The 72,089-nt window shown below is 40.3% G+C and overlaps 3 protein-coding genes across 4 annotated transcripts; 2 read left to right on the top strand and 1 right to left on the bottom strand.

Moving 5' to 3' along the window:
* The first annotated feature begins 22,348 nt into the window (after positions 1–22,348).
* On the top strand, positions 22,349–30,340 carry LOC149450093 (C-reactive protein-like). The gene is made up of 3 exons (XM_089692389.1): positions 22,349–22,434; positions 28,531–28,589; positions 29,659–30,340. Exons 2-3 carry the CDS (start codon positions 28,535–28,537, stop codon positions 30,294–30,296), a joined length of 693 nt encoding a protein of 230 aa, XP_089548515.1. The 5' UTR covers positions 22,349–22,434; positions 28,531–28,534; the 3' UTR covers positions 30,297–30,340.
* A 5,610-nt stretch (positions 30,341–35,950) lies between these two features.
* Positions 35,951–52,549, top strand: LOC149450092 (C-reactive protein-like). Of its 2 annotated transcripts, XM_089692388.1 has the most exons (4): positions 35,977–36,027; positions 40,739–40,828; positions 50,747–50,805; positions 51,858–52,549. In XM_089692388.1, the coding sequence occupies exons 3-4, from the start codon at positions 50,751–50,753 to the stop codon at positions 52,505–52,507; spliced, it is 705 nt and encodes a 234-aa protein (XP_089548514.1). In that variant the 5' UTR covers positions 35,977–36,027; positions 40,739–40,828; positions 50,747–50,750; the 3' UTR covers positions 52,508–52,549. The 2 variants fall into 2 exon arrangements, with proteins under 2 accessions (XP_089548513.1, XP_089548514.1); XM_089692387.1 differs by lacking the exon at positions 40,739–40,828 and having other exon boundaries at positions 35,951–36,027.
* A 16,430-nt stretch (positions 52,550–68,979) lies between these two features.
* On the bottom strand, positions 68,980–69,980 carry LOC149450091 (olfactory receptor 6N2-like). The gene has a single exon (XM_089692383.1). It carries the CDS (start codon positions 69,978–69,980, stop codon positions 69,033–69,035), a length of 948 nt encoding a protein of 315 aa, XP_089548509.1. The 3' UTR covers positions 68,980–69,032.
* Between the last annotated feature and the right edge of the window lie 2,109 nt (positions 69,981–72,089).

Below are 72,089 nucleotides of genomic sequence, written 5' to 3'. Positions count from 1 at the left end.
AAATGATAAACGCTGACATAAAGCTGCACCTGTTTATCTTCAGCCTTCTCTCCTACACAGCCTTCTAAAGAACACAGTTTAACTGGCATTTCTCAGGTGTAATCTGACACCTGAGTGGAGGGAACAGACACCCCCCCTCTACACAGTCCTATAGGAAAACATGCATGGCTGAGGCTGTCAATCATATGCCATGTGCAAGGAGGTGGTGGGTGGTTTGTCACTAAAGATTGCCTGGTGTCTGGAAAAAACTGTAAAAAATTACTCATGTAGATGGCAGAGGAAGGAGAGAGCACAGAGAAGCCACATTAGGTGCTATGAGCTAAAGATGGCCATAAATTAATCAAACTTTGGCTGGTTCAGCAGGGACCAGCCTAAATTCCATCAATCAACTCAACAGTCAAACCAGCCTGTTAGATTTTTTTTGCATACAGGTAATGGCTATAGCCGCTAGCAGTAATCATTGTTTTCAGGTGGCAGGGAACGCTCCAATACAATAGTACCACAGGAGGGATTCCCCATCAACAGATTTTCTTTCCTGCAACCCATGGAAAAAAAATTAATCATCTATGGCTTGCCTTATGCAAGCACACACTATTTGGGGAATGAACTAAGCTTCTTGCACGAATATAATGGCCTAGGAAGTTGTAAGAAGTGGCATGCACCACATTATCAGAGCAGATAGGCTCCTAAATCAATCAACCTCACTGTGTGACTACACGCCCATTATGGGTGTAGGAAAGCACTATGGTGCTTGCATGCATCAACGTGATGATGTCACCTTGCTAGTAGTAGATGTTAAAACAGCGTTATCATGTGTAGGTGTATGACTTTGTTTTGATAATTGGATCTTAAGGCAGGGAAAGTGAGCAGTACCTAATCTATAAACCGAGTTCTAGAGTGAGAACATTTTAATTTACTACTTTTTACAACAATCGCTATCATCATTACTGCACGTAATTCTACTGGCAAACCCTTAAAATTTTGTGACACATAGAGACAAAAGGTTTTTATTAGTTGTACATTTACAATTGAAAGTGTAACTAAGGCTACCGATTTAACATTTTCCCAAAACACTTACATTCATGCCACAGTTTTCTGTGGTTTCAACCGAACTGTGAAGCCATGAAGTGGCTGGTATCAAAGCTGATCACATGTTCAGCACCATGGTATCTGCAGATGAAATGAAGGCTAAGATAGCATCCTCCTTATTGGAAGTAGTGGTTAGAAAGGTTTAACTGCTTCCCGACCACCCTCTATCAGAACAACTGCTACAGGGCGGCAGGGCTGCGCAAAATTATGTATATATATATATATATATATATATATATGATTTTGTATTTTACGGGTAGGGGGAACACAAGTGCCCTACCATTGGTGGCTTCAACTGTCGGTCCCGGCCAGTGATTCCCTAGGTACATTGACCGGGGAGAGACCTGTATGTGAACAATACAGATTTCTCCCCTGTCAGCTCCAGCACACTGCTTTCTAAGGCTCTGCATAGCCGAGCTATACAAAGCAGTGTGCTTACAGTGTAAAGCATAGCACACAGTAAAATACACACATCGCACAATTAACCCTTTGATTGCCTTGGATGTTAACCCCTTCCTGCCCAATGTCATTAGTACAGTGTCAGTGCTTTTTATTAGCACTGATCACTGTATTAGTGTCACTGGGGATGTCAGTGGCAATTAGTCAGTTCCCAGTGTCAGAATGCCCGCAAACAGTCCCACGATGAGTTGCTGATCCCCGCCATTACTATCGTCAGTCTTTTTTTGTTTATATTGCAATAAAATAAAAATGCAGAGGCGATCAAATACCACCAAAAGAAAGCTCCATTTGTGGGAAAAAAAGAACATCAATTTCATTTGGATGCAGTGTTGCATGACTGTGCAATGGTTAGTTAAAGTATCGCAGTGCCATAATGCACAAAAAATGGCCTGGTCAGGAAGGGGGGTAAATCTCTGGAGGGTTAACCACAAGAGAGGACTATGTGTGTAGACTCTTTTCCTCCCTTTCTCCTGTCAACAGTGGAGGGGGGGGATTGGTAAAACAGAGAGAGGACTGGACAGGAGGATCATGGGACATGTAGTCCCCAGAGACAGGCTGCCCACTGGAAATAATTAAGGAAGAACTATAGCCCCCACCAAGCTTTGTAGCAGTAAGGAGGACAGAACCAGATTGTTCCGGAAAAAGTTTTCCCCTCAGTTCAGTGCTATCCAGGCAGAGTGTGTGAGGGGAATGTGTTGGAAGATGCTATCTGAGGGAAAGAGTGTCTGTGCCAGTGAAAGTCCACTGCTGTGTGTGGAACTACCAGAGAGTACAGAGCATCAACCGTGTGCGGAGGAACATAGCCGCTGCCAGGGTACAGACCTGCTGTGTTGCTTACCAGTATTGCCATGGGTAACCTGGAGTGAGCAGACTCCTGACTGGGGAGAGGAATCAATGCTGCTGTGTCACTGGGTCTGGTGAGAGGGCCTTGTGGCACCTATTTGTTACCACAGCTAGAGACTGAGCCATTAGGAGCTACCTACCAGCTACCTTGTAGCTCTAATACTGCCTGCAGGCCTTATTGACTGCCTTAAAGCGCACCAACGGTTACCAGGCCCTCAACGCTTAGCCGGCTGAAGAAAAGACTACCCCCTAACAATTACTGCCCTGAGGCCTTGTCCCTTTGCTTAGCGAAAGAGGTACCTCTTAAGAGATGCTGTACCACAGCCAATCCCCAAAAGATCCAGCATACATATAATTAATGTTTAATACATACAATTCATTTTAATAAGCCTGTGTGCATGAGGCCTAAGACTGCAGTGAGCTACAGAGTTACTATATAGTATATACTGTATATAAGCAAGTTTGCCTGATACAGAGACATGAGAATCAACCCTGAGTCAAGGGCTGCCAAGTCCCCTAATTGTGCCATAAAAAAATTGAGTTTCTGCTCTATTAATGTAATGGATTATTACAATATTATATACATGTTTGTTAGTATATTATATCTGCTCTTTTTATGTTAATGTAGCTGCCTCAATTGTCACACAGTGATGAAAATTGTACAGATCAACTGAAGCGTGTTGGTGATCTGTGGCTAAGATTTTGAGACCTTCATTGGTGTATGTTTTAGTACATGCCCAAAAGTCAGATCACAGCAGAATGAAAAAAAGGATTTTGGAGAAGGCTGAGAAGCTACTTTTTTGAGTTGAGAATACATATATTTTTTTAAACCAGAGTTTAGTGCCACTTTTACCCGTCTCCCACCCGCCATATAAGGAAATGATGGATGGGCGGTGGTTCTCTTATTCTGGGAGGATGTCCCACTCAAGCTGCCCATGTGCGCCCCCGCGGCGATCGGTGGTGCGTTGTGTTCCTGGGATACAGCAGATCGCTGATTGCAGTAAAGACTCCATCATGTGATCAGCTGTGTCCAATCACAGGTGATCACATGTAAACAGGAGATGCCGCTTACCAGTGCCAGTCACTGCCATCAATCGGTGCCGCCTAACAGTTCCAAGCAGTGCAGCCCATTAGTACCTATATAAAGAGAATGACAGGCGCATAATTCAGCAGTCCATGTATCTGTAAATAAATGTATAAGTTCCAATATGGGCAAAGGCAATCCAGTATGCACTAGGGCAGGCCGCGACGGAGTGAAGCAAACTCTGCAGTAGAAGAAACAAATGACACATTGGGATGCGCCGCATTTCTAGCATGAGCGGGACCAGTGTCGGGCCTGATGAAATAGCGCGCCGGGCGACACTGGTTCTGTGCATGCTCAGAAATGCATTGCATCCCGATGACGTCAGATGCCCAACATGACTAGCTCCGGACATATTGGATAACCATCCAGGCTTCACAATCCATGCCTTATTTGATGCAGTGCCGCCTGCTGACCAATCAGGGTTCACTCCTCTCTGGAACAGCCTTTTACATCTGGCGACAGACGTACTACACTACATCCCTATGAGCCTGTATTTACTGTTCAGATGTGAGTTGTAAAACTTACCTTCTTATTAAAATGTGTCACACTGTTTAAATTTAGAGGTGCTGTGTTCTTTGTTGTTTCCACCCATCAGTACCGCCTGCCAGTGCCATATATGAGTGCTACCTTTCAGTGTCCATCAGTGATGCCTGTCAATGCCCACCAGGGATGCCTTCAATGCAGCCTATCAGTGCCCATCACTGCAGCCTCATTAGCACACATCAGTGACGGAAAACGTTTACAAAATTGTATAACAGAAACTAAGAAAAAACTTTTTTTTTCCAAATTTTCAGATTTTTTAGTTTGTTTAGCAAAAAAAAAAAACCCAAGTGGTGATTAAATACCACCAAAAGAAAGCTCTGTTTTTTTAAAAATATAACAATTTTGTTTGGGTACAGTGTTGCATGACCGCGCAATTGCCATTCAAAGTGCAACAGCATAGAAAACTGAAAATTGGCTTAGACAGGTAGGGAGTAAAAGTGCCCGGTAGGCAAGTGATTAAGAGACCCTGTATATTTGATATGGTCAACTTATTACATGTATGCAAGCTCTAAAATATCACTCTCAGTAGCTTCATCTAGAGCATCGCTTTGTGCCGCCTAAGCAGATTTATCAGTGCTGCTCATCTCTCAGAAAATGAATACTTCCTATAGTATTGGAGCCTCTGACTTCTTGGGGTCCATAGAAGCTCCGCCCCTGGATCCTTCATTATCAATTACTTACTCCTGATGTAAAAAAAACATCAGAGGTGAAAGTCCTTGTGAGTGTACACTGACCTACCTAATTACATGTTTAATATATAGCGGCTTTTACATCTTGTTGCCAGCAGGAAACTTTGGAGAGCATGGAGAAAGGAGTGGTTGCAAAGAGGCTGCTGGAGATCAAAAGCACTGAGATGCAGCAAAAGATAAATAAATATTGAAAACAGTTATCTTATATCAATAATTTATGATGAACAGTTCTATGGCAAATCAAATGCCATTCATTCAGGTGTATGAATTTATGTTTGATGCCCCCAAAATGCTGAATTTTTTCTGCATTCTACTGTCCAGAATATCAATCTATTCTGGCCATTGGAATACATTTATGCTCACACGCAGACACATGCATAAATATTTGTAAGCTCTTCTCAAAATGTAGCTTTGATGTGTTTTTTTTTTTTATGCCTGTAAATACTGCGCTTGGCATGTAGATCTAAATGCCTGATGTGCATGGCAATATAAGCTGGCATAGTGCTGCATTTACAGCAACACTGAATGCCTGTAAGGCCTTTTTCACACTGGGCTTTTTGCCTTTCCCCCTAGCAGCAACATTTTCGCAGAAAAAAAAATATATACTTGACACTTGTAAACACGTCAAAAGCTCAGCGGTTAATTTAATTGGACAGAATAATAGTTTATTCTGGCCATTGAACTGAATTAACAAAGTACTAAACACGCCAAGCGACAAATTTAGGTGCGTCAAGAGGAAGGTCTGGAGCTGGAGGCAAAGCTTAAGTAAAAGACCGACATGACTAGGTTTGCAGTAGGATGTGTCAAGTGAAGGGCTAATATTACAATTTGTCTAAAGTTGCGGGAGCTTACCTGATTGGAGAGAGAAGTGGTGGGGGAGGGTGGACAGGCTTGGATCAAGCTGGAGTTGAAGGGGTGGTGACCTTTGCCTCATGGTCAGTTGGAGAGGCGACTGGACAGTGAGGAACAAGCTCTCCTGCCCCCCCTCCCTAAGTTTATGGGTAGGTTGGCCCATATCTTTGTTGGTTTCTTCTTTTGCCATTTTTCTCTTTGTTTTTTTTTCGGTATTGTGCTTGTTGTTATGTGTTGACCATGGTGCTCTTTGGAATTTGTTCTGAGTGCTTGTCATAGCAGCTGGCTGGGGTAGCAGGGTCTTCGAAGGAGGTAGAGGTTTGGTAAATTTGGAAAATAATTGGGTTGGGCCCATCACAGGTATGGATGTACCTTCCCTATTTAAGCTAAGACACTAAGGTACTATTGGTTGTGGGGCTGTATCGAGGATGGACAGTTAAATTGTCCTCGAACCCTTGCGGCTGTGGGCCTTTAGGTGGAATTGTAGCAGATACAGCAGGTTGGTAAAAGTAAAGGTGCCTTCCAAGACCCTAAACCTAAAAGAGGTCAGTTTTTGTTAGGATGGTTGTAATAATTTCTATAATGAAAAATGTTTGAAAAAAAGGTTGTATTTTGTAAGTTTGTATTTAATAAATGGCGGCTATGGCCTTTTCAACCCCAAAAACCAATGTTCTAGTGGTTTGTTTTAAGAAAAAGGGAATTTGGTTGGGTGAGGGAAGGGCTTAGAAAAGTCCACACAGCCGCAATACATAGCAAAACATTAGTCAATCATTTTTCTGCTGTAATGCCACTGCTTCTGTATGTACTAGCAGTGTGTGTCAGGATTGGACTTGCCAATGGTGGTGGGACTCACCTGCCTTGTGGGCTGCAGTACCAGGGCTGGCCAGCGGGTGCTCTCAGCAACCAGAAGCTGACTCCTGCAGTCAGCCATCACCTGAGGCTGATTGCAGGAAGTGTATTTAAGGAATGGCCAGACCTGCAGTCAGTGCCTTGGTGTAATGTCAGGGCTCCCGGTAAGACCAGAGATGCGTGAACTGACACAGGGAAACGCAGGCTCAAGTATGGTGTAACAATATAATTTATTAAGGGTTATACACAAATATAACGCACAATATAACAAAACCAAACCTCCAACTGATAACGGAATGTACACAGATAAGCAGTCAGGGCTGGCGAGGTGGAGTGGTCAGGTGGGCCGGGTCAGGAATCATCAGGCAGACAAGACACAAAGGAGTAGGCAGAGCGTAGTCAGACGGGCCGGGTCAGGAACAATCAGGCAGACAAGGTACCAAAGGAGCAGGCTGGAGAGTGGTCAGGAATAGCCGAGGTCAGGACAGGCTGAGTTTATTCAGGGTCAGGATCAAGCAGAATCAGGCAGGAAGCAGACAGGATGCAGGTACAGGGGCTCATGGGAAACATACACCAAGGCACTGACTGCAGGTCTGGCCATTCCTTAAATACACTTCCTGCAATCAGCCTCAGGTGATGGCTGACTGCAGGAGTAAGCTTCTGATTGCTGAGAGCACCCGCTGGCCAGCCCTGGTACTGCAGCCCACAAGGCAGATGAGTCCCACCACCATTGGCAAGTCCATTCCTGACTGTGTTTGTGTGGGGGGGGGGTCTGCCTCTAAACACCTCTAAAAACCTCTGTGTGCATGGACACATAGGCTAACATGCAGAGGCATTTAGAAAAAAAAAAAAGACACCCGTAACAGCCACATTAGAAATGTCCTGTTCCCTATCTAGCTATTAATGCCCATTATTATTTTGACTGCCTAAGACAGATCTAAACATTATTTCTCTATATTATTTTGCACAGGAGAAATTGTATCAATAATAATCAATAAATAAGGCAAGGTATAAAATACTAAGTAATCAGTAGCCCAAAGATCACCATTCCTCATGAACTGGAGCATTTGACAGGGAATATGACAAACTATAACCCAAGATGTAGAGCTTTCTTTTTATTTATGTAAAATAAACATAACGATTATAAGCCCCCAATGGCATCTATAGTTTGTTCTGACAGCTGTCACTATTACATGAAATCCTGATCTGTTTGTAAATGCAGAGAAAATATAATTACTGGCATTAAAAAAAAAAAAGGATTTTATATACCGATTCTAGAAAATCAAATATAAAAATATATTTTGTGCAATATTGGTCATTTCAAAAGTACATACTAAAAGTAACTTGGTCTGCTCCGGGCATGTTAATAAATAGACATAGGAGGTAGGCGCCAAAGCTGTAATTCTTGGATCACAATGCTCTGCAGAAACAGTATTGCAAAAAGCAAATATTACCTGTGACCAGGCTTTTTAGGTGTTGAGAAGTAAAAGCTAAAACTTCACACTTTATTGGGTTCATGGGTCCATAAATATTACATTAAAATGGTTTAGGTAATAGGAATAACAATGTCGTAAAAAAAAAAAAAAAAAAAAATATATATATATTTTAACATGTCGATTTCTGTGTATATGAGTAACCTACCTTTTGATCTCTGTTATGTGCTGCACTTAACATTTTAAGTCTAGCAGATGATGTAGGTGAAGCACAATTTATATCTTGTGAGTCCTTGCAAGATAAACACTTTTTCGCATAAACAAATATTATTCACTAGAGGGAATATATTTTTTTCTCCCTTGACAAATCTCCATTACTATGCATTAGAAAGCTCTATGTTAACGCCTTAATGAACCAATTCTTTATAATGTGTAGTATCTGTAAAGAAATAATTACAAGATATAAAAAAAGCCTGACAAAATTGTTTGCATTGCAGCACCCAGTGTTGTTCACATTTGAAGCATTTTTGTCACTTTGTGTTACGTAACAATAAAAAATGACCTGACGTGGTGTTTGCCCAGAATTAGTCCCCCACCACAAGTTGCCAAATCATTTCAATGGAAATGTGTAGGCAGTTGCCTACATATGGTGCTATTGTTAGTCAGGAACTCACATGCATGTGAGGTAATCACTGGTGACAGTGTGTAAAAAAAAAAAAAAATTTTTTTAATTTTTTCATTTTTCGAAAAATGACAAAAAAAATACAACTTCAAAAAACTTGCCATGCCTCTTATGAAGTACGTCAGACTGTCTACTCTGCAAAAAGGGGTCATTTGGGGGATATCTGTACTGTTCTGACATTCTTGGACCTCAAGAAATTAGATTGGCCGCCAGTACTTCAGGATTGATCAATATTCAGATCTATACCATAGTTTGTGAACTCTATAACTTTCCTACGAACTAAAAAATACATCCTAATTTGGGTTATTTTCACCAAAGACATGTAGCAGAATACATCTTGGCCTAAATTTATGAAGAACAATTATTTATTTGCAAACTTTTTTAACAGAAACAAAGAAAAGTGTTTTTTTTTTCAAAATTTTCGGGTTTTTTTGTTAATTTTGCAAAAAATAAAAACCCCAGCGGTGATTAAATACCACCAAAAGAAAGCTCTAGTTGTGTGAAGAAAATGATAAAATTTTAGTTTGGGTACAATGTTGTATGACCGCGCAATTGTCATTCAAAGTGTGAGAGCGCTGAAACCTGAAAAATGGCCTGGGCAGGAAGGGGGTAAAAGTGCCCGGTATTGAATTGGTTAAATCACGGCACACGCGGGTTGGTGGAGGCCTGTGAAAACCGAAGGAGCGCGAGTCACGTGCCACCCTGTAGCATTATTTCTGCTATACTCCGGCACGGAATCAGTCAAAAATTAGGGAACATTGGTTAAAAGGTGTTATGTTTAATATAGCCAGAATACATTTTGTTACATTGCCCCCCCCCAAACCCCCCCCCCCCCCCAAAAAAAAAAACCTAGGCTTATATGTTGTCACATATCTGCAGATTTGCTGCTATATCTCCTCTATTTCCAAAGATCAGCATGCATACTGGTACATGTAGTTCTGTAGGTTTAACTTGTAAGGTTCCAATGCTGCCTGTTATCTCACTTGTGCATGAGACTGGTTATCCACCTGTTGGTTGTTGATTTAATTAGCCACACTCTGGGCCAACTCCCCTTCTATTTAAGCTGGGTTTATTGCCTCAGTAACAGCTGGTGTTTTTACTGCTCAGTCATTTTGTGGTTTCAGGTAGAAGCCTAGTGCACCCAGTTGTCCCCTTCCAAGATCTGAAGTGATCTCTAGACTCCTAGTGTTCTATTTTCTGAGTAATAATGAGATTTCTAGTGATCCTGTTACTGGCCCAGCTTTGTTCCTAGTGATAGTTTGTACTCTTTAAGCAGACTCCTAGGGGTTTATTTACTAAACCTGGTTGACTCAGAATCTTGTCCACTTCTGCATAAAAACCAATCAGCTTCCAGGTTTTATTGCTGAAGCTTAATTGAACATGCTGAGTTTAGAAGCTGATTGGCTACCATGCACAGGTGCCCAAGATTCTGAGTCAACCAGGTTTAGTAAATAAACCCCCTATTGTCTCCAGTGATTGAGTGCAGTATCTCCCAGTATGTTCTCTGTGCTCCCAGTATCTGCCAGTCAGTTACCAGTGATTCCCAGTGGGAAGGGAGGGAGAAGGAGAGAAAAAAATATATATATATATATATAGAGAGAGAGAGAGAGAGATAGAGATATCGTTTTAGAGATATAGTTTTAGAGATAGAGATATATATATATATAGAGAGAGAGAGAGAGAGACTAAGCTGATCAGACAGAATCCCCAGTGCAGCTGGTACTTGTAGTCCCTCAGGCTGTATAGATCTGCTTATTATAACAGTATATAACAGAAGTGGATATAATGTGTGTAGTACAATTACAGATCTGTGACTCCATTGCCAGAGCAGACGTGATCCTGGGTACTTGTAGTCCTCCCTGACTGTGATCTCCCCAGACTTAATAGAGCAGCAGATCCCATCCTCCTCTCCCAATCTCTTCCTCTTTCTCCTTGCAGCGTTGTCTTCCTCTCTCTGCTCATACTCCTTCTATCCCCTCCATACACGCAACACTGCCACCCAGCAACTATGTCATGGCTGCAGCCAGCCGGCCCCTCTCTCTCTGCTGCTGCAGATCACTCATCTGTCACTCTGCTCAGCCCAGGACAGACCTTCTCTGACACCAAGTGCTGTGCTGACCCGGAGTGTACCAGCCAGTGAGTGAGCTCATGCAGTGCTGGCTGTCACCTGGTCCCCATCAGCAGTCACCTGCCAGCTGCCTTGAGTGTCTCTTCCTCCGGTGGGTGGCACCACCCCCCTCTGAAAAATGCCGCCCTAGGCAAACGCCTTGTTTGCCTCGGGGTGAATACGCCGATGCCTTCACCTTTTGTGTCCTCTGAACATTCAATTGTCCCTGAGTCCATGTTCCCCTTGTGTACCTCTACCAACTTTGAGCCTCTGTGCATTTTCTGAGATCCTCTGTGATTTTCAGCCTGGCTTTCATTGCAGTACTTAGTTTCTCGCAGTATATTCCAATTCTGTTTTTTACTAAGTGTCCCTGAGCACTTGCTTGCTCCTAATGATTCCTCTTTGTTTCTGTACTTATTGCTCACATCTATTAATTCTGTGTTTCATGAACACCTTCCAGCTTGGCCGTACTCCCTGCTGATGTTTGACCCCTGTGTCTCGGTGCTGTAAGGGACTTTTGCCCTTAGTTCTTGGTAGTTTCCTGCTTGGCTGAATCTAAGAACCACAACCTGGGAATTATCTGCCACTTTATCTATCTCTACTTTAAGGAGCCCCGGAGAAGGCCAGGTGATGATTGTAGGTCTCAGCCCTTGCAAGGAACCTCACTTTTGCAGTATGGTGTGGGCAGGCTGGATTCTGGCCTATCAGTACCAATAGGTATTCTCCCTGTTCTAGACTCATCATGTACCCCAACTGTATTGTGTGCATTCCCTGGAACCCCTTTGCCCCTCCGTGTTTCTCATGTCTATTGTTAGCCCTGTGTTCCTGTCAGTTCAGCATCCCACTATAAAACACTCCTGTCTCCTTGGGAGGCCTGCATGCCAGTGCTTCAGTGTCTCTTACTAGTATTCTGTGTCCTCCTTGCCTGTAAGACCAGCACTCCAATGCTTTACTATACCCCGCCATTCTTATAGGTCCTGTATTATGTGCTTTCTAAGATCTGCATCTCTATCGGTACAAGGTCAGCTGTAGTCTTCATGTGTGTGCTCCCTGAGCATGCTGCTAACCACCGTGCAGACTGCTCATGGGGTCCACAATCCCAGCTATATCCCATTTGTGACCTACAGTTGGTGTTTCATATAAAAATTATGTAAGTAGGCATATTAGCCATATACCGTATATACTCGAGTATAAGCCGAGTTTTTCAGCACATTTTGAAAAACGGCCCCCTCGGCTTATTCTCGAGTCAACGTCTGCAGGGGGCTGCTGTCTCTTACCTGGCTCCGGTCCCACGACGATCCGGTCCAGGAAGCGCGGCTGCTCCTTCATTCGGTTCGTTCACTGGATGTTCGCGCGGCTGCTCGGCTCCGCCTTCTCACCGGTGATTGGCTGCCAGAACTGTAGCTCAGGAAAGGCACACAGGCGGCCAATCACCGGTGAGGAGGCGGAGCTGAGTGGCCCCGCGAAAATCGAGTGAAGGAGATGCAGGTAAGTGTGCCCTGCTGCAACCACATATGCTCGCTGCAGCAGCACCATACTGGAACAGGGGTCAGCAAGTGTCAGTGGGAGGAATAGTGCCCATCATTGGTGTCACTGATACCAATGATGGGGCATTATTCCTCCCACTGACACCAACGATGGGGCACTTTTCCTCCCCCCCACTGACACCAACGATGGAGCACTTTTCCTCCCCCCCACTGACACCAACGATTGGGCACTATTCCTCCCCCCCCCCACTGACACCAATGATGGGGCACTATTCCACCCCCCACTGACACCAATGATGGGGCACTATTCCACCCCCCACTGACACCAATGATGGGGCACTATTCCACCCCCCACTGACACCAATCATGGGATACTATTCCTCCCCCCCACTGACACCAACGATGGGGCACTTTTCCTCCCCCCCACTGACACTAACGATGGGGCACTATTCCTCCACCCCCCCACTGACACCAATCATGGGATACTATTCCTCCCACTGACACCAATGTTGGGACACTATTCCTCCCACTGACACCAATGTTGGGACACTATTCCTCCCACTGACACCAAAGATGGGGCACTATTCCACTGACACCAATAATGGGGTGCTATTCCCCCCACTGATACCAATGATGGGGCACTATTCCTGCCACTGACACCAATGATGGGGCACTATTCCTGCCACTGATACCAATGATGGGGCACTATTCCTGCCACTGATACCAATGATGGGGCACTATTCCTCCCACTGACACCAATGATGGGGCGCTATTCCTCCCACTGACACCAATGATGGGGCGCTATTCCTCCCACTGACACCAATGATGGGGCGCTATTCCTCCCACTGATACCAATGATGGGGCGCTATTCCTCCCACTGATACCAATGATGGGGCGCTATTCCTCCCACTGATACCAATGATGGGGCACTATTCCTCCCACTGACACCAATGATGGGGCACTATTCCTCCCACTGACACCAATGATGGGGCACTATTCCTCCCACTGACACCAATGATGGGGCACTATTCCTCCCACTGATACCAATGATGGGGCACTATTCCTCCCACTGATACCAATGATGGGGCACTATTCCTCCCACTGACACCAATGATGGGGCACTATTCCTCCCACTGACACCAATGATGGGGCACTATTCCTCCCACTGACACCAATGATGAGGCACGATTCTTCCCACTGGTGTTCCCACCCTCGGCTTATACTCGAGTCAATAGTTTTTCCCAGTTTTTTGTGGTAAAATTAGGTACCTCGGCTTATACTCGAGTATATACGGTAGTTATTGCCAAGTTAACTAACATACTGTGTACTGATTTCTTTACATATGTCTGAGCATCCAGACTTCAAAACCACTGGTCACGAAGGATGGTTAAACTGGTTTTGCCTGTTGATACTGGACTTCTCTTTTTACTTTTGATGAGCAGAAAAACCCTCCTTATCGTCTATCTTTCATGACATTGCAGATAATTTTACAATTTTTAATTGAATGCATTGAAACAGTTAATAAAATATTGTTAGAAGCTTTCCTTAACCTAGTATCTAATATCTTCTTATTAACAGTACTAACATATGTATGAATGAGTTGGATCTTAATAGAATAATTGAGTTATTATATTTATATTTGTTCTAGATTGGGAAAAGTAAGTAATTCGACTTCATAGACTGAGAATATACATATGAACATATATCTTGGTTTTCTATACATTCAAGTAACGTGGTAGTAATTAGATTTTCCTTCCCCCATCTATGTAAGCTAAAGTTACATTCACACTCCAAGGGGAGGAGGGGAGAACTACAAGAGAAGATCAGCCTGCGAATTTGAAACAAAGGATTGTGGGAGGGCTTGGTTCTTTGGGCATTTTTAAGTACGTTAGCCCATTCATAGAAGGGCACTTGTGTTCAGAAGCCTAGAGGACATACACACACACAGCTTTACACCTCACACAATTACATATTATTATATACATATACTTTTTATCTTAAGAATTTAACTATATTTTTTGGACATACTGAACCATTCTGTATTCCAATATTTTATTTCTAATTTTATGCAACATCATTATTATTAAATCATCTTTTTGAGTTTATGCAAGAGTTGGAAGGACTTCTTATCTGAACATTTCTCATCAATACAAGTTAACAAAATATCGGGACAATATGATATTTTACAAATATATTCAGATGTCTTTTAACTGATTACACCACTATTTAAAGTGTAAAGGCTGGTACACAGGGGCTGAATATCAGCCAATTCAACAGAAACTGGTGGACATTCGGCCAGTGTGTACAGCAGCCAGTCCAAAAGTTTCGGTCTCACTTTGGCATGTCAGAAGACAATATCTCAGCAGGAAAGATTGCTGCTTTAACATCACTTAGCTAGTATGGAGACCTCTCATTTTTTCTTCGTTCAGCATGGATTAACCACTTGCTGACCATGCACTGTAGTTTTACCACTACAGTGAGGGCCAGCTACGCAGAATCACTTATATATGTGATTTTGCTCTTCTGGGTAGAGGGCACAAACTAGCCAACGACCAAGAGGTTCTGTCACTGGCTCCTTTACATGCTGATCAGCGGAGCAAGTGACTGGGGAGAGATCTTTGTATGTAAACACATATCTCACTCCTGATAGCTGGGATGTGCTGGTTTGTGTCTCCCTGCAAAACAGGGAATAAAAACCAGCACATCCTTTAGTAAAACTGTACACAAAAATAACACATTACGCACACAGTTAACACTTTGCTGCAGATGTTAACCTCTGCTTACTCATTGCCATTAGTACAGTGACAGTGCATTTTGTTAGCACTGATCACTGTATTAGTGTCACTGGTGATGTCAGTGTAAGATTGCCCGCCATACTATCACAGTCCCGCTATAAGCCGCGGATCACGTTTTACTACTAGTATAAAAAAAATTCTAGTATATATACCATCATTTGTAGATGCTATCATTTTCATGCAAATCAATTAATATACACTTATTGGAATTTTTTTTTTTTACCAAAGACTTGGCAGAATACTTTTTGGCCTAAATTTATGAAGACATTTTCTTTTTTTTTTTTTGGATATGTTTTTATAGTAAAAAGTAAATAAATATTTATTTTTCAAAATTTTCAGTTTTTTTGTTTATAGCACAAAAAAAAAAAAAAAACAGTGGAGATCAAACGCCACAAAAAAAACCTATGTTGTGAAATATGTGTAATGTGAAATAATATCAATTTTATTTGGGTACAAATAAGGGGGGTAAATCTTCTGGAGGGCAACTTCTCGTGTGTACCTAGCATAACTCCAGCCACAAGGTGTTTTTTTTTTTTTTAATTTTTTAAATGGTATTTATAGAAGGTTTGACAAGGCTGAGTTGATGGATATCTTTTCCAGTCTTTTTGATGAATGTCGGACAGAACAGGAGTGGTCCAGAGTTGGATTGCACTTAGACTATTCTCCCTGAGCCCGCTAATTTGGTCCCCCCTCAAACGTAAAAAGCCAAAATAATTTACAACAAAATTAAGTTTATAATGTAACAATTACAGCAAGATTACATTCATACTTACAGAATGTAGACTCAAAACCAATAATGTCTGCAGTAACACATTAGGCCTTATTCACACAGGTGTACATCTGTGTCAGGGCCCTGTCTGACGTGCAATGGATGCACACATGTACCGTGGATTTGCATGCAGTCAGTCCTATTCATGTCAATTGGGATACAGGGGCTATTTGACATGCTCGGGGGTGCATACATGTGTAAGATGGGAAACAGCTCTCACTGTTTGAATACTGTGTGAAGTAAATTAGAGAACGTCCTGACTGACGTTATGCAGTTTGGCCACAAAATGTCACTGTTTCTAACACAGTCTCAGACTGCATAGCTATTTCTATATTCAATAAGGGGTGGGGTTTTACACTTGGAGAGTGAACAGGAAGAGAAAATAGAAGCCATACTGGAGAGAGAGAGAGGAAGGCTGAGTGAAGAATCCGTTGCCATCCAGCTCTGAAGACTGCCCTCCGTAATCAGAAATCCCATTGTGTGAAGATGATGGTGTTCCAGACGCTAATCCTGTTCAAAGAGGGGAAGATTTGCTGCCAGGAAGCTGATGAGGACAGAGGAGCAAAGCAACATACATTGCTGACAATATTGCATGCTCAGTGGAGAGACATTGTTCTGTTCAGAGTCACCAGTGGATGAAAAGCAGACCTGGGTCGGTAAGATCGTGCATGCACCTCATTTCAGTGTTGGTGCCCATAGGACTGAGACAGGCCTATAGTTAGTTAGGGTCTCTGTTTGTGTCAGGCCACAAGTGCTGTTACTGATCATTGGAAGGACTCCACAACTTAAAGTGACATTTCACATTGGAGAGCTGATAAAATCCTACAAACTCAAGCCAGATTGGCGTTTTGCTCAGAAGGAATACTCAGGCACGTGCTACAGGAGCAGTTATGGGAGGGAGAATACTGTAGATTTGTGTAAGATTGTAAGCTGTTGTGCTGCACTGCAGGCTAGCCATACCATACACCCATACACCCATACACTGATTCCTGCGCTTTTAGGGTAATAACAGGTAAGGTGTGGCAGCTTAGTTGTGCCCACCAGTAGGTAAATTACTAAACGTTCTACCTTCATCCATAAGAAGGCGCCATGCTGTGCAGCACAAGGGTCTCAGCCTTTGGGCTGAGTGTTTGTAAATTTATTGTATATTCCAGCATTTGTGGTTTTGTTTATTTGCCACATCTAAGTAAAATTCTGTTGTGACAAAAGCTGGTGTTGGGGTTGCTTTCCTCGTTCGTGACTTCACTGTATCCTGGGGAGCCCACCCCGGTACACGGCTTACACATGTTCTAAAATTCACATGGTCTGCATTCCTGTACCCACATTAATGCAAATGTCAAATTGGGAGCAGCAGCTGTGTCCCAATTGCCAAGAATGAGACTGCTTGCACATGGATACATGGAACACTTTTGTATCCCCTGCAGGCAAAACACCCCCCACATTGGTGTACACTTAAGTATGCCCCTGTGAAAAAGGTCTTAAAAAAAGTGTCTTTTCAGACAAAGTGCACCTGTAATTTGCCCCTGACTTAACTGATCCTCTTCCACCCCCTCCAGAGATGCATACTTACTCAATATTCAATGCCCGTGCCCTCCATGAATTCTTTATATAGAGTGTCCTCTCTCTCTCCTAGCCACTTCTGCACAATACAGCCCTATAGGCTTCTATGGGGCTCATCTACCTTCCTTTTTCAGGAAACTGGTATCCTGTTATGTAAACAGTTGGCTTTAGGTGTAATCTGCTGGAGGCAATTTAATTCCATTTATGCCAACATTTTAAATAGAAAAAAATGTATATTTCATCATTCAAGATGACCCCCAATGTAAACCTCATACAACTTCAACAATAAAACCCATACTGTATATTGTGAAACTGTTTTGCTACATTTACTGGTGGTGCTGGATATGCTTTATCATTGAAAAAAAAAAAAAGCCTGGTTACAATATGCACAACATCTTGACATGCCTCACTTGCTTTCTTGTGGCATTGGCGCATTAAATGCCTCTTTCTGCCAACTTGACCATGCAGCTAATTTTTGTTCAAGTATAGTCATATTGTGCTCCTTAAAACAACCACACCGTCTTTTCCAGAGCAGCCTGTACTTCCCCTGAAGTTTCCTGTAAGGTTTTCGTTGTATCCTGAACAATTTTGGCAGTTGTGGGTACAATCTTTCTTGGTCTACCTAACCTTGGCTTGGTATCAAGAGATCCCCAAATTTTCCACTTCTTAATAGGTGATTGATGCTGACTGGCATATTCAAGGCTTTGGATATCCTTTTCCATCTTTATAAAGTTCCATTACCTTCTTTTTCGCTCCCCATGGCTCAGTATCTAGCCTGCTCAGTGAATCCACGTGAGAGCAAAAAAAAAACCAATTGACTATTTACACACAGACACTAATTGCAATTTAAAACACCATAGATGTGTGAAATTAATCTTAACTTGTGTATCTGTACCAAGACCAAACATTCCAAGGTATCTAAACCTTTGATCAGGGCTATTTTGGCTCCTTTGTAAAAATGATAACAGGAATCACCCAAACTACTATGTGATAATAAATGGCTTCATATGATCACAATCCTTTAAATAAAAAAAACATTTTTTTTGGCATGATCAGTCGTATTTTCAATATCAATACCAAAATATCACAATTTCTGCCAGGGTATGCAAACTCTTGAGCACAACTGTATATTCTAACTTACCATTTTCTTTTGCATCCTTTTAAAGCTGACTTCTACATACACAATGATGAAATAATGCAGCTCTGTAATCACTATTAAATGTATTTTTTTAATTACAGTGGGGCAAAAAAGTATTTAGTCAGCCACCAATTGTGCAAGTTCTCCCACTTAAAAAGATGAGAGAGGCCTGTAATTGGCATCATAGGTAGACCTCAACTATGAGAGACAAAATGAGAAAAAAAATCCAGACAATCACATTGGCTGATTTGGAAAGAATTTATTTGCAAATTATGGTGGAAAAGAAGTATTTGGTCAATATCAAAAGTTAATCTCAATACTTTGTTATATATCCTTTGCTGGCAATGACAGAGGTCAAGCGTTTCCTGTAAGTCTTCACAAAGTTGGCACACACTGTTGCTGGTATGTTGGCCCATTCCTCCATGCAGATCTCCTCTAGAGCAGTGATGTTTTGGGGCTGTCGCTGGGCAACACGGACTTTCAACTCCCTCCAAAGGTTTTCTATGGGGTTGAGATCTGGAGACTGGCTAGGCCACTCCAGGACCTTGAAATGCTTCTTATGAAGCCACTCCTTCGTTGCCCAGGCGGTATGTTTGGGATCATTGTCATGTTGGAAGACCCAGCCACGTTTCATCTTCAATGCCCTTGCTGATGGAAGGAGGTTTGCACTCAAAATCTCACGATACATGGCCCCATTCATTCTGTCCTGTACATGGATCAGTCGTCCTGGCCCCTTTGCAGAGAAACAGCCCCAAAGCATGATGTTGTCACCCCCATGCTTCACAGTAGGTATGGTGTTCTTTGGATGCAACTCAGCATTCTCTCTCCTCCAAACACAACGAGTTGTGTTTCTACCAAACAGTTCTATTTTGGTTTCATCTGACCATATGACATTCTCCCAATCCTCTTCTGGATCATCCAAATGCACTCTAGCAAACTTCTGACGGGCCCGGACTTGTACTGGCTTAAGCAGGGGGACATGTCTGGCACTGCAGGATCTGAGTGCCTGGCGGCGTAGTGTGTTACTGATGGTAGCCTTTGTTACGTTGGTCCCAGCTCTCTGCAGGTCATTCACTAGGTCCCCCCGTGTGGTCCTGGGATTTTTGCTCACCGTTCTTGTGATCATTTTGACCCCACGGGGTGAGATCTTGCGTGGAGCCCCAGATTGAGGGAGATTCAGAGGTTTTGTATGTCTTCCATTTTCTAATTATTGTTCCCACAGTTGATTTGTTCACACCAAGCTGCTTGCCTATTGCAGATTCAGTCTTCCCAGCCTGGTGCAGGTCTACAATTTTGTTTCTGGTGTCCTTCGATAGCTCTTTGGTCTTCACCATAGTGGAGTTTGGAGTGTGACTGTTTGAGGTTGTGGGCAGGTGTCTTTTATACTGATAACAAGTTCAAACAGGTGCCATTGATACAGGTAATGAGTGCAGGACAGAGGAGCCTCTTAAAGAAGACAGGTACAGGTCTGTGAGAGCCAGAAATCTTGCTTGTTTGTAGGTGACCAAATACTTATTTTCCACCATAATTTGCAAATTCTTTCCAAATCAGCCAATGTGATTGTCTGGATTTGTTTTCTCATTTTGTCTCTCATAGTTGAGGTCTACCTATGATGCCAATTACAGGCCTCTCTCATCTTTTTAAGTGGGAGAACTTGCACAATTGGTGGCTGACTAAATACTTTTTTGCCCCACTGTATGTGTAATCAATGTCTACATTTGACATGATTACAAATGAAATATAATTATTAACCACAATAAAAATAATAGCAAATAAAGATAAAGAAATGACAGATACCAGGCGTTTGCTTTACCAACGAATTTGCTCCTTAATTGCCAAAGACTTTTCTGGGAAATCTTTTACAATATTTACTACTGATAACAAGCTCTGGATTTACATACTGTGGAAACAGATGACTCACTTTGAGCACAGGTGTACATATAAAAAGAAGCAGAGAGGATAGAACCGTACTTCATTATCCACAGATCAAGAAATATAGGTAAGCAATGATTATTCCTAAAAAGAACAATCGAATTTTCAGAAATTTTTTAGCCTCAGGTTAACATTTGGGGTCATCTTTATAAAACAGTGAATGTGATATTCACCAAAAATTCATAGGTGGTAATTCATTACACTTTAATTTAAAACACACGCACCAGCTGCAGCGGATCATTTGTTGAATATCACATTCACTACTTTTTAAACGTGACATTTTAATTACATTTACCGTATATACTCAAGTATAAGCCGAGTTTTTCAGCACATTTTTTGTGCTGAAAAAGGCCCCCTCGGCTTATACTCGAGTCAACGTCTGCAGATGTCTAGCAGGGGGTGCTGCTTCTAAAGCCAGTGCTTCTCAAATAGTGGGGCACGCCCCCCAGGGGGGGCGCAAGGCTCCGTCAAGGGGGGCGCATACAGGGGTGGGCAGAGGGCTGCTGTCTCCTACCTGGCTCCCACGATGATCCATCCAGGAAGCGCTGCTCCTTCCGTCACTACGGCCACTCCCTCACTCCTGCCGCTCGGCTCCGCCTCCTCACCGGTGATTGGCCGCCAGAACTGTAGCTCAGGAAAGGTACACAGGCGGCCAATCACCGGCGAGGAGGCGGAGCCGAGCGGACCCGCGAAAATCGAGTGAGGGAAAAGCCGGTAAGTGTGCAGTGCAGAGGTGCTGCTGCAACCACATATGCTGGCTGCAGCAGCACCATACTGCAACAGGGGTCAGCAAGTGTCATTGGTGTCAGTGGGAGGAATAGTGCCGCATCATTGGTGTCACTGATACTAATAATGGGGCATTATTCCTCCCACTGACACCAACGATGGGGCACTATTCCTCCCACTGACACCAATGATGGGGCACTATTCCTCCCACTGATACTAATGATGGGGCATTATTCCTCCCACTGACACCAACGATGGGGCACTATTCCTCCCAGTGATACCAATGATGGGGCACTATTCCTCCCAGTGATACCAATGATGGGGCACTATTCCTCCCACTGACACCAATGATGGGGCACTATTCCTCCCACTGATACCAATGATGGGGCACTATTCCTCCCACTGATACCAATGATGGGGCACTATTCCTCCCACTGACACCGATGATGGGGCACTATTCCTCCCACTGACACCAATGATGGGGCACTATTCCTCCCACTGATACTAATGATGGGGCACTATTCCTCCCACTTTATTTTTTACGTTGACTAGTAGGTGCCTCATTTCCCACCCTCGGCTTATACTCCAGTCAATAGTTTTTCCCAGTTTTTTGTGGTAAAATTAGGTACCTCGGCTTATATTTGGGTCGGCTTATACTCGAGTATATACGGTATTTTATTATTATAAATAACCACAAAAACTATTCTTTACATTTCTGGCAAACTTTAAAACCCTAATGTTGTATGAAGCATTTTAATATATCAATTCAGCCCTCACTGTTATTTTTTCAGGCAATTGTTATCTAAAGTAGTAGCTAAATCTTTGGAAACGCACAACATTTTGCAAGTAGAGCCATTTCACTATGAGTTTAAAGCTCCGTTCACACAGTGCATTTTTTTAGTGCTTTTTGCAGAAATGCACTACAGTCCACTTAACATGGTTTCCTATGGGACATGTTCACATCTATGGTTTTTTGAGTTTTTTTGGAAAGGGTCAGGGACTTTTTTTAAAGTTATAAGCAGTGTTTTTGCTATAATGGAGTTCAATGGAGAAGCTACTGAAATGAATGGTACTGTGTTTTTGCTGCATTTTGCGTTTTGCATTTTTATTACTCCCAGCAACCCAAAAAAAAATCACTTAAAAAAAATAAAAAAAAGCTGAGCAAAATGCAAAATACAGTAAAAAAGCATTAAAAAAAGCATGTAGAAAAACACAAAATTAACTGTGAAAAGCCCTGCAAAATGAACAAAAAGTAAACTGCATAGGTGTGACTGGAGCCTAAGATATTTCTTTTTTTTTCCCACCAGACTATTGGCTGTATTCAATAATTACTCAAGACATTCTAGTGGCAACATAATTCAGCTGAAGAAGTTGAGAATCTTCTCCCCAAACATTGTGTAAATATTGATTAAATTCATTTGAAAGACAAATTGCTGTTCACTTTACCTACTTTACCTGTTTTACCCCCTATGTTTTGCTATTCAGCACTGAGCTAATTTAACTGGCAATTGCGCAGTCATGGAACACTATGCTCAAATTAAATTTATATAATTTTTCCCACACAAATAGAGCTTTCTTTTAGTGCTATTTGATCACTGCTGGGTTTTTTATTTTTTGCGATATAAATGAAAAAAAAAACATGAAAATCTTGAAAAAAAACAAACAATATTTTCTACTTTCTGTTATAAAACATATCCTATACAAAAAAAAATCAGACTAAAAATGTCTTCATAAATTTAGGCCAACATGTATTCTGCTACATGTTTTTGGTGAAAAAAAAATGGTTTAAAAAATAAATATATATAATTAAAGGGTATGTTCACCTTTCTACAAAAAATAATAAATGCACTTTTTCTGCAGGTAAAATAATTAGCATTTATTATTTTTTGTAGTAGGAGCCTGAAAAGCATTTTATCAGCGATCAGCAGATTGCTGATGCCATGCAGGTCTACTGCAGACTGTAAGTGTATCTGCTTGCTCATACATCCCGTACGGGCAAGCCGATAATTCTGATAGGAAGACTCAATGAACTACCTCAGCGCTTGCAGTGCCATGGTAGTTCACTGGAAACGACAAGCCGGCAGCTGCTAACACTGTCGGGACTTGTAATCTATTCATTCACGGAACACTGTAAAATAGAGAGTGCAGCACTATCAAAGTAAGATGAATAAACCCAAAGACATTATATACAATTGGTCAGATATAAATCCTATGTAATAAAGTTCTATAAACTGATTGATAAACAGTCCAAGGTGGTAGGTAAAATTTCAATCATAAACGAGTGTGTTCCAGTATCCTGACATGGAGATATAGAGAGATTGCCCACTCACCGGAAGCGCAATCTTAATGTGCGTATCGAGATCTTATGTAGCCGAACGTCCTGTGAAGGTATAGCCTGGTGATGGTAGTATCCTCTAGGTGATCACTCAGATGGCAGGTGCCGGGGATAATGGTCTGGTCTAACACTCTTACTGCTCCAGCCGGGACAGGTACCTGGAATACTGGGCTGAGGTGTGGAGGCTCAGTGCCAAGTAGTAAAGATAAAAGTGCTCATAGTGTAGTATTGTAAATGTTTATTAGAATAAAATAAATGAAGTAACAATATGAGCATAAACGCACAGGGTGATTGTGAGTAATAAAAAAAGCTCCTGAATACACTGACCAGTGGAACCATGGGGTGGCCGCCAGACCTCCTGATCTGGCGGCGTGACGTCAAGGCGTACAAGGGCTCCTCCTAGACGCGTTTCGTGTAATGACACGTCTGCTGTAGGGGTGATGCCATGCAGGCCTGACGTCTCATTGCTCTTATTTATAGTGAAAAATTGCGCCCAATCGCACTAGCGCCATTTTGCTGAAGTTTGGCCTACTGCGCATGCGCGAGCGCCATGTTTTGGGTGATTTTCGATTTTCTGAAAATGCCCGACGTGCATCACACTGCGCATGCATGAGTGTTCCGGTAGCCATTTTCTTGGTTAGAAACCATGTACAGCCGTGTTAGACTACGCATGCGCGAACCGTACGGCCGCCATTTTACTGATTTCTATATCCTAACGGAGTGGTGTTAGCCAAGCTCCATAGGATGGCCAGTAAGTTATGATCCGATGACTAGGGGGATTATTAAATGCCCACTGGGCATCCATGATCAAAAGCATACAAAAATAATGTATAATAGAAAACTTATGCGCATACGATAACTGCGCATGCGCAAGAGATGCGGTAGCCATTTTCCTGGTGATCATAATTTTATAATGATACATGAATCTAAAACAAGATTATAGTGGATAATAAATTATGGATTTCCCATAGTTACTAACAGGTATATATACACAATTTAAATGCATGTAAAATAAAATATAATAAGAGGATAATCCATAAAATTAAATAATCAAAAAATACAGAGAATTAGTCATTATATCGGTAAAATATGTAATAATTAGGGTATAAAATCTATTATCCCATGATGATGTCAGTAAAATCATTTAAAAATCTGACAAAGCATAAAAGGTTTTGGAACATGTATATGAAAATGTATAAGATCAATAGTAAAATGTATAAGATCAATACTAAAACATATAAACAGATATTCAGTAAAAAGTATATTGTGTAAATAAGAAGTTACTAAAATGTTTTAAGACATTCAATGAAATCCTAATAGACTTCAGCTGTCATCGATGTAGCAATTGATATCTACCTCGACATTATGGCCTAGTTAGTCTAGTTTAGTCATGCTATTTCTAAAAAGTTACAAATAATATGGGGAAAGTAACCGTGGGGGGGGGGGGGGGGGGGGGTTCGTGTGGCAGCTGCAAGATCTAGAACATGTTACATATTCCACTCTAAAAATGGGTGGAACATGTAACGTGTTCCAAAAGGTGAACTTTTCATTTTCATTCTGCCAATCTGCAGCACTGTAGTTTTCTGTAAAATGCAACACAATATGACAAACTGGAGATGACACCATCTGTGTACAGGATGTCCCTCAAAAATGTCATTTCCTGCTTGTATGATTGCCTTACTTATTTCCCACATTTCATTAAGATATAAGTTAGATTTTGGGCAACAAAAATCTAATTTTTGGTGAGATACTCCCAAAGGGATACAGACCCTGCAACTTTCCTCATTAGAACCCTGTAAGTACAGCAGCTGATTGATAATAATAAAAAAAACACTCCCATTTACATTAATTTGCAAATGGACACAGACAAACAAGCAGCTAGTTCTTCAGAATAACAAAAGATTGTAATCTGCAACAAAGTTTGGTAAAATCCTTGAAATGTGCATTGATCACCCAGAGGGGAATGTTTTTTTTTCTCAACAACAGTGGAGTTACCCTTTTCCAGTCATATGCAGATTATTAACTTGTTTACTAAATCTGTCCAGTTATGTTGCCATTATAAAACAGTAAGGTTTGACTGAATCTCTAGGGTAGCATTTTTCTATCAAGGCTGCTATGCCATTACATATAGTTACATAGTTAGTCTGGCTGAAAAAATACAAAAGTCCATCTAGTTCAACTATAAAAAAAAGAAAAAAGTTATTCTATGCCTACAGTTGATCCAGAGGAAGGCAAAAAAACCCAGCAAAGCATGATCCAATTTGTTCCTGCAGGGAAAAAAATTCCTTCCTGATCCTCCAAGAGGCAATCAGATATTCCCTGGATCAACTTTATCCAAAAATGTTAGTATCCAGTTATATTCTGTGTATCTAAGGAAGAATCCAGGCCTATTTTAAAGCAATCCACTGAGCTGGGCAGAACCAACTCTTGAGGGAGTCTATTCCACATTTTTACAGTTTTCGCTGTGAAGAAACCTTTCCGTATTTGGAGATTACATTTCTTTTCCTTCAGATGTAAAGAGTGCCCCCTTGACCTCATTAATAGTGGAATATCAGGGGTGCATTTACCACAAGGCAACAAGGCATTTGCCTAGGGTGGCATTTTTCAGGGGGGCAGCACCCCCCAGGAAGAAAGGACATATGCAGCATGGGGACTAGGCAGGATCTGAAAGAGGCTGCTGGCTTCTTGATGGTGTATGCAGAGCCCGACTCCTGTTCAGGAGCTGTGAAGGTGAGTGCCTTTCTCCCTGTTTCCGGGGGGGGGGGGGGGGTTGGTGTTAGTGGAAGGCTTTCTTGGGTGGGGGGGGCATGGGTGTTGTTGGCCACTGTTGTGGGTCAGTGTCAGGCTCTCTCCACAGGGGGGTGTCTGATTTTTGTGTTGCCTAGGGCAGCAAAAGATCTAAATACACCACTGTGGAATATTAAGTCTTTCCTTCACATCCTCACCTGAGAACAGAAGTTCTTCAGTCTAGAGCACCTTTTGGGATGTCTAACTAGTCGCTAAAATGAAAGCAAAAATCCGGAATTTTTTTAATGTGTTTTACACAAACAAGTTACCTCTAATGGATGTAACCCTAGGTCTTGATCGATGCGAAGTGTTCTATGAATGAGCACGAGGAAAGCAAGGGTGGGTAAATGACAGGATCTCTCCTTCTCCAATGAACAGGGGAACAGGGGAAGAGGAAAAAGAGGATGAATGATAGAATTCCTTCACTGTCACAGCCTCTACTCTTATGCCTGTGTAGCTGGAGATCAGGGGTACCGACTGGAGGCATCCAGAAGCAGGGATGGCAAGATCTGCATAGTAGCATTCAGGAAACCAAAACCAGACTATATATAATTTAAAGGATAAGTTCACCTTTGGAACATGTTACATACTCCCATAGCTGCAGCCGCGCCAGCCACCACCACCCCCGACAGATAATATGGGGAGAAGTTTCCCCATACTATCTATCAGATTTGAAAACAGCTCTGCCCACACTTTTGCATCATTCATTCACTGGCTTCCATGAATGAATGAACTATAAATCCGGACAGCCTTAGCGGCTGTGGGCTTGTAGTTTTCAATGAACTATCATGGTGCTGTAGAGCGCCGTGGTAGTTCATTGAAGCTTCCTGTCAGAATATCTGCTTGGCCATACGGCAAACATATTCTAACAGGTCTGCAGGAGACCTTCATGGCATCAGCAATCTACTGATCACTGGTGCAATGCTTCCCAGGCTCCTTTTGGACAAAAATGATAAATCCACATTTTTTTACCTGCAAAAAAATGTGCGTTTTTAATTTTTGTTCAAAAGGTGATCTTATCCTTTTAAGCAAGTTTAATAACTTTAAAATTTAAAGTGAACCATAACCAAAAGAAAAAATACCTAACAAGCAACCTAACTAAACAACAGTAAGCTTAACTAATTCTATACAATATATACAAAATAGGAAACACGGGGTAGTACTTGGGATGTAGGGAAGGGGGGGGGGGTACCAGAACTGGGATCAGGAACAAGGCAGTAGGGTATAGGATGCAGGGCAAGAGTAAGATCAGGAGCAGGGTTAGGATAAATGAGCAAGTAAAAGACTGAAGCACAAGTTGCTAGTAGAGGAGGAACTAAACATCCTCCCAGCAGCCAGCATCAGGTGGATACTAATTACTAGGATCTGCTGGCTGCTGGGAGACACCCACTGGTGGTCACTTTGCACTCTAGGAACCACAGTGCCATCAGCAGGTGATCCAGGTCCTGGCAGCATCTCTGACTGTGCATTCAGGCAAGAGTGAGACTAGGATTTTAAAACGAAACAGTAACTATCTAGATTTATGATTACTGTCATTAGAGGTAACTTGTATGTATGAAGCACAAGTCAAAAATATTTTTTTTCCTTAAGTTCAGCTTTACATGAATTATTTCCCTCCAGTCCTTTAGTTATTTATGATGTATTGTATAAATCTTACTGTATATTACTACAATAAGTTTGCATTAGAAAATAATTTTTATACAAAAAATATTTTTTGCTACTACCAAGTGAGTGACTGAAATTACTAATAGCAGGTTTTCTAACACACATATGCAGTATATATTCTGGCCAGGAACATGGTGCTCAGGGAGCAATCATGGTGAGTAAACCCAAAACAAAAATGTGATAGATTGCAGCTTATCAGTCCTCAGATGTGGCATCTGTATTGGTTTTCTTTTTTTGAGGATTTTTTTTTTTACTTCTTTATTTCAACCTGGTGATCCTTTTAATAACACCCTTCTTGTCCTAGGTTGGGAAAGGCTCACTCAGTGTGCTGCATCTATGGATAAGTAGCCTCCCCCAGGGCGGGGAGTGTGTGGACTACAAAGCACTCCCACACTCCTCAACTTGATATCATAGTTGCATAGTTAGTTTGGCTGAAAAAAGACAAAAGTCTATCCAGTTCAACCATACAGAAAACAAAAAAATCTTAGCAGATGCTTTTTTGTATTCAAAACACATACCAAGTACTTGGGTAGCCAAGGACATTTTTGAACACACATAAGAAAGATATAAAAAAAAATACTTTATTGTAGCAAAGCACTGGGTGTCTGCCTAAGATGCAGTTAGAAAGACATACATAAATGCATAATAAAATATCTCAAATAACCAACTAGCAGAGATTTTAACTCTTTATTCTTGTTTTAATTAGGAGGATGAAGCTGCATATCCTGTTGCTAATGCTTGTCATGGGAACTTTTGCGCAGAATGGTATGTGTTACAGCTTACAATTAAAGTAGATCCTTAAAGCAGAATTCCAGGCAAAAGCTTCTTTACACGTCCTTGTTGCCAATTTCCTACCTTCACTGAATATGTCATACATCTTCTAGTTCATTCAGTAGTTGCTCTGAAATAGCCTAATCATTTTGAAATCAATCCATTAATTCTCTTTGGTTTCCTGTTTGTAAGACCAGTGGCTGCTATGACTCCTATTCCCCCAGTAACTAGGCACACCCCTTCTGTAGATGTTTTTCCAGGAAGCAATGATATCATTCAGCCCCACATGCAGTGGTGGGCAGACCGAGACTCTCAGACACATAAAATATGTACAGGCCTAGTGTACCTATCCACATTTGCTACAATTCCCTGTGGTTGATGGGAACTGTAGTTTACTTTTACTGCAGATAGAGAGGAGAGGATATGATGTAATCCCTGCTGTTATGCACACCTCCTTAGCAGAGCAGATGCTGTTATCTTTTGAATTACAGAGATGAGGTCATGAAAATTCCATTACAGGCAGTCCCTAAGTTACGGACATTTCAGTTACGAGCAACTCGTACATATAAAGGAATTGAGAGGTAATTTACCACTAGGAAAGGAAATTCGCTCCTGTAAGAGTTATCATGGGAACAAGGTGTCTCCAATGAAGGTTTATCACCAATCCTTGTTTCCACAACAACCCAACATTTTCAAAATCTAATTGTCACAGGGACAGAAAGTGCGGGGAAATCTTCTGAACAGGGGCACAGAGAAAAAAAACCAACATTACAGGGGTGTTAACCCCTAACTAAGGATTCTAACCCTCCCTCAAAAAACAAAAAAAAAGTTTTGGTTGGCAAAACATTTTAAAGCAGTTATCATAGTTTTCCACTTTCACATGGTAATTTTATATACAGTAATGATGATAGTGTTTATAAATGATGGCAATGATCATAATTCCGCTGATGAATCTAAATTAATACATTTTAGTGTTTAAATTGTTTGTAACTAATAAAATATAAAGCAAAAAAAAACAGTTCTCAATAATAGACATTATTGTTTTACATTTTGTTTTTACTAGATATGAGTGGTAAAGTGTTCCTTTTTCCAAAAGCAACTGCGACCGCACATGTGATTTTGAAACCTGACATAAGGAAACCATTAGAAAAAGTTAGTGTCTGCTTGAAATCTTACACAGAGCTTACACGGCCCCATAGTCTCTTTTCTCTGGCAATGAATTCTGGAAAGTACAACACTTTTTTAATTTTTCAACGACCACTGAATGTCTACAGTGTGTATATTAATGAGGAAAAAACTCTTTTCAAGACAGACACTGAGATGCTAAGCTGGAAGCAAACCTGTATGACCTGGGATTCCACTACTGGAGTAATTCAACTTTGGATCAATGGAAAATTGTACCCTAGACAAGTTTCAAAAAAAGGTTCTACTATTGGTCCTGAAACAAGCATAGTTTTGGGACAGGAGCAAGATAAATTTGGGGGAGGGTTTGACATTAATCAGTCGTTTTCTGGTGAAATAAGTGATGTCCACATGTGGGATGATGTTTTGTCGCCAGAAGATATACGGAAAGTTATGCTTGGAGATCACAAAGGAAATATCATTAACTGGAGTTCTCTTACCTATGAGATTAAAGGAGATGTTCTTGTTGAACCCACACTCCAGTGCGGGTCTTCGGTAGAAATCAGCTCATGTTACTAAATGTAAACTCCAGGAAAATAGATTAATAAACAGTTGAAAACATATGCATGGACTGTTTTACCAATCAAATTATTTATAGTTGTGTTCAGTGACCCATGTCATGGCAGAGGAGGTTATGGGGGATAAAGGAGCCCATCCAATGATAAACCACCCTACCGAGGAGGGGGGGGCAATAGAGAAAATGGAGGGAGCCCTAAAAGACCTGTTAGGACCAAAAGTAATATTACACCCAGAAGGCCTAGGAAGAGAGGTTGCAGTGGGGTAAGAGAATAAGAAAGAGTAAGAAAACAAAAAAGGATAGGGGAAGTTATTTTTAACCTTAAGGACATTACATTCCCAAAGAAGGAATTACAGGTATTAGACCTAAGGCTAAACTTTGTACTTAATAAGATGCTAAATTCAAAACATTTATTGACATACAAAAATTTGTGTGTAAAATAAGCATTAAAAAACATTTTGCGATGGAAGAGGTAGTGTCACAGGGAACATTTTCTACAAGTTTTCAGCGTAGTGGTTTAAAAGATAAATTGTTGTGTAATCTGAAACCCAAATGGCATCAATATGTTGATGTGTTTAAAACACAACAACATTAGGGAAATAAAGTTAAAAAGGTTTGGTTAAAATAATAATAGAAAAAGGGATACAAGCATTAGAAAAAAGAAGAGACATTGTGATCCACCTGATGGACATGAGGGGGAGGTTATTATGACTTAAAAGGATTACGATGTAGAAATGAAAAGAATAATGGGGAATGAGGATACATACTGTATAAAAATTAAATGGAAATCCAAGTAAAAAGTTGAGAGGAAAATTGGTAGAACTAAGTACCTTATCCCAGAGGCCCTAGAATACCTGTCATATGTCAGGTCCCAAAAGTTCATACAAAATAAACAAAACCCCCTCAGGAAGACCCATTGTGAGTGGGATAAACACCAGGAGAGGAGAATATATTGATGTTTAGCTACAACCCTTAACAATAAAAAATAGTTCCTCCTATGTAAAAGATAATAAAGATGTAATTAAGCAACTCTAAGGACTCGCTTTAAACAAAGATAATATATTGGTAACCGTAGACATTGAGTTATTATATACTAAAATAAAACAGGAAAATGGGCTGTCTGCAGTGAAATAGGCCCTAAGAGAGAAAACAGACTTGGTGTGGGTACAAAGGAAACTTATTTTGTAAGCCTTACAAATGGCAATGGGTAATAATTTCTTATGGCATGGTAATACCTTTTCCAATCAAATTAAAGGAGTTGCTATGGATGCTAAATATGCCCCATAGTGTGTTAAATAAATGGAAGAAAGGGGATATTTTGATGGTAATTGCTGACAATTAAGGTTGTTTAAGAGGTTCATTGACGATATTCAGATAATATTGTAGGGTACAATAGAGGAGTTTGATAAGTTTATTACACACATGAATAGGTGTAAGGGATTTCCGGCAAGAAGAATCGGGAATGCGCATAGGAATTCCCGCAGAAGAATTACTGGTTGTGCGCATGCGCGCAGGAATGCGCGATCGCGCACGTGCACACGCATGGTTAAGGTTGGCGCCAGATGGCCCATTTAAGGAGTGCCTCTGCTCATGTTCAGTGCTGACTGGTCTTCAGCTCCCCCCGTGTCCTACTTGTTCCTGTACGATTCCTCTGTTACCAACCCGGCTTGTTCCTGACCCGACTTCGATTACTTTCCTGATACTGGTTCCTGACTTCAGCTCTGCTCCTGACTTTGGCTTTTCCTTCTGATTCTGTACCGCGCTGCCTGACTGTTGATGATGACCCTGGCTATAAAATGACTCTGCTCCAGTCTCTTGTCCTCACAACCTACCTTGCTCTGCTGCACGCCTGGCAATCCACAAGACCTGTTCTGCCTATTACTGTGGTGTCCAAATCTGGGGATCATCCACCTTCCAAGGTCATCATCTGCAAGAGCTGCAAACAACAACCACTGGCGCTCTTGTCCCCCTGGTTCCTAGACTCCCTCTGTTCCAACATGAGCGGGGTCAGGGCTAGTGACACAAGTGAGGATGACCTCGTCAATTCAGTCTCTTATCAGGTACATGACAATAGGAATAATTTTGAGATTCACTTACAGCCAGTAAATATTGTTCACTATTTGGATTTAACCATTTTTGAAAATCAGGGTAAATTGTGTACAAAAACATATTTTAAGATACTGATAGAAATGAGTACATACCAACCAATAGCTGTAATCACCCCAAATGGGTAAAGAGTGTACTCAAGGGACAGTATACAAGGATTAAGCTAAATGATTTGGATGGCTAAAGGATACAAGAAAAAAACTTTAGAGCACATTAGAAGAGAAGTTGGAGAATCAGAGGACTGATGTTAAGGGAGGGTAAAGGTAAGTCACAAAATTTTGACCTAGCATTTGTAACTGGTTACAGTAGACAGCATAAGACAATGGAACAAAAAAATTTGGATGATTTTGATGAGGGACAACACACTACAGAATATTTATAAAAAATAATAAATGAATGCTGCGCTATAGTAAATAGTTTGTGAGCAATAAACACTGTCTGCGAATTGATGTTGTATGTGTTTTCAGCTATCATCAAATAATCAGAAAAAAAACTGAAAAGCTATCAATGAATCATAAACAAAAAAACTGTAAACCCCATAGCTTGTGATATATATCACTCCTAGGTAAGTGCTGCAAAAACACCCAACAAAATATATTACCTAGGAAACCAAGTTTTTTTTTTTTACAGAAGAGCCCCAGGACTTAGGACCAAAATTGTGAAAAATATCCCAGATCCCCCCAAAAATGGGTCACCTTTTTAGATAGATTGTGTTCTTATAAATGTAGAAGATGTGGATCAAGTTGAATCAGTAAAGATAATGTTAGAAACTGCACAATTTTTGGGTCTAACTATACAAGCAAACAATACATTATACAAAAATATCTCTATCTTGCAATAGTTCATGTGTTACATATATGCTGGAATGCCCATGTGAGATCTAGGAAGAAGGTAGGACTATCTGGAAGCTTGCAGTGGATATCCAAGAACAGAAGAACAATATAAAAAATGGTTAACAGAGAGATAGCATTTTGAGACTTTTTTTTTTACCACAAGTCTACTTACCTTTTTGTTGTATAGACAGGGTCAAGGAACACTGGAGAGGGTCCAATTTAAAGAAAGATTTTTCACAAAATGAGACGAGGTAGATTTTGAAACTTGGTACCTTGACCCTCCATGGTATGAATGTAGATCTAGATTTAAATTTCTTCATCACAGATTTTTTATATTTTACCCTAGGAAATCCCATATTTTTTTTTAAACAAAATAGTTTAGGTAATTTTAGATACCATATATTTTATAGTATTTTAGCATAATGTTGGGTATAGCAGTCTATATAGAATATATTTAGGTTTTTTAAAGTTTCCATATAGGTTTTTACCACAACATGGAGACAAACAGGCTTAGTGCAGAATGTAATTTTTGTTTTGGGTCACTAGATGGAGCTATGGATATTTGTAGGCATTGATTTTAGAGTAAACTTAATAAAAAATGATGCTTTAAGTTTGTAATTTTTTTGAAATTTTGTACAAATTAGCGACATAACATATGTAAGGACCATCTGCCAATAACATATACAGTGGGGATCGAAAGTTTGGGCACCCCAGCTAAAAATTTGTATTAATGTGCATAAAGAAGCCAAGGAAAGATGGAAAAATATCCAAAAGGCATCAAATTACAGATTAGACATTCTTATAATATGTCAACAAAAGTTAGATTTTATTTCCATCATTTACACTTTCAAAATAACAGAAAACAAAAAAATTTGCCACATCTAAGTAAAATTCTGTTATGACAAAAGCTGGTGTTGGGGTTGCTTTCCTCGTTCGTGACTTCACTGTATCCTGGGGAGCCCACCCCAGTACACGGCTTACACATGTTCTAAAATTCACATGGTCTGCATTCCTGTACCCACATGAATGCAAATGTCAAATTGGGAGCAGCAGCTGTGTCCCAATTGCCAAGAATGAGACTGCTTGCACATGGATACATGGAACACCTTTGTATCCCCTTCAGGCAAAACACCCCCCACATTGGTGTATACTTAAGTATGCCCCTGTGAAAAAGGTCTTAAAAAAAGTGTCTTTTCAGACAAAGTGCACCTGTATTTTGCCCCTGACCTAACTGATCCTATTCTCCCCCCTCCAGAGATGCATACTTACCGAGATTCAATGCCCGTGCCCTCCATGAATTCTTTATATAGAGTGTCCTCTCTCTCTCTCTCTCTCCTAGCCACTTCTGCACAATACAGCCCTATAGGCTTCTATGGGGCTCATCTACCTTCCTCTTTCAGGAAACTGGTATCCTGTTATGTAAACAGTTGGCTTTAGGTGTAATTTAATTCCATTTATGCTAACATTTTAAATAGAAAAAAAAATGTATATTTCATTATTAAAGATGGCCCCCAATGTAAACCTAATACAACTTCAACAATAAAACCCATATTGTATATTGTGAAACTGTTTTGCTCTATTACTGGTGGTGCTAGATATGCTTTATCATTAAAAAAAAAAAAAAAAATCCTGGTTACAATATGCACAACAATGTCTTGACATGCCTCACTCGCTTTCTTGTGGCATTGGCGCATTAAATGGCTCTTTCTGCCAACTTGACCATGCAGCTCATTTTTGTTCAAGTATAATCATATTGTGCTCCTTAAAACAACCACACCGTCTTTTCCAGAGCAGCCTGTGCTTCCCCTGAAGTTTCCTGTAAGGTTTTCGTTGTATCCTGAACAATTTTGGCAGTTGTGGGTACAATCTTTCTTGGTCTACCTAACCTTGGCTTGGTATCAAGAGATCCCCAAATTTTCCACTTCTTAATAAGTGATTGATGCTGACTGGCATATTCAAGGCTTTGGATATCCAGTTCCATTACCTTCTTTTTCGCTCCCCATGGCTCAGTATCTAGCCTGCTCAGTGAATCCACGTGAGAGCTAAAAAAAACGAATTGACTATTTACACACAGACACTAATTGCAATTTAAAACACCATAGATGTGTGAAATTAATCTTAACTTGTGTCACCTTGTGTGTCTGTACCAAGACCAAACATCCAAGGGATCTAAACCTTTGATCAGGGCTATTTTGGCTATTTTGTAACAGGAATCACCCAAACTACTATGTGATAATAAATGGCTTCAAATGATCACAATCCTTAAATAAAAAAAACATTTTTTTTGGCATGATCAGTCGTATTTTCAATATCAATACCAAAATATCACAATTTCTGCCAGGAAATTGTGATAGGTATGCAAACTCTTGAGCACAACTGTATATTCTAACTTACTATTTTCTTTTGCATCCTTTTAAAGCTGACTTCTACATACACAATGATGAAATAATGCAGCTCTGTAATCACTATTAAATGTATTCTTTTAAATATGTTTAATCAATGTCTACATTTGACATGATTACAAATGAAATATAATTATTAACCACATAGAATAAAAATAATAGCAAAAAAAGATAAAGAAATGACAGATACCAGGCGTTTGCTTTACCAACATATTTGCTCCTTAATTGCCAAAGACTTTTCTGGGAAATCTTTTGCAATATTTACTACTGATAACAAGCTCTGGATTTACATACTGTGGAAACAGATGACTCACTTTGAGCACAGGTGTACATATAAAAAGAAGCAGAGAGGATAGAACCGTACTTCATTATCCACAGATCAAGAAATATAGGTAAGCAATGATTATTCCTAAAAAGAACAATAGAATTTTCAGAAATATTTTAGCCTCAGGTTAATATTTGGGGTCATCTTTATAAAACAGTGAATGTGATCACCAAAAATTCATAGGTGGTAATTCATTACACTTTAATTTAAAACACACGCACCAGCTGCAGCGGATCATTTGTTGAATATCACTAGAAATGAGCGAATCGAACCAGGCGAACCGGAATTCGAGTCGAATTTCAGGAAATATTCGATTCGCGTTGAATCCGAAATTTTGCCTACTTCAGGTGCGCGAATCGAACATTTCCCGATCAGCCGGCAAAAGTGTCCCTGCAGTGAGCTCCGCTATTTCTGACAGTTCTCTGACAGAAGGAACACATGTTTAGCGGTTGAAACATTGTATCTATTAGTTTCCATTTAGGATACAGATGTTTCAACCGCTGTACATGTGAAGAAGCTGTCAGAGAACTGTCAGAAATAGAGGAACTCTGCACATACACTTTTTGCCGGCTTGGAATTATTCTTCTTTTCATCCTACTTCTTCTTCTTCTTCTTCTTCATCATCCTCATCCTCATCCTCTTCTTCTGAGGATGAGGATGAGGATGAAGAAGAAGAAGAAGAAGTAGGATGAAAAGAAGAATAATTCCAAGCCGGCAAAAAGTGTATGTGCAGAGTTCCTCTATTCTGCAGATACACTTAGAGGAGCTCTGCAGATACACTTAGAGGAGCTCTGCACATACACTTTTTGCCGGCTTGGAATTAATCTTATTTTCATCCTACTTCTTCTTCTTCTTCTTCATCCTCATCCTCAAAAGAAGAAGAAGAGGATGAGGATGAAGAAGAAGAAGAAGAAGTAGGATGAAAATAAGAATAATTCCAAGCCGGCAAAAAGTGTATGTGCAGAGTTCCTCTATTCTGCAGATACACTTAGAGGAGCTCTGCACATACACTTAGAGGAGCTCTGCACATACACTTTTTGCCGGCTTGGAATTAATCTTATTTTCATCCTACTTCTTCTTCTTCATCCTCATCCTCATCCTCAGAAGAAGAGGATGAGGATGAAGAAGAAGAAGAAGTAGGATGAAAATAAGAATAATTCCAAGCCGGCAAAAAGTGTATGTGCAGAGCTCCTCTAAGTGTATCTGCAGAGCTCCTCTAAGTGTATCTGCAGAATAGAGGAACTCTGCACATACACTTTTTGCCGGAAACCGCTGTATGGAGGGAATGTCCCATAACTGTCAGAAATAGACTATTTCTGACAGTTCTGGGACATTCACTCCATACAGCGGTTGAAACATTGTATCTATTTTTTTCCATAAATGACATTCTGCAAATACACTTAGAGGAGCGCTGCAGATACACTTTTTGCCGGCTTGGAATTAATCTTATTTTCATCCTACTTCTTCTTCATCCTCATCCTCATAAGAAGAAGAAGAAGAAGTAGGATGAAAATAAGAATAATTCCAAGCCGGCAAAAAGTGTATCTGCAGCGCTCCTCTAAGTGTATCTGCAGAATGTCATTTATGGAAAAGAATAGATACAATGTTTCAACCGCTGTATGGAGGGAATGTCATAGAACTGTCAGAAATAGACTATTTATGACAGTTCTGGGACATTCACTCCATACAGCGGTTGAAACATTGTATCTATTTTTTTCCATAAATGACATTCTGCAGATACACTTAGAGGAGCGCTGCAGATACACTTTTTGCCTACTTCTTCTTCTTCTTCTTCATCCTCATCCTCTTCTTCTTCTTATAAGGATGAGGATGAAGAAGAAGAAGAAGAAGTAGGATGAAAATAAGATTAATTCCAAGCCGGCAAAATGTGTATCTGCAGCGCTCCTCTAAGTGTATTTGCAGAATGTCATTTATGGAAAAAAATAGATACAATGTTTCAACCGCTGTATGGAGTGAATGTCCCATAACTGTCAGAAATAGACTATTTCTGACAGTTCTGGGACATTCACTCCATACAGCGGTTGAAACCGCTGTATGGAGGGAATGTCATAGAACTGTCAGAAATAGACTATTTCTAACAGTTCTGTGACATTCCTTCCATACAGCGGTTGAAACATTGTATCTATTTGTTTCCATAAATGGATCCATTTATGGAAACAAATAGATACAATGTTTCAACCGCTGTATGGAGTGAATGTCCCAGAACTGTCATAAATAGTCTATTTCTGACAGTTCTGGGACATTCCCTCCATACAGCGGTTGAAACCGCTGTATGGAGTGAATGTCCCAGAACTGTCAGAAATAGACAGAAACTGTCACAGAACTGTCCTTCTTCTCATCCTTCTCCTTCTTCTCATCCTTCTCCTTCTTCTCATCCTTCTCCTTCTTCTCATCCTTCTCCTTCTTCTCATCCTTCTCCTTCTTCTCATCCTTCTTCTCATCCTTCTTCTCATCCTTCTCCTTCTTCTCATCCTTCTCCTTCTCCTTCTTCTCATCCTTCTCCTTCTCCTTCTTCTCATCCTTCTCCTTCTCCATCTTCTCATCCTTCTCCTTTTCCTTCTTCTCATCCTTCTCCTTCTGCTTCTCCTTCTCCTTCTTCTCATCCTTCTCCTTCTTCTCATCCTTCTCCTTCTTTTCATCCTTCTCTTTCTTCTCATCCTTCTCCTTCTTCTCATCCTTCTCCTTCTCTTTCTTCTCATCCTTCTCCTTCTTCTCATCCTTCTCCTTCTTCTCATCCTTCTCCTTCTTCTCATCCTTCTCCTTCTTCTCATCCTTCTCCTTCTCCTTCTTCTCATCCTTCTCCTTCTCCTTCTTCTCATCCTTCTCCTTCTCCATCTTCTCATCCTTCTCCTTCTCCTTCTTCTCATCCTTCTCCTTCTGCTTCTCCTTCTCCTTCTTCTCATCCTTCTCCTTCTTCTCATCCTTCTCCTTCTTCTCATCCTTCTCCTTCTTCTCATCCTTCTCCTTCTTCTCATCCTTCTCCTTCTTCTCATCCTTCTCCTTCTTCTCATCCTTCTCCTTCTTCTCATCCTTCTCCTTCTTCTCATCCTTCTCCTTCTCTTTCTTCTCATCCTTCTCCTTCTTCTCATCCTTCTCCTTCTTCTCATCCTTCTCCTTCTTCTCATCCTTCTCCTTCTTCTCATCCTTCTCCTTCTCCTTCTTCTCATCCTTCTCCTTCTCCTTCTTCTCATCCTTCTCCTTCTCCATCTTCTCATCCTTCTCCTTCTCCTTCTTCTCATCCTTCTCCTTCTGCTTCTCCTTCTCCTTCTTCTCATCCTTCTCCTTCTTCTCATCCTTCTCCTTCTTCTCATCCTTCTCCTTCTTCTCATCCTTCTCCTTCTTCTCATCCTTCTCCTTCTTCTCATCCTTCTCCTTCTTCTCATCCTTCTCCTTCTTCTCATCCTTCTCCTTCTCCTTCTTCTCATCCTTCTCCTTCTCCTTCTTCTCATCCTTCTCCTTCTCCTTCTTCTCATCCTTCTCCTTCTCCTCATCCTTCTCCTTCTTCTCATCATTCTCCTTCTTCTCATCCTTCTCCTTCTCCTCATCCTTCTCCTTCTCCTTCTTCTCATCCTTCTCCTTCTTCTCATCCTTCTCCTTCTTCTCATCCTTCTCCTTCTCCTTCTTCTCATCCTTCTCCTTCTTCTCATCCTTCTCCTTCTTCTCATCCTTCTCCTTCTCCTCATCCTTCTCCTTCTTCTCATCCTTCTCCTTCTCCTTCTTCTCATCCTTCTCCTTCTCCTTCTTCTCATCCTTCTCCTTCTTCTCATCCTTCTCCTTCTCCATCTTCTCATCCTTCTCCTTCTTCTCATCCTTCTCCTTCTCCTTCTCCTTCTTCTCATCCTTCTCCTTCTCCTTCTTCTCATCCTTCTCCTTCTCCTTCTCCTTCCTGATCTCCAAGGGCATTTAAATTAAAGGTACAGTGTTCTGCACTAATTTAAAGGCTCTCTGAAGCCTAGAAACCCTTTTTATAAGCCATCTTCGTAGCGAAGAAATTCGCATCGAATCGAATTTCATACTGGAATTCGCCGAATCAGCCGAATCGAATTTTTCAATACTTCGCTCATCTCTAAATATCACATTCACTACTTTTTAAACGTGACATTTTAATTACATTTCTTTTATTATTATAAATAACCACAAAAACTATTCTTTACATTGTTGGCAAACTTTACAACCCTAATGGTGTATGAAGCATTTTAATATATCAATTCAGCCCTCACTGTTCTTTTTTAGGCAATTGTTATAATCTAAAGTAGTAGCTAAATCTTTGGCAACGCACAAAATTTTGCAAGTAGAGCCATTTCACGAGTTTAAAGCTCCGTTCACACAGTGCATTTTTTTAGTGCTTTTTGCAGAAATGCACTACAGTCCACTTAACATGGTTTCCTATGGGACATGTTCACATCTATGGTTTTTTGAGTTTTTTTGGAAAGGGTCAGGGACTTTTTTTAAAGTTATAAGCAGTGTTTTTGCTATAATGGAGTTCAATGGAGAAGCTACTGAAATGAATGGTACTGTGTTTTTGCTGCATTTTGCGTTTTGCATTTTTATTATTCCCAGCAATCAAAAAAAAATCACTTAAAAAAGTAAAAAAAAGCTGAGCAAAATGCAAAACACAGTAAAAAAGCATAAAAAAAGCATTAAAAAGCATGTAGAAAAACACAAAATTAACTGTGAAAAGCCCTGCAAAATGAACAATAAGTAAACTGCATAGGTGTGACTGGAGCCTAAGATATTTATTTTTTTTTTCCCACCAGACTATTGGCTGTATTCAATAGTTACTCAAGACATTCTAGTGGCAACACAACTTGGCTGAAGGAGCTGAGAATCTTCTCCCAAAACATTGTGTAAATATTCATTAAATTAATTCATTCATTCATGTGAAAGACACATTCCTGTTCACTTTATCTACTTGAGCTCTGGAAAGTTTTACCGCCTATGTTTTGCTATTCAGCACTGAGCTGATTTAACTGGAAATTGTGCAGTCATGGAACACTATGCTAAAATGAAATTTATATAATTTTTCCCACACAAATAGAGCTTTCTTTTAGTGCTATTTGATCACCACTGTGTTTGTTTTGCAATCTAAATGAAAAAAAAAAACATGAAAATCTTGAAAAAAAACAAACAATATTTTCTAATTTCTGTTATAAAACACATCCAATAACAAAAAAAAAAATCAGAGTTAAAATTTCTTCATAACTTTAGGCCAACATGTATTCTGCTACAATGTATTCTGCTACAAGGGGATAGGGTGGCAGATGCAAGATTGGGAACATGTTACATATTCCACTCTAAAAATGGGTGGAACATGTAACGTGTTCAAAAAGGTGAACTTTTCATTTTCAATCTGCAGCACTGTAGTTTTCTGTAAAATACAACACAATATGGCAACCTGGAGATGACACCATCTGTGTACAGAACGTCCCCCAAAAATGTCATTTCCTGCTTGAATGATTGCCTTACTTATTTCCCACATTTCACTAAGATATAAGTTAGATTTTGGGCAACAAAAATCTAATTTTTGGTGAGATACTCCGAAAAGGGATACAGATCCTGCAACTTTCCTCCTTAGAACCCTGCAAGTACAGCAGCTGATTGATAATAATAAAAAACACTCCCAATTTGCATTAATTTGCACATGGACACAGACAAACAAGCAGCTAGCTCTTCAGAATAACAAAAGATTGGAATCTGCAACAAAGTTTGGTAAAATCTTTGAAATGTGCATTGATCACCCAGAGGGGAATGTTTTTTTTTCTCAACAACAGTGAAGTTACCCTTTTCCAGTCATATGCAGATTATTAACTTCTTTACTAAATCTGCCCAATTATGTTGCCATTATAAAACAGTGAGGTTTGACTAGGGTTGCATTTTTCTATCAAGGCTGCTATGCCATTACATATAGTTACATAGTTAGTCTGGCTGAAAAAAGACAAAAGTCCATCTAGTTAAACAATAAAAAAAAGAAAAAAGTTATACTCTTACACCCACAGTTGATCCATAGGGAGGCAAAAAAACCAGCAAAGCATGATCCAATTTGCTCCTGCAGGGAAAAAAATCCTTCCTGATCCTCCAAGAGGCAATCAGATATTCCCTGAATCAACTTTACCTATAAATGTTAGTATCCAGTTATATTCGGTGTATCTAAGAAAGAATCCAGGACTTTTTTTTAAAGCAATCCAACTCTTGAGGGAGTCTATTCCACATTTTCACTGCTTTCACTGTGAAGAAACCTTTCCGTGTTTGGAGATGACATTTCTTTTCCTCCAGATGTAAAGAGTGCCCCCTTGACCTCATTAATAATGGAATATCAGGGGTGCGTTTACCACAAGGCAAACAAGGCATTTGCCTAGGGTGGCATTTTTCAGGGGGGCAGCACCCCCCCCCCCAAGAAGAACAGACATATTCAGCATGGGGACCAGGTGGGATTCGAAAGAGGCTGCGGGCTGCATGATGGCGTATGCAGAGCCCGACTTCCGTTCCGGGGGATATCTGGAGCTGTGAAGGTGAGTGTGTGTGGGGGGGGGTGCTAGTGGAAAGGCTCTCTCAGGTGGGGGGGGCACGGGTGTTGTTGGCCACTGTTGTGGGTCTGTGTCAGGCTCTCTCTGCCGGGGGGGTGGGGGTGGTGTCTGATTGCTGTGTTGCCTATGGAATATTGCGTCTTTCCTTCACATCATCACCTGAGAACAGAAGTTCTTCAGTCTAGAGAACCTTTTGGGATGTTTGGTCTAACTAGTCACTGAAATGAAAGCAAAAATCCAGAATTTTTTACACGTTACCTCGTCCTCATCCTCATCCTCTTCTTCTTCTTCTGAGGATGAGGATGAAGAAGTAGGATGAAAATAAGAATAATTCCAAGCCGGCAAAAAGTGTATCTGCAGAGCTCCTCTATTCTGCAGATACACTTAGAGGAGCTCTGCAGATACACTTTTTGCCGGCTTGGAATTAATCTTATTTTCATCCTACTTCTTCTTCTTCTTCATCCTCATCCTCATCCTCAGAAGAAGAAGAAGAGGATGAGGATGAAGAAGAAGAAGAAGAAGAAGAAGTAGGATGAAAATAAGAATAATTCCAAGCCGGCAAAAAGTGTATCTGCAGAGCTCCTCTAAGTGTATCTGCAGAATAGAGGAGCTCTGCAGATACACTTTTTGCCGGATTGGAATTCTTCTTATTTTCATCCTACTTCTTCTTCTTCTTCTTCTTCCTCTTCATCCTCATCCTCATCCTCTTCTTCTTCTTCTGAGGATGAGGATGAAGAAGAAGAAGAAGAAGAAGTAGGATGAAAATAAGAATAATTCCAAGCCGGCAAAAAGTGTATCTGCAGAGCTCCTCTATTCTGCAGATACACTTAGAGGAGCTCTGCAGATACACTTTTTGCCGGCTTGGAATTATTCTTATTTTCATCCTACTTCTTCTTCTTCATCCTCATCCTCAGAAGAAGAAGAAGAGGATGAGGATGAGGATGAAGAAGAAGAAGAAGTAGGATGAAAATAAGAATAATTCCAAGCCGGCAAAAAGTGTATCTGCAGAGCTCCTCTAAGTGTATCTGCAGAATAGAGGAACTCTGCAGATACACTTTTTGCCGGTTTGGAATTCTTCTTATTTTCATCCTACTTCTTCTTCTTCTTCTTCTTCCTCTTCATCCTCATCCTCATCCTCTTCTTCTTCTGAGGATGAGGATGAAGAAGAAGAAGAAGAAGAAGAAGTAGGATGAAAATAAGAATAATTCCAAGCCGGCAAAAAGTGTATCTGCAGAGCTCCTCTATTCTGCAGATACACTTAGAGGAGCTCTGCAGATACACTTCTTGCCGGCTTGGAATTAATCTTATTTTCATCCTGCTTCTTCTTCTTCTTCATCCTCATCCTCATCCTCAGAAGAAGAGGATGAGGATGAGGATGAGGATGAAGAAGAAGAAGAAGAAGAAGAAGAAGTAGGATGAAAATAAGAAGAATTCCAAGCCGGCAAAAAGTGTATCTGCAGAGCTCCTCTAAGTGTATCTGCAGAATAGAGGAGCTCTGCAGATACACTTTTTGCCGGCTTGGAATTCTTCTTATTTTCATCCTACTTCTTCTTCTTCTTCCTCTTCATCCTCATCCTCATCCTCTTCTTCTTCTTCTGAGGATGAAGAAGAAGAAGAAGAAGAAGTAGGATGAAAATAAGAATAATTCCAAGCCGGCAAAAAGTGTATCTGCAGAGCTCCTCTATTCTGCAGATACACTTAGAGGAGCTCTGGAGGAGGTAATGTAGGCTATTTCTGACAGTTCTGTGACATTCACTCCATACAGCGGTTGAAACATTGTATCTATTTGTTTGTATCTATTTCTAAAACCAACCAATGGAAACAAATACAGTCAGGTCCATAAATATTGGGACATTGACACAATTCTAACATTTTTGGCTCTATACACCACAATGAATTTGAAATGAAACGAACAAGATGTGCTTTAACTACAGACTGTCAGCTTTAATTTGAGGGTATTTACATCCAAATCAGGTGAACAGTGTAGGAATTACAGCAGTTTGCATATGTGCCTCCCACTTGTTAAGGAACCAAAAGTAATGGGACAATTGGCTTCTCAGCTGTTCCATGGCCAGGTGTGTGTTATTCCCTCATTATCCCAATTACAATGAGCAGATAAAAGGTCCAGAGTTCATTTCAAGTGTGCTATTTGCATTTGGAATCTGTTGCTGTCAACGCTCAAGATGAGATCCAAAGAGCTGTCACTATCAGTGAAGCAAGCCATCATTAGGCTGAAAAAACAAAACAAACTCATCAGAGAGATAGCAAAAACATTAGGCGTGGCCAAAACAACTGTTTGGAACATTCTTAAAAAGGAAGGAACACACCGGTGAGCTCAGCAACACCAAAAGACCCGGAAGACCACGGAAAAAAATTGTGGTGGATGACCAAAGAATTCTTTCCCTGGTGAAGAAAACACCCTTCACAACAGTTGGCCAGATCAAGAACACTCTCCAGGAGGTAGGTGTATGTGTGTCAAAGTCAACAATCAAGAGAAGACTTCATCAGAGTGAATACAGAGGGCTCACCACAAGATGTAAACAATTGGGAAGCCTCAAAAACAGGAAGGCCAGATTAGAGTTTGCCAAATGACATCTAAAAAAGCCTTCACAGTTCTGGAACAACATCCTATGGACAGATGAGACCAAGATCAACTTGTACCAGAGTGATGGGAAGAGAAGAGTATGGAGAAGTAAAGGAACTGCTCATAATCCTAAGCATACCACCTCATCAGTGAAGCATGGTGGTGGTAGTGTCATGGCATGGGCATGTATGGCTGCCAATGGAACTGGTTCTCTTGTATTTATTGATGATGTGACTGCTGACAAAAGCAGCAGGATGAATTCTGAAGTGTTTCGGGCAATATTATCTGCTCATATTTAGCCAAATGCTTCAGAACTCATTGGACGCCACTTCACAGTGCAGATGGACAATGACCCAAAGCATACTGCAAAAGCAACCAAGGAGTTTTTTAAGGGAAAGAAGTGGAATGTTATGCAATGGCCAAGTCAATCACCTGACCTGAATCTGATTGAGCATGCATTTCACTTGCTGAAGACAAAACTGAAGGGAAAATGCCCCAAGAACAAGCAGGAATTGAAGACAGTTGCAGTAGAGGCCTGGCAGAGCATCACCAGGGATGAAACCCAGCGTCTGGTGATGTCTATGCGTTCCAGACTTCAGGCTGTAATTGACTGCAAAGGATTTGCAACCAAGTATTAAAAAGTGAAAGTTTGATTTATGATTATTATTCTGTCCCATTACTTTTGATCCCTAAACAAGTGGGAGGCACATATGCAAACTGTTGTAAGTCCTACACCGTTCACCTGATTTGGATGTAAACACCCTCAAATTAAAGCTGACAGTCTGCAGTTAAAACACATTTTGTTTGTTTCATTTCAAATCCATTGTGGTGGTGTATAGAGCCAAAAATGTTAGAATTGTGTTGATGTCCCAATATTTATGGACCTGACCGTAGATACAATGTTTCAACCGCTGTATGGAGGGAATGTCACAGAACTGTCAGAAATAGGCTATTTCTGACAGTTCTGTGACATTCCCTCCATACAGCGGTTGAAACATTGTATCTATTTGTTTCCATAAATGGAACCATTTATGGAAACAAATAGATACAATGTTTCAACCGCTGTATGGAGGGAATGTCACAGAACTGTCAGAAATAGCCTATTTCTGACAGTTCTGTGACATTCACTCCATACAGCGGTTCATCCTTCTCCTTCTTCTCATCCTTCTCCTTCTCCTTCTTCTCATCCTTCTCCTTCTTCTCATCCTTCTCCTTCTCCTTCTTCTCATCCTTCTCCTTCTTCTCATCCTTCTCCTTCTTCTCATCCTTCTCCTTCTTGTCATCCTTCTCCTTCTCCTTCTTCTCATCCTTCTCCTTCTTCTCATCCCTCTTCTCATCCTTCTCCTTCTTCTCATCCTTCTTCTCATCCTTCTCCTTCTTCTCATCCTTCTTCTCATCCTTCTCCTTCTTCTCATCCTTCTTCTCATCCTTCTCCTTCTTCTCATCCTTCTCCTTCTTCTCATCCTTCTCCTTCTCCTTCTTCTCATCCTTCTCCTTCTTCTCATCCTTCTCCTTCTCCTTCTTCTCATCCTTCTCCTTCTCCTTCTTCTCATCCTTCTCCTTCTTCTCATCCTTCTCCTTCTCCATCTTCTCATCCTTCTCCTTCTCCTTCTTCTCATCCTTCTCCTTCTCCTTCTCCTTCTCCTTCTTCTCATCCTTCTCCTTCTTCTCATCCTTCTCCTTCTTCTCATCCTTCTCCTTCTTCTCATCCTTCTCCTTCTTCTCATCCTTCTTCTCATCCTTCTCCTTCTTCTCATCCTTCTTCTCATCCTTCTCCTTCTTCTCATCCTTCTCCTTCTTCTCATCCTTCTCCTTCTTCTCATCCTTTTTCTCATCCTTCTCCTTCTTCTCATCCTTCTTCTCATCCTTCTCCTTCTTCTCATCCTTCTTCTCATCCTTCTCCTTCTTCTCATCCTTCTCCTTCTTCTCATCCTTCTCCTTCTTCTCATCCTTCTCCTTCTTCTCATCCTTCTCCTTCTCCTTCTTCTCATCCTTCTCCTTCTTCTCATCCCTCTTCTCATCCTTCTCCTTCTTCTCATCCTTCTTCTCATCCTTCTCCTTCTTCTCATCCTTCTTCTCATCCTTCTCCTTCTTCTCATCCTTCTTCTCATCCTTCTCCTTCTTCTCATCCTTCTCCTTCTCCTTCTTCTCATCCTTCTCCTTCTTCTCATCCTTCTCCTTCTCCTTCTTCTCATCCTTCTCTTTCTCCTTCTTCTCATCCTTCTCCTTCTTCTCATCCTTCTCCTTCTCCATCTTCTCATCCTTCTCCTTCTCCTTCTTCTCATCCTTCTCCTTCTCCTTCTTCTCATCCTTCTCCTTCTCCTTCTCCTTCTTCTCATCCTTCTCCTTCTCCTTCTTCTCATCCTTCTCCTTCTCCTTCTTCTCATCCTTCTCCTTCTTCTCATCCTTCTCCTTCTCCTTCTTCTCATCCTTCTACTTCTCCTTCTTCTCATCCTTCTCCTTCTCCTTCCTCATCTCCAAGGGCATTTAAATTAAAGGTACAGTGTTCTGCACTAATTTAAAGGCTATCTGAAGCCTAGAAACCCTTTTTATAAGTTAACTTCGTAGCAAATTAATTCGCATCGAATCGAATTTCTTCCTGAAATTCGGCGAATCGGCCGAATCGAATTTTTGAATAATTCGCTCATCTCTAGATGTAACCCTAGGTCTTGATCGATGCGAAGTGTTCTATGAATGAGCATGAGGAAAGCAAGGGTGGGTTAATGACAGGATCTCCCCTTCTCCAATGAACAGAGGAAGAGGAAAAAGAGGATGAATGATGGAATTCCTTCACTGTCACAGCCTCTACTCTTATTCCTGTGTGGCTGGGGGTCAGGGGTACCGACTGGAGGCATCCACCAGCAGCACTCAGGAAACTGAAACCAGACTATATATAATTTAAAAGATAGGTTCACCTTTGGAACATGTTACATATTCCCATAGCTGCAGCTGCACCCCCGGCAGATAATATGGGTAGAAGTTTCCCCATGCTATCTATCATATTTGAAAACAGCGCAGCTGTGCGGGGCTCCACCATCACTTTCACGTCATTCATTCACTGGCTTCCATGAATGAATGAACTGCAAGTCCAGACAACCTTAGTGGCTGTGGGCTTGTAGTTTTCAATGGTGCTGTAGAGCGCCATGGTAGTTCATTGAAGCTTCCTGTCAGAATATCTGCTTGGCTGTACGTCCCGTACGGCAAGCAGATATACTGACAGGTCTGCAGAAGACCTGCATGGCATCAGCAATCTACTGATCACTGGTGCAATGCTTCCCAGGCTCCTTTGGACAAAAATGATAAATCTACATTTTTTTACCTGCAATAAAAAAATTAGCATTTTTTATTTTTGTCTTCTCCTTTAACCACTTCCCGACCGGCCGTTGTATATAAACGGCCGGACGGTGGCACTGCCGTCTATAAACTGCCTCCCCGCACCCTGCTTGTGCGCGCTCCCTGGGAGCGCGCAGCACCGCGATCCGGTGCCCGCTGTGTCCTCCGGACACAGTGAAACACCGATCGTCAGACGGGACCTCTGTACGAGGTCCCGATCATGTGATCACTGATTGGCCAATCAGTGATCACATGCAAAGTAGTAAGCAAGATGTCACTTCTGACATCATTGCTTACTATGTGTGAAATCTGTGAAATGATCACAGAGGTCACATGGTACAAGGCTATTCACAAAAGCCTTGTACCATGTGACAAGCTGTGACCAATCACAGCTCACTCAGTTCTTCTCAATGAGTGCAAGAATGCACACAGAGAGAAAGAGAAATGATTGCTTTTACATCCTATATGGGTGTAAAAGCAATCAGTGTAAAAAAAAAAAAAAAAATCTTCATCACCCCTCACAAGTAGTACAGTGTCACCATAGTGACACTGTACTGCTAGGGTGACAGTATGTAAAAAAAAAAAAATAAAACTAAAAAATAATAATATAAAAAAATAAAATAAAAATGTAAAAAAAAATGTTTAAAAATTATAATTTTTGCTTATAAACTAATTTGGATTTTTTTTTTTTTTACTAAAAAGATAACGGAATAAATTTTGGCTAAGATTTATGATGAAATATTATTTATTTGCAAAATTTTATAAAAAAAACACTTTTTTCAAAATTTTTGGACATTTCATTTACATAGCAAAAAAAATACAAATCCCAGTGGTGAATAAATACCACCAAAATAAAGCTTTATCTATCTCAAAAAAAATGGCAAAAAATTCATTTGGGTACAGTGTTGCATGACCGCGCAATTGTCATTCAAAGTGTGATAGCGCTAAAAGCTGAAAATTGCCCTGGTCAGGAAGGGGGTAAAAGTGTCCGGTCTGGAAGTGGTTAAGCAAGTTTAATAACAGTAAAGCAGAAAACATCCATATACTAGCAAACAGAAAACACAGCAAACACAAATATACAAGTGAACCAAAACCAAAAGAAAAAATACCTAACAAGTACCCTAACTAAACAACAGTAAGCTTAACTAATTCTATACAAAATAAGAAAAACGGGGTAATACTTGGGATGCAAGGAAGGGGGGGGGGTACTAGAACTGGGATCAGGAACAAGGCAGTAGGGTATTGGATGCAGGGCAAGAGCAAGATCAGGAGCAGGGTCAGGATAAATGAGCAAGCAAAAGACTGAAGCACAAGTTGCCTATAGAGGAGGAACTAAACTCCCACTGGTGGTCACCGAAACTACAACTTTGCACTCTAGGAACCACAGTGCCACCGACAGGTGATCCAGGTCCTGACAGTATCGCTGTCTGTGCATTCAGGCAAGAGTGAGACTACAATTTTAAAACTAAACCGTAACTATCTAGATTTATGATTACTGTCATTAGAGGTAACTTGTTTGTATAAAGCATAAGTCAAAAATATTTTTTTTCCTGAAGTTCAGCTTTACATTAATTATTTCTCTCCAGTCCTTTAGTTATTTATAATATATTGTATAAACCTTACTGTATATTACTACAATAAGTTTGCATTAAGTTTTATAAAAAATATATTTTTTGCTACTACTGAGTGACTGAAATTACTAATAGTAGGTTTTCTAACACACATATGCAGTATATATTCTGGCCAGGAACATGGTGCTCAGGGACCAATCATGGTGAGTAAACCCAAAACAAAAATGTGATAGATTGCAGCTTATCAGTCCTGAGATGTGGCATCTGTATTGGTTTTCTTTTTTTGAGGATTTTTGTTTACTTCCTTATTTCAACCTGGTGATCCTTTTAATAACACCCTTCCTGTCCTAGGTTGGCCAGGCTCACTCAGTGTGCTGCATCTATGAATAAGTAGCCACCCCCTAGGACGGGGAGTGTGTGGACTACAAAGCACTCCCACTCTCCTCAGCTTGATATCATAGTTACATAGTTAGTTTGGCTGAAAAAAGACAAAAGTCTATGCAGTTCAACCATACAGAAAACAAAAAAATCTTAGCAAAGCAGATGCTTTTTTGTATTCAAAACACATACCAAGTACTTAGGTAGCCAAGGACATTTTTGAACACACATAAGCAAGATATAAAAAATACTTTGTTGTAGTAAAGCACTGGGTGTCTGCCTAAGATGCAGTTAGACATAAATTAATGCATAATAAAATATCTCAAATAACCAACTAGCAGAGATTTTAACTCTTTGTTCTTATATTTTAATTAGGAGGATGAAGCTGCATATCCTGTTGCTAATGCTTGTCACGGGAACTTTTGCGCAGAATGGTATGTGCTACAGCTTACAATTAAAGTAGATCCTTAAAGCTGAATTCCAGGCAAAAGCTTCTTTACACGTCCTTGTTGCTGATTTCCTACCTTCACTGAATATGTCATACATCTTCTAGTTCATTCAGTAGTTGCTCTGAAATAGCCTAATCAATCCATTAATTCTCTTTGGTTTCCTGTTTGTAAGACTAGTGGCTGCTATGACTCCTATTCCCCCAGTAACTAGGCACATCCCTTCTGTAGTTGTTTTTCCAGGAAGCAATGATATCATTCAGCCCCACCTGCAGTGGTGGGCAGACCAAGACTCTCAGACACATAAAATATGTACAGGCCTAGTGTACCTATCCACATTTGCTACAATTCCCTGTGGTTGATGGGAACTGTAGTTTACTTTTACTGCAGATAGAGAGGACAGGATATGATGTAATCCCTGCTGTTACGCACACCTCCTTAGCAGAGCAGATGCTGTTATCTTTTGAATTACAGAGATGAGGTCATGAAAATTCCATCACAGGCAGTCCCTAAGTTACGAACATTTCAGTTACGAACAACTCGTACATATAAAGGAATTGAGAGGTAATTTACCACTAGGAAAGGAAATTCGCTCCTGTAAGAGTTATCATGGGAACAAGGTGTCTCCAATGAAGGTTTATCACCAATCCTTGTTTCCACGACAACCCAACATTTTCAAAATCCAATTGTCACAGGGACAGAAAGTGAGGGGAAATCTTCTGAACAGGGGCACAAAGAAAAAACCAACATTACAGGGGTGTTAACCCCTAACTAAGGACTCTAACCCTCCCTCAAAAAACAAAAAAAAGTTTTGGTTGGCAAAACATTTTAAAGCAGTTATCATAGTTTTCCACTTTCACATGGTAATTTTATATACAGTAATGATGATAGTGTTTATAAATGATGGCAATGATCATAATTCCACTGATGAATCTAAATTAACACATTTTAATGTTTAAATTGTGTTTAACTAATAAAATATGCAGCAAAAAAAAGTTCTCAATAATAGACATTATTGTTTTACATTTTGTTTTTACTAGATATGAGTGGTAAAGTGTTCCTTTTTCCAAAATCAACTGCGACCGCACATGTGATTTTGAAACCTGACATAAGGAAACCATTAGAAAAAGTCAGTGTCTGCTTGAAATCTTACACAGAGCTTACACGGCCCCATAGTCTCTTTTCTCTGGCAATGGGTTCTGGAAGGCACAACACTTTTTTAATTTTTCCACAATCACTGAATGTCTACAATGTGTATGTTAATGAGGAGGAAACTGTTTTCAAGACAAACACTGAGATGCTAAGCTGGAAGCTAACCTGTGTGACCTGGGATTCCACTACTGGAGTAATTCAACTTTGGATTAATGGAAAACTGTACCCTAGACGAGTTTCAAAAAAAGGTTCTACTATTGGTCCTGAAACAAGCATAGTTTTGGGACAGGAGCAAGATAAATTTGGGGGAGGGTTTGACATTAATCAGTCGTTTTCTGGTGAAATAAGTGATGTCCACATGTGGGATGATGTTTTGTCGCCAGAAGATATACGGAAAGTTATGTCTGGAGATCACAAAGGAAATATCATTAACTGGAGTTCTCTTACCTATGAGATTAAAGGAGATGTTCTTGTTGAACCCACACTCCAGTGCGGGTCTTCGGTAGAAACCAGCTCATTATACATGCAATGTTACTAAATGTAAACCCCAGGAAAATAGATTAATAAACAGTAGAAAACATATGCATGGACTGTTTTACCAATCAAAAGATTCATAGTTGTGTTAAGTGACCCATGTCATGGCAGAGGAGGTTATGGGGGATAAAGGAGCCCATCCAATGATAAACCACCCTACCGAGGAGGGGGGGGCAATAGAGAAAATGGAGGGAGCCCTAAAAGACCTGTTAGGACCAAAAGTAATATTACACCCAGAAGGCCTAGGAAGAGAGGTTGCAGTGGGGTAAGAGAATAAGAAAGAGTAAGAAAACAAAAAAAAGAATAGGGGAAGTTATTTTTAACCTTAAGGACATTACATTCCCAAAGGAGGAATTACAGGTATTAGACCTAAGGCTAAACTTTGTACTTGATAAGATGCTAAATTCAAAACATTTATTGACATACAAAAATTTGTGTGTAAAATAAGCATTAAAAAACATTTTGTGATGGAAGAGGTAGTGTCACAGGGAACATTTTCTACAAGTTTTCAGCGTAGTGGTTTAAAAGATAAATTGTTGTGTAATCTGAAACCCAAATGGCATCAATATGTTGAACACAACAACATTAGGGAAATAAAGATAAAAAGGTTTGGTTAAAATAATAATAGAAAAAGGGATAAAAGCATTAGAAAAAAGAAGAGACATTGTGATCCACCTGATGGACATGAGGGGGAGGTTATTATGACTTAAAAGGATTACGATGTAGAAATGAAAAGAATAATGGGGAATGAGGATACATACTGTATAAAAATTAAATGGAAATCCAAGTAAAAAGATGAGATGAAAATTGGTAGAACTAAGTACCTTATCCCAGAGGCCCTAGAATACCTGGCATGTGTCAGGTCCCAAAAGTTCATACGAAATAAACAAAACCCCCTCAGGAAGACCCATTGTGAGTGGGATAAACACCAGGAGAGGAGAATATATTGATGTTTAGCTACAACCCTTAACAATAAAATATAGTTCCTCCTATGTAAAAGATAATAAAGATGTAATTAAGCAACTCTAAGGACTCGCTTTAAACAAAGATAATATATTGGTAACCGTAGACATTGAGTTATTATATACTAAAATAAAACAGGAAAATGGGCTGTCTGCAGTGAAATAGGCCCTAAGAGAGAAAACAGACTTGGTGTGGGTACAAAGGAAACTTATTTTGTAAGCCTTACAAATGGCAATGGGTAACAATTTCTTATGGCATGATAATACCTTTTCCAATCAAATTAAAGGAGTTGCTATGGGTGCTAAATATGCCCCATAGTGTGTTAAATAAATGGAAGAAAGGGGATATTTTGATGGTAATTGTTGACAATTAAGGTTGTTTAAGAGGTTCATTGACAATATTAAGATAATATTGTAGGGTACAACAGAGGAGTTTGATAAGTTTATTACACACATGAATAGGTGTAAGGGATTTCCGGCAAGAAGAATCGGGAATGCGCATAGGAATTCCCGCAGAAGAATTGCTGGTTGTGCGCATGCGCGCAGGAATGCACGATCGCGCACGTGCACACGCATGGTGAAGATTGGCGCCAGGCGGCCCATTTAAGGAGTGCCTCTGCTCATGTTCAGTGCTGACTGGTCTTCAGCTCCCCCCGTGTCCTACTTGTTCCTGTACGATTCCTCTGTTACCAACCCGGCTTGTTCCTGACCCGACTTCGATTACTTTCCTGATACTGGTTCCTGACTTCAGCTCTGCTCCTGACTTTGGCTTTTCCTTCTGATTCTGTACCGCGCTGCCTGACTGTTGATGATGACCCTGGCTATCCAATGACTCTGCTCCAGTCTCTTGTCCTCACAACCTACCTTGCTCTGCTGCACGCCTGGCAATCCACAAAACCTGCTCTGCCTATTACTGTGGTGTCCAAATCTGAGGATCATCCACCTTCTAAGGTCATCATCTGCAAGAGCTGCAAACAACAACCACTGGCGCTCTTGTCCCCCTGGTTCCTAGACTCCCTCTGTTCCAACATGAGCGGGGTCAGGGCTAGTGACACAAGTGAGGATGACCTCGTCAATTCAGTCTCCCATCAGGTACATGACAATAGGAATAATTTTGAGATTCACTTTACAGCCAGTACAGATTGTTCACTATTTGGATTTAATCATTTTTGAAAATCAGGGTAAATTGTGTACAAAAACATATTTTAAGATACTGATAGAAATGGGTACATACCAACCAATAGCTGTAATCACCCCAAATGGGTAAAGAGTGTACCCAAGGGACAGTATACAAGGATTAAGCTAAATGATTTGGATGGCTAAAGGATACAAGAAAAAAACTTTAGAGGACATTAGAAGAGAAGTTGGGGAATCAGAGGACTGATGTTAAGGGAGGGTAAAGGTAAATCACAAAATTTTGACCTAGCATTTGTAACTGGTTACAGTAGACAGCATAAGACAATGGAACAAAAAAATTTGGATGATTTTGATGAGGGACAACACACTACAGAATATTTATAAAAAATAATAAATGAATGCTGCGCTATAGTAAATAGTTTCTGTGAGCAATAAACACTGTCTGCGAATTGATGTTGTATGTGTTTTCAGCTATCATCAAATAATCAGAAAAAAAAAACAGAAAAGCTATCAATGAATCATAAACAAAAAAACTGTAAACCCCATAGCTTGTGATATATATCACTCCTAGTTAAGTGCTGCAAAAACACCCAACAAAATATATTACCTAGGAAACCAAGTTTTTTTTTTTTTTTACAGAAGAGCCCCAGGATCTAGGACCAAAATTGTGAAAAATATCCCAGATCCCCCCAAAAATGGGTCACCTTTTTAGATAGATTGTGTTCTTATAAATGTAGAAGATCTGGATCAAGTTGAATCAGTAAAGATAATGTTAGAAACTGCACAATTTTTGGGTCTAACTATACAAGCAAACAATACATTATACAAAAATATCTCTATCTTGCAATAGTTCATGTGTTACATATATGCTGGAATGCCCATGTGGGATCTAGGAAGTAGGTAGGACTATCTGGAAGCTTGCAGTGTATATCCAAGAACATAAGAACAATATCAATTACCACCTCTATGCCAACGACACCCAAATTTACCTCTCCACCCCCCACCTCACCCCCTCACTCTCTGCCCGCATCGCCCACCTCCTAAACGACATATCAGACTGGATGTCGCTCCATTTCCTCAAACTTAACCTATCCAAAACCGAACTCCTGGTCTTCCCCCTCCCCATCCTCTCCATCACTACTAACAACTCCACCATCTCTCCCACCCCACACGCCAAAGTCCTGGGTGTCACCCTGGACTCCCACCTCTCCTTCCTACCCCACATCCAACTGCTATCTAGATCTTGCAGGCTCCACCTCCGCAGCATCTCCAAGATACGCACATTCCTCACCCCAGACACTACCAAACAACTTGTACACTCCCTCATCATCTCACGCCTGGACTATTGCAACTCCCTTCTCACTGGCCTACCCAAACGAATGCTATCCCCACTCCAGTCGATCCTAAACTCTGCAGCCAGACTCATCCACATCACCAAGTGCTCCACATCTGCCTCCCCCCTCTGCCAATCCCTTCATTGGCTCCCGATTGCCCAACGCATCAAGTTCAAGCTGCTAACCCTGACCTACAAGGCCACTCACAATGCCGCCCCGAACTACATAACTGACCTGATACCCAGATACTACCCATGCCCTCCGCTCCTCACAGGACCTCCTGCTCTCTAGCTCCCTGGTCTCCTCCTCCCACGCCCGATTGCAGGACTTCTCTAGGACCTCCCCCATCCTCTAGAACTCTCTATCCCAATCCATCAGACTGTCACCTACCCTCCTCACTCTTCAGGGAAGCCTACCCCAACCTCACCTAACACCCGACCTCACCTAACAATTAACCTCCTCCACTCCACCCACCACTCCATCCCCCACAGCCATCTCCTCCTGTGCCACCTTCCCCTCCCTCCTAGATTGTAAGCTTGAAAGAGCAGAGCCCTCGAACCCCTCGTGTAGTGTATTGTTACTGTCTTGTCTCATGTTATGTCCCCCTGCTACTGTACAGCGCTGAGCATACCCTTTGGCGCTATATAAATACTGTATAATAATAATAACAATATAAAAAATGGTTAACAGAGAGATAGCATTTTGAGACTTTTTTTTACTACAAGTCTACTTACCTTTTTGTTGTATAGACAGGGTCAAGGAACACTGGAGAGGGTCCAATTCAAAGAAAGATTTTTCACAAAATGAGACAAGGTGGATTTTGAAACTTGGTACCTTGATCCTCCATGGTATGAATGTAGATCTAGATTTAAATTTCTTCATCACAGATTTTTTATATTTTACCCTAGGAAATCCCATGTTTTTTTTAAACAAAATAGTTTAGGTAATTTTAGATACCATATATTTTATAGTATTTTAGCATAATGTTGGGTATAGGAGTCTATATAGAATATATTTAGGTTTTTTTAAGTTGCCATATAGGTTTTTACCACAACATGGAGACAAACAGGCTTAGTACAGAATGTACTTTTTGTTTTGGGTCACTAGATGGAGCTATGGATATTTGTAGGCATTGATTTTAGAGTAAACTTAATAAAAAATTATGGTTTAAGTTTGTAATTTTTTTGAAATTTTGTATAAATTAGCGACATAACATATGTAAGGACCATCTGCCGATAACATATACATGTAAGTATGAAGTCATAAGAAAATTATAGTGTAGCAATGTCAACCAATCCTGTTACATGGAAGAGTATATATACAGCGGTATACACTGTGGAGACCACACCTCCTGATGATGTCCTGGATGTGACAAAACGCGTAGGAGCAGGAACTTCTGGCTGCACTACTTCTGCCTTTTAGAAAACACACCGGCTCCTATGTGGATCTGAGCTGCGGAGTCTCCAGCTTTGTCAGATCGTTCTGGGTGCCAGGTTAGGAGCTATACATTGTGAGTGGAAACCTTTTTTAATTTAATTCAATAATTTAATAAATGGTAATACCTGTGAGGTTTTCTTGGCTTCCTCTTTCTGGAAATGTGAAAAAGAGAGTATTGGTTCGGTGCATGATGATATGATACACAGCAGTGCTGTGTGAAAGCACTTATTGATCTTTCCTTGGTATATACTTAGGGGGTCAACAAGCTCTTGTTGGTATATACTTAGGGGGTCAACAACCTCTGGTCTCTACAGGGGACACCAGTAGTCACACAGATTGCAGAAGTCTGAAGTATATTTGCACAGGGACAAGTCACTTTATGTGTAAGAAGAACTACAGCACAAAAGTTTGCACTTTAAATCATCACTTTCTGCTTTCCTTATTTGGACTGTAAATAGCACTTTAAAGAACATTGACACTGATGTATTGCATTATAATCTTTTTATGAGCTTTGCACCAAATTGGCACAGGATTTTCACATATAAATAGGTAGGGAGGTACTTACTGTAATTGGTGGTTTCAAAAGGAAAGGAGGGGCTGCAAGGAGGGTCATATAGGGGGGGTCAGTAATTTCTGCACATCCGGAGAACAACCATGGTTAATGGTGGGTTAACTGGTAAGTTGAACTGAGAGGTATCTGCTCCAAGTCTCTAGAGCAGGGGGAGGTACCAGAGGACTGACCTGTAGAACCCTCTTGTTCTAACCTGAAGTAACCTTACTGACTGACACCCAGGCTTCTAGCAAGCCTCTATACACAAACAAAACTGTCTGTACACTGGAGGGCGTTTTTATATATATATATATATATTTTCACACACACACACAGCTCAAAAAAATTAAAGGAATACTTTGAAAACACATCAGATCTCAATTCTGTAGGGCTTTGCCAGTGCTTATACTGTTCCTCTTTGCACAAAGAAGCATATACCGGTCCTGCCAATGGATTAAGGACCTTCTGTGGCCCTGTCCAGCTCTCCTAGAGTAACTGCCTGTCTCCTGTAATCTCCTCCATGCTCTTGAGACTATGCTACCAGTAGTGACACTGACCCTAGCCAGATGCAAAACTAGTGAAAAATAGCCCAAAAAGATGAGTAGGCAAAAAAATGTCAGTGGCCTTCACCTGTAAAATCATTCCTGTTTTGAGGGTCATCTCATTGTTGCCCATCTAGTGCGCCTGTTGTTAATCAGTTTCAGCTGCTTTGGTGTTAATGCAATTAGCAACCCCCTTTGCTACTTAACTGACCAGATGCTATATTCTTATTGATTAAAAAGTGTTCCTTTAATTTTTTTGAGCACTGTGATATCTGTAGGGGCAATGAAAAAGTGCTGTGAGCAAGTACACATAATTCCAGGAGGCGTACTGCTGATTCTTCCTGTGCCCACACAGCCTCAATTGTTTCTCCAGAAGAGCTACTGCTAACAACAATGTGAAACAAGTCCTTCAAGCTTGAGAAATGTGGGTCATGTAGGGCAGCTAACAAGGAGAGAAAGCCTTGATCAATCATCCCTACTAGATTCACAGTCATTTGGGGCTGATTGCAGAGAAGAAAAGGAAGTGAACAGTTTCCTCCTGTACACTTGTGTTGCATGTGCAATGAAGGTGGCAATGCAATAGCTGGAGAATTAGCTCCTGCACACGTGAAAGCTGCTGCTATACGTTACAATACCTAGTTATTTATATTTACTCGCCTTTATCTCTGTGCTGCACTCTCTGTGCTAGTCAGATCTATTCATTTTAGTGATAGTGTGTTTACTCGAATGGGATACACAGGTTTTCCATGCATCCTTGTGCAGGGAGTCCCATTGATATCAATTGGGACACAGTAGCTGCACAGACACAGGCGTTGCTCCCAATATGATATTTATTTGGGTGAAACTGCATGTGTGTTCAGGGCTGTGCACCTGCACCCGCATGGATGTTGGATTGGAAGCATATAAAATGGGATGCAGCGGCTGTACAGACACAGAGGTTTTTTTCAATCTGACATCTGTATGGGTGCAGGTGCCTTGCCCCGAATGCAGACAATGTGCATTCAGGGCCATGCACCCACTCACATGGATGTCAGATTGGAAGCAGCATCTGTGTCCATGCAGCCACTGCATTATAGTTGACATCAATGGTTCTGCCTGCGCGGGGATGCATATAACACCTGTGCATCCTTGTATGGGTAAACATGGCTGTCCATGGGCACCACTATCAGTATTACACCTGCTCGCTCAACGAAAAAAAAAAGACTCATCTATGGTTTGTTTTATTCTCTTCCAATATGTAATGTGTGTCACGTACCTCCATCATCCTTATCCCTGTGCTGCACTGATAGAAAGAGAGGAGAATCAGAATAAAATCTTTGGTTGGTTTGGGTCAACACTATCATGGGTGCTCCAGAACACTCACAAAAATGTGAAGAGTATTCAGACAAGAGGCTGGCACGACTCTAGAATATACTTGAATTGCATTTATCTTGTATACATTATAATTTGTATATGCATGCTGGTAGGAGCCAGAGTTGTATAAAGGTGATTGCTCTTATAAACAAGAGAATTAGTAATATAGGCACCTCTATGTGTATTACTGACTGTGGAGAATAGAGAGAACCAGCTTAAATTGTCACCAGAGGTACAGTTCAAGCCAGGGGTGGACTGACAACTCATGGGGCCCCCGGGCAATAGGGGATCATGGGGCCCCTGTGTCCTTGCCCAAACTCAAAAAAGCCTATGAAAAAGGTACTAGGGGCATCTCATGGGGCCCCCTACTGACCCCAGGCCCTTGGGCAGTGCCCGAGTTTCCAAATGGTCAGTCCGCCCCTGGTTCAAGCATCTCCAAAGATGGAGTAACCATTTTAATACCTCATCAAATATTTGGACAGTTTCATTCTATGCCATTATATGGACTACTCTGTGTCAACTACTGCTTTAAAACAATGAAATAACTTTTGTACAAGATCTGGCCATCATGTGAATAGTTAAAATGAAGTGCCTTTTTACAGCCAATACCTGGAAAGTGAGGCGAGAGGAGTGGTTGCTGGAGCAAACCTGACTGTAGAGTCCTGGAAGATGGTGCTTGGACTTATTGTGTGAGTGCTTCCGGGAGATAAAAGTTTCAGCGTACAAGGCTAGAAGGATGGGAAGTGTAAGGTTTTGGCCACCATTCAAGTCTGGGGTAGCTGTACAGTCGTTACAGCCCGGTAACCTGTATTGTTCTGTGTTGGGACCCGGCTGCATGTGACAGCCATGTGCGAGTGCTTCGCCCAGTCCCACACTTATATAGTATGCAAAGTGGGGGTCCATAATATATTGGGATGAGAACTCAAGCATTTTTACTTCTGGATTCCCCTTTTTAAATTTTGATAGGGATTGCTCATAGAATCACTCTATTTTTTCCATGTGCAATGGTTAGGAAGACCACAAAACCTGCTAGTCTGATTTTTATTTAATAGATCTTTAAATAATTTTATCTGGGATTACCAAATATAGTTTTTTGTTTATTATGCATTGTATGTGTACTTGAAGGATGCAATAACATGGGAAGCAGAGGAATACTGTACATATCTAGTGGATAAAACACAATAATGTATGGCTTTTATAATTTGAAGGTCCTATATCAAGGCCACACTAAACTTTTAAAGAGGAGTAAGCATCATGGCTTGTTTCCACAGTTGGTGTATTGAGACATGTAGTGGAAAAAGTTGTCAGGTCAAGAGTAGACCGTTTTCCATGTGTACTGTAATAGAAGTGGTTTAGGGGAAAACTGACTTTCACTGATATTCCCACTTTTGCTTATACAATTGCATTTACAGAGCTGCATTGTTCACCTTGTTAAAGAATAGGTTTTTTTTTGTTTCAATTATTTTTTTATTAGAAGTTTGCAAAAATACAGAGTAGTACAAGCAAGTATGTGTTAACCCTTTCACATTATGGCTCAAAATGCAAAAACATATATATTGGTAAAATATCAATGAAAAAAATAAATACAGTGGATAACACCAAGCTGTTGTGAATAAAGTGTCAAATGTACAAACTCAAACAGTTTATCACCAATATAAAATAGACATGCAGCCTCAAACCCATTTGAAATAATTTAAAAGCAAGGGTTAATAGCATGTTGAGGTGCCTATTAGTAAGTGCAGCCAGGTCTGCACCTGTACAGTTCGCATAGGTCATTCTAGTGCCAAGAAAATGTCTGGTTGTTAGAAGAAAAATAGTCCTGTAATGTGAAACAGGACTGCATCTCCGTTCCTATGGTTGGCCTGATACCACTTCAAATACAGGTCATTGGATTGAGGGCCATAGGCAAACAGGTTGTAAACAGTGATGTTAGAGAATGAAATGGTTTAGGAAAAACAAAAGAAGTCTAGAGAAAGAGAGGGCATGTTGAATAGAAAGGATCAGAAATGGCTTTCATGTAAAGAGGTAGGATGGGGACTGGGAAATGGAACCATGCCCCCCTCATACCTCCATGTAGGTCAGTCAGAAGGTTAATTATGTGTAATAAATGGCCAACAGGGATCAGTCAAAGTCGTGGGGTAAGTTATTTTCAAACCATGGAGTACACATTCTCATAACTTTTTTTTTTTATAATGGAAAACAATAACATCTTAAATTTTACTTGCACAATTGTGGATTTATGGGATGCTTTTACCAATGCTTGCTAAGCTGTCATGAAAAAGAAAGTCTGGAGTTTACGAGTGCAGTTGGCTAGTTTTAAATTCAGCAGCACTTCATTTTTACATATACCCAAAGTAGTATACATAGAATTGTTGTTTAACGTATGATGGTAACATTTATTATATAAAAAGTGTACACATATCTATATGGTAGCATTTGTGTATTTTTTGTGGTATACAGAGATAGGTAATATGTTATATTGCACTTGTAATAAAGGAAGTTAGATAGCATTGCTGTTTTATATAAAAAAATATTAGCATTGGTTAACTTTCAAAAAAACACAAACAGTTATAGATCCAGGAATTTTAAACATTTGAACTAAATAAATGTTCAATTTATTTAATAAATAAGAGCTCACAGCAGCTTAAGTTTGACTTTTATCCTAGGGTCTTCATTTTGCCTCCACTGTAGAGCCCCAGCTTTACAATTTGATTATGAATCGTCTCAAGTAAATAATGGGTCTCATTTGCTTAAGATTCAAACATCTTCTTTTAACTGAATTGGATGATAAAGTAGTTGTAGATGTTATATGTTCACTTTTTTTTTTTACAAATGCAAACAGCTACAGCTGGGACCTGAAATAGTGGATATTAATATTAAACCCAAATTATTCTTCCATCTGTTGTATATGAAGGCAAGACCAGATTTATACTTGTATCATCCCTAGGCTACCTGTGCTCTTCCCAACACAATCATACACAGAACAAACACAATGTTCAACATAAACATAGGAATTAACATTCGTTAACCGTAATGAAGTATAGAACTAAAAACATGCATACTAGGAAGAGAACAACTGGGGAAGTCAATGGTGGAGAAGTATCTGGGTGATCTGGTAGCTTAATAATAGCATGCAATGCCAATCTGCATTTCCTGAAGGTAGCAAAATACTGTCTTGTATTAAAAGAAGTATAGACTCCAGAGAGAGAGATATCATTTACCCCTGTACAAATCATTAGTAAGATCTCATCTGGAATATGCAGTTCAGTTTTGGGCACCAATTCACAAAAAGGATATTGGGGAACTGGAGAAAGTACAGAGGAAGGAAACCAAACTGATAAGAGGCATGGAGGAGCTCAGCTATGAGGAAAGATTAGAGGAACTGAATTTATTCTCTATTGAGAAGAGGAGATTAGGGGGGGATATGATGAACATGTATAAATACATAAGGGGGGGATATGATCACCATGTATAAATACATAAAGGGGGAAATGATCTCCATGTATAATACATAAGGGGGGGATATGATCACCATGTATAAATACATCAGTGGTTCATATAGTGAACTCGGTGTAGAGTTATTCACCCTGAGACCATCACGGAGGACAAGGGGGCACTCTTTACGTCTGGAGGAAAGAGTGTAATGAGCATTCTTTCTATTGACCATAACACTAATGTATCATAAATTGTAGATATAGGAATTTTTAGCAGGGGTTCCTTGAGACCAGTTATATCAAGGGTTCCTCTGTGTTGAAAAGGTTGAGAGGCTGATCTACAGTAGATCATATTGTGACTTTGCTCAGTTCTAATTATGGTTACATTTTTCCCAACAACAACAACCCCATTCCTGACTGGTGAATCTTCTCCTCAGTGACAGCAGACTCCTTTATAGAAAAACGAAAAAAAATTGAGCAAGAAAAGACAATGGGCAATTGTCAATAGCCACTGAATGATTACCAACCTATATATTTTACCTGATTGGTCCCCAGAATTCCTATGAGGCTAGAATTTATTGAAATTACCTTTTGGGAAAATTCCTATGTAAATGGATAAAAGATCGTAATCAGAGAGTAGTGGTTAATGATTCATACTCTGAATGGTCTAGGTTTGTTAGTGGTGTACCCCAAGGTTCAGTGTTGGGACCCTTACTTTTTATAATATATTTATACATTCTATAGGGACTGCGATTAAAAATACCATTTCAGTTTTTGCAGATGACACCAAGCTGTGCAGCGGAATAACGTCCCCCCAGGATGTCTCCAACTTACCGACCTCAGTGCACTGTTTAATTGGGCAACTATGTGGCAAATGAGGTTTAATGTTGATAAATGTAAGGTTATGCACTTGGGGGCTAAGAATATGGATGCATCATACATACTAGGGGGGTACAACTGGGGGAATCAATGGTGGAGAAGGATCTGGGAGTTCTGGTAGATCATATGGTAATAATGATATGCAATGCCAAGCTGCGGTCTCTAAAGCGAGCAACATCCTCTTTTGTATTAAAAGAGGTATAGACTCCAGAGAGAGAGATATCATATTACCCCGGTACAAATCATTAGTAATACCTCATCTGGAATATGCAGTTCAGTTTAGAGCACCAATTCACAAAAAGAATATTGGGGAACTGGAGAAAGTACAGAGAAGGGCAATAAAACTGATGAGGCATGGAGGAGCTCGGCTATGAGGAAAGATTAGAGGAACTGAATTTATTCTCTCTTGAGAAGAGGATATTAAGGGGGGATATGATCAACATGTATAAATACATCAGTGGTTCATATAGTGAACTCGGTGTAGAGATATTCACCCTGAGGTAATCACAGAGGTCAAGATGGCACTTTTTATGTCTGGAGAAAAATAAATTTAGTTTCCAAACACGGAAAGGTTTCTTCACAGTGAGAGCTGTGAAAATGTGGAATAGATTCCCTCAAGAGTTGGTTCTGGCCAGCTCAGTGGATTGCTTTAAAAAAGGTCTGAATTCTATCCTAGATACACAGAATATAACTGGATACTAACATTAAAGTTGATCCAGGGAATATCCAATTGCCTCTCAGGGGATCAGGAAGGAATTTTTCCCCCTCTGGATCAAGTGTGGGTTGAGAATTATAACTTTTTTTTTATGTTTAAACTGGATGGACTTTTTTCAGCCAGACTAACTATGTAACTATATGTTGAAAACCATATTGCCATGTGATCACACTATTCTTGTATAACCTGCTGACCAGAGTCGATTTATACTAATAACTATGATGACATGCAGCAGATGCTTGCAGTAATAAACAGTTATACTATCCTTAGCTGAATTCCGGTATGATCAGTTTCAGATTAAGTATCTGTTTTAAATACCCAATTATGCTGTGATTTATTAGCAGTACATGTGGAAATCACTGTTTTCAATGGGTCAGCTGACTCGTAGATTGCTTTGGGGAAAAAAAGCAATATAGCATACTTCAACTACAGTGTTTTAAAGCAGTAAGTGTAGTCTGTATATGTGATGAGAACATGTGGCTTTATTCATCTACATAAGAAATCATAAGCTATAAACAGAAAAACATATTAATTACATTTAAATAATTATCATACCTTAATGAGTTTATTTCCATTAGGTTAATTTCATTACATATATAGCTTTCAAAATAATTATTGTTTTAATTATTTCCATTTATTACAGGTTCTTATATAGTGCTGTCAAATTACACAGCACATTAAATATATATTGTACATTCACATCAGTCACTAACCTCAAGGACAATCTAAGGTCATTAACCCACATTCATGCACATACTAGGAACAATTTAGACAGGAGCCAGTTAACCTACCAGCATGTCTTCGGGAGTGTGGGAGGAAAATCATACTGGAGGAAACCCATGCAGGCACAGGGAGAACATGCAAAAATGTACAATATGCAGAAGACATTACACAATTTCAAGTGTACCACCGTAACTTGAAATTGTATGGTTCAGAAATGAACACAAAATAAATGTGAATACAGCATCTGGACCAAGTGATTTATGCTCAAAGGTCTTCAAAAAAAGTAAAGTAAGTTATTTCTAAGCCATTGTTTCACAATGTACTGGGAATTTGGCACAAAGCACATATGGTACCTATAAAAAAAATGGTTGGAGATCTTCACCCAGTAACTTAAGACCGAGAAGTTTAAACAAATAGAAATCATATTGACATAGTAAAGCATGTAATAATCTCTTTAATAAAAGTATAAAATATTGCACTCACACTTTAATAAAAAAAAAAAAGATGGAGCAGAGATAATGGGGTAGATTTGCTAAAATTTAATAGAGCTGTGCATAGTAACCAATCAGCTTCTACATTCAGGTTGTCCAATTAAGCTTTGACAATAAAATCTAGAAGCTGATTGGTTACTATGCACAGCTGCACCAGATTCTGTGTTTTAGTAAATCTTCCTCAATGTAAGTTAATCTGTAAGCTGCAAACATTCATTCCGTGGCCAGTGGCAGGTAGTTTGCTTGGTATAGTACATAGGGAAAACAATGGTATCCACCACACTGTATAAATTGATTGAGCATGATTTGACCCGTTGATTAGAAGGGTTTTTGGTTCTGGTGAGTCATTCTGTGTTACTGTTGAAAGTTTTCACTTAAAAGCTTTGCATGTTGGCATGAACACCGAGAAAGAGAATTTTTGTGAGATTGAAGACTGACAACACGGACACTTTTCGCATACATGTTTATTGTGATTTTTTGCACATGACCCTTTTGAAACACTGAACACTTTATACATGCCTTGCACTTGATGATAAATTAATTTATTTAGCTTTATTTAATTGTCGCCACCTATTGATTGATTTTTGTGATTTTGATTTATGGATTTGGCGTCTTAAATATTTAGGGACTATTAATTTGATTATAGTAAGTCACTTGGTTACATGAATGTAATTGCTTGGTAAATAGAGATTTTGTAGTAGGTACTATTATATACTTTTTATAGAAATACATCTAATAACACAAGCCAGTTGTTTGATTGCTAATGTAAAAATGAAGGGCAAGAGAGAGCACCTATGTCACTTGCCCAGTCCCAGGAGGAAAATTTCACCCAAGAGCTTAAAGCGGAGCTCTGCTCAAAAGGGAAAGTTCCACTTTAAGGACTGGTCCCCCGATCCCCCGATTAAGGATTGGCACCTTTGGGGAGTGGGGGGGGGAGCTGGTACCCGGGATACCTGCTCCCACTTCCGCTGCGATTGCCTAGGCGATTGGAAGCAGAAATTGTCCTCTCCCCCTCCCTTCCCACAGTCTCCTGACATGTGACACGTCCCAGAAGACTTCGGGACCCTTCAGAATCGCTAGTCTTGCATACACAGTGGGCACCCAACTGTGAAGCCACAAGCTGTCCCAGCTGGGTGCCCACACTAAAGATGTCAGTGCAAGGAACACAAGACAGCCGATAAAACGGGCTCTGAGGAGGATACCACAGGATCGAGGGACAGGTGAGTGTCTGTTTTTTAAAAGTCAGCAGTTTTTGTACCCGCTGACTTTAATTTTTTTTGTACTTTGACTGGAATTCTGCTTTAATTCTGGTTTGAGAGGCATGGTAGAAGTCTTGAAAGTCATACAAAAATTCATCTTTAAAACCATATTTAGATAGGTGGTGATTTATACAGGACCAAGTGCATTATCAAAGGCCTTGTGTATGTCAAGGCAAAAGAGAAATACTAAGCGAGAATATATATTGGCATCTAGGATAATCTTTGCGACCAATCTGAGAATATTGGTGACCTATCTGGTGGGTATGAAACTGGTTTGGTCTGCAGAAACCCATAGCATTCTTCCTGACAGTAGGAGTGAGTCACTTGTTCTTAGGATACCAGCCTTTGCCAGTTCCTTAAGCTGTAACATGTGGCAAAAACAGATGTGCATGCATTCCGGTCTGTTTCCATTAATGTCTTTGGGGCCCAAATCAGGCTGCAAGTTCAGCAAAGTAGCGCCAGACCCTTTTTCAAAAATGCACTGTTCTGTGCTGCATTGATGTGTGCAGGTACCATAGAGAATATTGTGATTTTCATTGTTATGTGATTCTGTGTGACTCCAGTAACATCTGAAATCGCATTAGTGTTAACCAGTCCTAATTCTTCAAAAATCCACCTGTTCGCCCTAAGAGACATTTAACCTCTCATATCAAAAATGTAATTGTATCCAAACGTAGGACTGGTTCACGTGTGTGTGTGCGGTTGATGCATATTTTTGTGTTTTTGCAGCACAGTTTTCATGTTTTCAAATGGATTTTCATGCTTCTTGGCTTTTTTTATTGTAGGAGGAGACTGGTTTTTAAAAACAAAACACAAAAAAATGCACTTTTAATGTCTTTTTAATATGCTTCCATTGAAGTCTATAAACCCAAAAACGCGCCATCCTGCGCATAAAAAAGTCAGTGCAGCTTTTAAAAAAATGCACTGAGGGAAACTGCATGGATGTGAATGGGACCCATAGGAAATAATATTAAATGGATTGTTGTGCATTTCTGCAGTTCAGCAACTAAACTAAAAATGCTTTGAATAAATGATTGGGCTGTGCATATTGCACACATCAATCAGGGCTCTTGTACCTTTCATGCACCCACTAGACTGTGATTGAGCCATCAATGGAGGGAAAAGACATGTCCTTGACCTGGACAAGGATGCAGACAGTGAGCATCAGGCTGTGATGCTTGTACACAGCCATTGCAAGACTACTGACTTAAAAGAGGGCTGGTACAGCTGGTAAGTATGGTAGACTACCCAAACACACACTGACAATTGGCTGTTGGGAATCAACTCATTTATAGTGAGGAGGTAATGCATAATTAAACCCCCAATATTGGCCCTTCTAAGCCAGATGAGCCAGGTTCAAAGGCCATGCAATGCATTATGGTTACAAAAAAATTCAGCCCAATGAAATTGTATATCCATGAGCCTCAAATGTGCAAGGATTGCTTCCAACCCATGGAAGAGCTGAACCTGAATGTGCACCTCATCCCAAACGTAGAGTAGGAGCACCCATGGTTGTTTTCATAAGGGTTTAATTTATGTGCAGCTCTTTCAGGAACTATTTTTGATAGAATAGGTTATTAAATGGGAAGTTGCTCTTAAAATAAAAACATTATATCTCTTTCTTCCCTCATCTTCCTTACTAAAAATAGACGCAAAGGAGCACATACGTTAAATCTTTATTGGCTTGCTCTTCCCAGGGCTGTGCAGCGTTCATTAATAGTTCTTAATCTTAAGCATCCTCTTAAGAAAACTCTTAATTTCTTTGTTTCGAAAGCTGTAAACAAGAGGACTCAAGAGTGGGGTCAGGACTGATTGGTGGATAGCTGATGCTAAGTCATACTCTGCAGAGTAACTCTCTTGAAGCTGTATATACATAAAGGCAACACTTCCATAGAAAATAAGTGACATAATTAGATGAGATGTGCAAGTAGAGAAGGCCTTTTTCCGTTCCACCGATGTTCTCATCTTTAGTATAACAAACAATATATTTGAGTATATAATAACAATAAAAATGGAATTCAATATGACTGTAAAGGAGCTAACAGATAAATCCATTGCAACGTTAATATCGCTATTGGAACAAGCAAGTGTCAACAATGGAGATGAATCACAGAAGATATGCTCAACTACATTGGGTCCACAGTAAGGTAATCTGTAAACCAGGATAACTGTGCCTAATGGGCTCAGGAATCCAAGTAACCAACATAAACATATCAAAATCTTACAGGTCTTTAAGGTCATAATGGTGTGATATTGAAGAGCTTTACAAATAGCTACATACCGATCAAAGGCCATTGCAGTCAAAAGATAATTCTCCATGACTAAGAAAGCATCAAAAGCGTACATTTGCAAAAAACAATGATCAAATGAGATGTATGCCTTTCCTTTAAAGAAAAGAGCCAGCAATGTTGGGTAGACTGTCGAGACAATGCATATCTCAACCACTGATAGGGTACAGATGAAAAGGTACATAGGTTTATGCAGGCGAGACTCAAAAATAATCACAAGCACTACAACTGCATTTCCACAAGAGATGAAAATGTAGAGAAAAATAATCAGCAGGAAAAATAAAGTGTGATTGTACTGGTCAGCAATATCTTTGAATCCTACTATGACGAATTCAGTGACAGACTGATTAATAAACATTTTTTGGGCAATCATTTTTGCAAAAATTATACATTTAGTTTGAAATATCCGAATAAAAATGTTAAATGATTTGGAAACTATAATGTTAGGTATAGACTAAATACACTTACAAATACACCGTTGGATCAAAATGTTTGTTGTTTACTACTCTTTAGAAATAAAACAGAGGTAGCAGTGTATTGGCATCGAAATGATTCCACAGGGCTAGGGAAAATACAAATATATAATTAATTGTAGTTTTATAAATTCTATAAACATTTAAAAAATGTCACTACATAAGCAGATAATGGGGGTAAAGAGAAGCTTCAGTCCCTCGATATACTGGCCCCACCATTCCTTAACCATGCATTTGAGACATATCAGCTGTGCCAAAAGTCTATGCCCTATCCTTGGGTTCACAGGCCTGTGGCATATCTGTGCATGAGTGTAGTTTCCTGAGCATGCGCACACACGTTGGTATATGGGACGTTCACAACTGAAGCATCTGCCTGCAGAACTTTGCTGGGCCTCAAGGATCTATACTTCATCGGTGCATGTGTAGAATCTTACAGTGTGCATGCACCTGTTTTCAAAACTGTCTCCTGGAAATCCCAGGAGGTAACGGAGAAGAGGGGGTTGGTGTCTTTGTCAAGAAAAAAGTGCTGTGGTGCAGCAATGAAATGGGCAGAATATAATTAAAAAATAATGTAATAATCTGCATTTGTGAGACTGGTAAAGGGAGGATCTAGAAGAAAGTAATTTTAATGGCTGAAGGTCAATTAATAGAGACTTTTGCTTTGCAAAGTAGGGGACTCATGCATACAGGGCCTGTTACCCTATGTGTCCTTGCAGGCATATTTGAAGAGGAACTTTTACGGGTTGAAAGATTACCCATCATTCGTGCATTCAGGAGAAAATCTTTTTGTGCAGATAAAAGACACACCTAAAAATGCACAAAAACACATCTAAACAATGCGTTTAGCGCTTGAGCGTTCCTTCGTTCCAATGGCAAGAATAAATTAGTATTCTGTCCAATGAAATCCATAAATGCTCAAACATTTGCAGTTTGCAACTTTAGGTGCATTTTTAAGATGCTATTTTCTGTCAGAGTAAAGGTCTTTCAAAGCAGAACTTCAAACACCTTGTGTGCATGATGCCCAAGGGTCCTTTCACATGGGTGTTCCATTTTTTCATCAGTTTAGTCACTTTTTTCAAAGAAAAAACGGTTCAGTTTTTCATCAGTTTACATCAGTTTTTTACATCCACTACCAATGCAAAAACAGATGTCTGTTTACATCCGTTTTTCATCTGTTTCTTTTTTATTTTTTGGACCAAAAATAGGGCTTTGACCAGTTCCAAAAAACAGATGTGGATGGATGTAAACAGATGATCATCTGTTTTTCCATAGAGGTGCATTGATTTCCATTTTTCATCCATCAACGGATGGATGAAAAATTAACAAATGGAATGCCTGTGTGGAAGGGGCCTAAATGTTGGTAGATACGGTGAACCTCTGTTTACCATTGTTAAAAGAAAATAAAGGACACTATTTAGTGTGCATGCATTTGTAGTCGCACAATCCATCGAGTTATACAGGGGATCTGACATTTCTTTTGTGTCTGACAAGTCACAAAAAGTTAGTAGTGACACGGCCTATCATTTCTTTTGGATGTTTTTTACAACTACTAGGAAAAGAACGTTTTTGCAAAAATAACAGAACAGATGCCTTCTACCTTTACTCTGAGGCTTGGCTAATTTTTAGGAAGATCTTTCCTAAGATCCTTTGCCTGTGCTCTATGCCATGGGTATTTTTTTATTTGAAGACCCATCCAAGATACTTCTGCCTCTGCTCTGTAGTCTGGCTATTTTTTAAGGAAGACCCTTCTAGTGTCTTCTGCCCCAGCTCTGTGGTTTGGCTACTTTTTGTAGAAAGATCTCTCCATGGGCCTTTGACAGCTGCTCTAAGCCATAGTTATTTTTTAGGAAGATCCTCCCCAAGGGCTAATATTTTTTTAGGAAGACCCCTCCAAGAGCCTTCGGCCTCAACTCTTAACCCTGGCTAATTTATTAGGAAGACCCCTCCCAGGGCTTCTGCCTCTGCTCTGAGGCCTAGCTAATTTTAGGGGGAGATCCCCCCAAAGGCCT

This window comes from Staurois parvus, unplaced genomic scaffold (genome assembly GCF_062004578.1).
Source record: "Staurois parvus isolate SC_StPar_1 unplaced genomic scaffold, SC_StPar_1.0 ptg000583l, whole genome shotgun sequence".
NCBI lineage: Eukaryota > Metazoa > Chordata > Amphibia > Anura > Ranidae > Staurois > Staurois parvus.
Note: the sequence above shows the minus strand (reverse complement) of the source record. Positions and strands in the feature narration are given on the sequence as shown.

What these genes read in the sequence shown, in the direction of transcription:
- LOC149450093 (XM_089692389.1), top strand. Translation starts at nt 28,535, where the DNA reads ATGAAGCTGCATATCCTGTTGCTAATGCTTGTCATGGGAACTTTTGCG. An exon ending in GGGAACTTTTGCGCAGAATG is followed by an intron (nt 28,590 to 29,658) that starts GTATGTGTTACA and finishes TGTTTTTACTAG; the next exon opens with ATATGAGTGGTAAAGTGTTC.
- LOC149450091 (XM_089692383.1), bottom strand. Translation starts at nt 69,980, where the DNA reads ATGATTGCCCAAAAAATGTTTATTAATCAGTCTGTCACTGAATTCGTC.
- LOC149450092 (XM_089692387.1), top strand. Translation starts at nt 50,751, where the DNA reads ATGAAGCTGCATATCCTGTTGCTAATGCTTGTCACGGGAACTTTTGCG. An exon ending in GGGAACTTTTGCGCAGAATG is followed by an intron (nt 50,806 to 51,857) that starts GTATGTGCTACA and finishes TGTTTTTACTAG; the next exon opens with ATATGAGTGGTAAAGTGTTC.